The 70388-nt window shown below is 43.3% G+C and overlaps 3 protein-coding genes across 15 annotated transcripts; 1 reads left to right on the plus strand and 2 right to left on the minus strand.

The window, feature by feature from the left end:
- Window positions 1-5145: 5145 nt before the first annotated feature.
- Window positions 5146-26467, minus strand: Sdhaf2 (succinate dehydrogenase complex assembly factor 2). Of its 2 annotated transcripts, none has more exons than XM_036205340.1 (4): window positions 26321-26467; window positions 20322-20539; window positions 20134-20243; window positions 5146-6033 (listed from the first exon to the last, which is right to left on the minus strand). In XM_036205340.1, exons 1-4 carry the CDS (start codon window positions 26360-26362, stop codon window positions 5903-5905), a joined length of 501 nt encoding a protein of 166 aa, XP_036061233.1. In that variant the 5' UTR covers window positions 26363-26467; the 3' UTR covers window positions 5146-5902. The 2 variants fall into 2 exon arrangements, with proteins under 2 accessions (XP_036061233.1, XP_036061238.1); XM_036205345.1 differs by having other exon boundaries at window positions 5820-6033; window positions 25429-26465.
- Window positions 25613-47578, plus strand: Cpsf7 (cleavage and polyadenylation specific factor 7). 9 transcript variants are annotated; one of them, XM_036205338.1, is made up of 11 exons: window positions 25615-25698; window positions 26306-26414; window positions 32273-32491; window positions 32623-32688; window positions 33307-33410; window positions 33782-33954; window positions 36553-36967; window positions 38339-38457; window positions 39733-39901; window positions 40640-40807; window positions 45574-47578. In XM_036205338.1, the coding sequence occupies exons 7-10, from the start codon at window positions 36705-36707 to the stop codon at window positions 40800-40802; spliced, it is 714 nt and encodes a 237-aa protein (XP_036061231.1). In that variant the 5' UTR covers window positions 25615-25698; window positions 26306-26414; window positions 32273-32491; window positions 32623-32688; window positions 33307-33410; window positions 33782-33954; window positions 36553-36704; the 3' UTR covers window positions 40803-40807; window positions 45574-47578. The 9 variants fall into 9 exon arrangements, 8 of the variants coding, with proteins under 8 accessions (XP_036061199.1, XP_036061208.1, XP_036061231.1 ...); XR_004946473.1 differs by having other exon boundaries at window positions 25637-25698; window positions 33782-33927; XM_036205323.1 differs by lacking the exon at window positions 32623-32688 and adding an exon at window positions 32750-32826 and having other exon boundaries at window positions 25637-25698.
- A 3415-nt stretch (window positions 47579-50993) lies between these two features.
- Window positions 50994-56060, minus strand: Tmem216 (transmembrane protein 216). Of its 4 annotated transcripts, none has more exons than XM_036193362.1 (5): window positions 56000-56060; window positions 55348-55449; window positions 54801-54896; window positions 52368-52569; window positions 50994-51559 (listed from the first exon to the last, which is right to left on the minus strand). In XM_036193362.1, the coding sequence occupies exons 3-5, from the start codon at window positions 54844-54846 to the stop codon at window positions 51544-51546; spliced, it is 264 nt and encodes an 87-aa protein (XP_036049255.1). In that variant the 5' UTR covers window positions 54847-54896; window positions 55348-55449; window positions 56000-56060; the 3' UTR covers window positions 50994-51543. The 4 variants fall into 4 exon arrangements, with proteins under 4 accessions (XP_036049255.1, XP_036049246.1, XP_036049229.1 ...); XM_036193353.1 differs by having other exon boundaries at window positions 54801-54893; window positions 56014-56051; XM_036193336.1 differs by having other exon boundaries at window positions 56014-56051.
- Between the last annotated feature and the right edge of the window lie 14328 nt (window positions 56061-70388).

The following is a 70388-nucleotide window of genomic DNA, read 5'->3' on the forward strand; positions in this document are numbered from 1 at the left end:
GAGCTGAGTTACAGGAAGTTGTGATCTGCCCAACACAGGTGCCAAACTAGGAACCAAACCCGAGTCCTCTACAAGAGCAGCAGTCACTGTTAACCACTAAGCCATCTCTCCAGCCCCCATAGGCAATCTCATTATTAAATACAGACAAGCTGGGTATGGCAGCACACACCTGTATTTTGTGTGAGTGCCACAACATGTGTGGGGAGGACAGAGGGCACTCGGAGGAGTCAGTTCTTTGACAGGCCTCAGGTTTCTAAGGCTTGGTGCAGAAGCCCCTTTACCAGCTGAGCCATCTCACCTGCCTCATAGCACATACTTGGGAGTCTCAGCATGTGGTATGAGAATCAAGGATTACAGTCATATCAAGCTCAAGACCAGCCTGGGCTACATGAGACCCTGTCTAAAAGTAACAGCATCAAAAACAAAGAATCATACACAGTGCTGGCTAGTTACGTAAAATGGTGCGCCAATTTCACATTTGGCAGACAATACTCTCGTGTTGCCAGGAATCTCTAGATTCAGGTGCAGCCTGGGACCTGGACGTCACTCATCATGGGTCAGAATTTTCTACACATCATTTTTCAAGATTGATACTTTCACAGCTCAGATGTCTACGTTTCTTCCAATTGACTACTTTTTACAGTTCATCTTTGGAAACAGGATCTCACTGCAATGCCCAGGCTGGTCCTTATGTATCACCAAGTGTGGCTAGATGTTTGTTTCTCAAAACTAGAGTACCCCTACATGAAGCTACCCATCCACCAATGCTGACTTACTAGATGGGGATAGATGCTTACACAGCCCATGACCACAGAGCTTGCTGGGAAACTCAGGTGTCACCAGGTGCCTTGGCTGGCATTTGAGTAGTCTCAAGCGGCTAGCTGCAGGACAAGAAAGTTCAGTATCCCACAAATGACAGGCTGCTCTAACAAGGGGGACTTTAAGCTTCCCAGTCTCACCAACCTTACCACATTAGGCTGTTTGACTTACCTTTGTGTATGAATGGTTGTGCTCATCAGTGCTGGTGTACATGCATACATGTGTTTGTCTGTGTGAATGGGTGTGCACACATGTATGTAAAGGCCAGAGGTTGACATCTGGTGTCTTCTTCAGTTGCTCTTCACCTTGTTTTTTGGAGATAGAGCTTTATTCCATAACCCTGGTTAGGCTGGTATTAACTATGTAACCCAGGCTAACCTTAAACTCAGTTATTTCCTATCTTGGCTGCCTGAATGCTAGGCTTACAGGTGAATGGCACTCTACCTGGCTCTGGGCTTACTTATTACAAAGCTCTCCTCTCCCTGTCTAGCCACAAAGTAGATGGACTGAAGGATAAATGTGAAGCTCTGAACTATCTCAGATGAGTCTCCTTCCCCACTGATGCTTAAAAATGTAAGCCAGGTTGTGCCACTGCCGCCTTGGTGAGAGCTGAAGAAAGAGGGTGGATGATCTCCAGCTGGTGCTCCAAGTCAGTAAGAGGTGCCTCTTCAATGGCAGCCACAAGAGACTCACCCACCAGGGAAAGCTTGGGTACAACTTAAAACAATGAAGGAAGGAACTGATGGGAAAGAAGCAGCCTTGACCTGGTTTGATGTGTCCAGAGAAGCCTGTGCAAGGGGACCCACAGGTCCACTGCAGACCTCTCAGGGCAGGTCAGAGGCCCGTGTGCCTGACACAGGTTCTGAATGAGGTCAGTGAGCAACATGTCAAACTGAAAACAATGAGTCTAGCTGGTGCTTCTTGTGGCTCCTGGGGAGCTGCTGGCCCTGGTGATACATTTATTTTAAACGTATTTTTTTTTAAATTGCACTGTGGCCGGCCTAGTTTTCCTTAATGCCTAACAAAGGGGAAAACTGTTTACATGGCACCCTTGGGCTTGACACTGAGCAGCTGAGGTTAGCAAGATCCTTCACTTTCAAAGATTACACAAACCAGCAGCCTGGAAGGAAAACAATCCCTTTAGAAGCAAGCCCTTCTCAGGGGCAAGTGACAGCAACTGAACACTGTGAAATGAGACAAAATGAGGGTAAGAAGGGATCAGAGTTGAGGAGAGCCGACACTGCATACTTGGCTTCTGGGGCTTGTTGTATAATGTGCTCAGGATAAATAGGGAAGGTGCTAGAATTCCTGTGCACTCCTTACAGTCCAGATGTTTCTATATATAAACCCTGTCTGTTTAGCACTCCCCCCACCCCAGGGACATCAGAAGCCCAAGCAAAGGGCCAGCACCTCTGTAGCCTCCTGCTTCTACTCCCTAGGTCTCATTCCCATTCCTTGCTTAAGTGAGAGCTATACTGTTCCATCAAAGGACCGATCACCAAGGTAGGGTTTTTTTCCTTTCCAGTTTCCACTGGTTGGTAAGGCACTCTGTGGTTACCTTAATAGGCTCAGCCTTCTGACTTTCAGATGAAACTGCCCTGCATGTATGCATGCAATTGATGATAGATAGGCAATCTGTTAGAAGACAGGCTCTAAGTCTCAGGGTGAGGCTACAAGCAAAGGCTCCTGTCATCCTATGGTGTCCTGTGTACTGGGAGCCATCCAGTGTTATGTATTAAAACTCCTGCCGGGTGGTGGCGGCGGCGCACACCTTTAATCCCAGCACTTGGGAGGCAGAGCCAGGTGGATCTCTGAGTTTGAGGCCAGCCTGGGCTACCAAGTGAGTTCCAGGACAGGCACCAAAACTACACAGAGAAACCCGGTTTCAAAAAAACAAACAAACAACCTCCCCCCGCAAAAAACCCTCCCTTTAGTTAGAAACCAAAGTTTAGGCCAGTGAGTTTATTCAGCAGCTAAACAATGAAGGGAAGGCTTGAACTTCAACCATCGTGCTGCCCACTGCTTCCTCTGTTGTTTGTTTTTGCTCTTTTGGGGGGCCTGCCACCCAGCTCCCAAATAAATCACACATGAAGAGTTCTTCTTTATTACAAATGCCTGGCCTTAGCTTGGCTTGTTCCTAGTCAGCTTTCCTTAACTTAACCTGTCTGTCTTTTGCCTCTGGGCTTTCCCCACTCTCTTCTTCTTCTTCTTTTTTTTTTAAAGATTTATTTATTTATTATATACAGTGTTCTGTCTGCATGTGTCCCTGCAGGCCAGAAGAGGGCGCCAGATCTCATTACAGATGGTTGTGAGACACCATGTGGTTGCTGAGAATTGAACTCATGATGAACTCAGAACCTCTGGAAGAGCAGTCAGTGCTTTTAACCACTAAGCCATCTCTCCAGCCCCCCACTCTCTTACTTCTGTAAATCTTACTCTTACTCCATAGCTTGCTGTGTAGCTGGATGGCTGGCCCCTGGAGTCTCTCTTTTCCTCTCCTCCTCCTCCTCCTCCTCCTCCTCCTCCTCCTCCTCCTCCTCCTCCTCTCAGATTTCTCCTACTATTTATTCTCTCTGGCTGCCAGCACCACCTATCCTTTCTCTTGCCTTGCTATTGGCTGTTCAGATCTTCATTATTTTAGGTTTTGTTTTGTTTTGTTTTTCGAGACAGGGTTTCTCTGTGTAATTTTGGTACCTGTCCTGGGTCTCGCTCTGTAGACCAGGCTGGCTTCAAACTCAGAGATCTGCCTGGCTCTGCCTCCCGAGTGCTGGGATTAAAGGCATGTGCCACTGCCACCCAGCTCCCATCAGGTGTTTTAGCACAGTAACACAGCTTCACAGAGTTTAAAAAAAAAAAAAAAGACAAAAACACACACACCTTAAAATAATATTGCCCACATTCCTCCCTTACCAGAGCTGTCCCCTCATTTGGGAAGTAGCTGGTAGCCTACTCACCACAGACCTCGGGTCTTAGACTGTCATAATTATTTATTTACCTTCTCTTTTCCAGTGCAATGTCCAGAAGTGAGAGTTGTTACTAAATGTTAGCAGTGAAGAAGTCCTGTCATCTAGCAGAAAGCTAAGTCAAACAGAAACAAATTCTAGTTTTTCTTTTTCTTTTCTTTTGGTATGTGGAGCTGAGGATTGAACCCAGGGCCTTGCACTTGCTAGGCAAGTGCTCTACCACTGAGCTAAATCCCCAACCCCTCTTTTTCTTTTTTATTTACTTTTAAAGGATTTATTTATTTATTAGACATACAGTGTTCTGCCTGCATGTCAGAAGGGGGCACCAGATCCCACTATAGATGGTTGTGAGCCACCATGTAGGTGCTGGGAATTGAACTCAGGTCCTCTGGAAGTACAGCCAGTGCTCTTAACCTCTAAGCCATCTCTCCAGCCCTTCTTTCATTTTTTTTTTAATGATTTATTTATTTTTATGTGCTTTGTCATTCTGTCTGCATGCATGTCTGTGTGAGGGTGTCAGATCCCCTGGGACTGGAGTTACAGACAGTTGAGCTGCCATGTGAGTGCTGGAAACTGAACTCAGGTCCTCTGGAAGAGTGGCCTGTGTTCTTAACTGCTGAGCCATCTCTCCAGCCCATACTTTATTCTATGCATCCTGCCTGCATGTATGTCTGTGTAGCATGCGCATGCTATGCCCACAGAGACCAGAAGAGGGCATCAGTTCCTTTGGAACTGGAGTTACCACAGTTATGGGCCACTATGTAGGTGCTAAGAACTAAGCCTGGGTCCCCTGGAGGAGCAGCCAGCCAGTGCTCTTAGCCACTGAGTTATCTCCCCAGCCCCGAATGCTGGCTTTTTGATAAAGGATGTATTACTGACTCCTTCCAAGGCAACTCTCTTGTCCATAAACAGGCCTAATGCCACCCTTCTGTGGCAGCGTTACGAGTGCTAAAGGTAACAAGGTAACACTTCCTCCTCTGGCCAGGGAACTCTTTTTTCCTCCTTGCCTGCAGCTCTTATAGTTACCCCCATGCTTGTCGGTTCCGGCCTGCATCACTGTCATTCTCGGCCAGAAACTGCCTCGCCTCGGCTGAGAGCAGAGCTCCTACAGAGAACACCCTCAGCAAGGCATAGCCTCCCAGCTACTTCATCCCAACAGCATAGCCCAGGCTGGCCTCAAACTCACTTCATAGCCCAGGCTGGCCTCAAACTCACTTCATAGGCCAGGCTGGCCTCAAACTCACTTCATAGCCCAGGCTGGCCTCAAACTCACTTCATAGCCCAGGCTGGCTTCAAACTCTTAGTGATACTTCTACCTCAGACCCCAAGGGCTAGGATTACAGGCATGACCCATGACACCCAGTTACATGTTATTTAAGTGTCATTATTATTTGGTCAACTGAAATAGTTTTAAAGGCAGTAGGAAAGAGAGGGAAAGTTTGCTACAGTGCCACAGGTCAGAAAACCTGTAAGTTTGTAAAACCCCATTATAAGCATTACTATGGGTTACACAGGAACAGACAAAATGAAGATAATTACTGTAAGGATTACAGAACTGTCAATTTCCCTCTCTTGATATCCTGCAATATTCAATTATCTTTCGGTTTACAGAGTGTGTGTTGTGAAGAAAATCGGATGAGGATGTTGACTAAGCAGCGTGCTTACACCATTCCCACTTGATGCCCTCATTCAGCTTGCTATGCCTTTGATAGGCTCAGCTCAGGGGCTTGGACTGGCTCTCTTTGGCAGAAAGAACTATGCCAGGTTGGAAGGAGGCAGTTTTACCTTAACAAGGGCCAGGGCACTGGGTGTGTGTGGGGGGGGGGGGGGGGGCTCTTCATACAGCAGCTCCATCTTTGTACTGCTGGGGCTGAGGCAGCTGAATTGCTTCCCCTAGTGCCCTCTTGTGGCATACCTGCACCACAGTACATCGCAGCCGGAGGGGGGGATGGCCAGGTGTTGTGCAGACAAGTGCAGGTTATAATGAGTGAACCACCTTCATATTACATGTCTGTCCTGATAGAGGTTCAAGGGCCTAAGGAAAAGCAGGAAGCCAAAGTCTGTACCAGAAGCAGTTTCTGTCTGTATACTAACCACCATGACAGACAGTGGCACATAGCCTAGCGAGGCTTTTCAAAGAGATATTCCAGATCTGGGGCACGCAGTCTCTGTTCTTTGTTTCTGTTTTTTGCGAACTCTCTCAGCAGTTCCAGGACTTCATTTTCAAATATTTCTGGGGCTGGTTTTGCTTCTGCAACAGAAAGGTAGGCAGAAAGAATTGTACCATTGTCAATGTTCACGTGAAAAACACGGAGCTATGAAGCTGCATACAGTGCTTATGCTGTAGAGTCTCTGCAGGATGATTACTGTAAGTTCAAGACCAGCCTGGGTCACAGAGTGAGTTCCAGGCTAGCCCAGGCTAGAGTAAAACCCTATCTCTAAAGACAAAAACAGAGGCTGAGAGATAGCTTAGCTGTTATGAGTGCGTGTTGCTCCTGAAGTGGACCAGAGATCACTTCCCAAACACCCATGTCAGGTTGCTCACGATTACCTTTAACTCCAATTCCAAGAAATCCTATACCCTCTTCTGGCCACCCACAGTCACCCACACACACATATCAATAAAAATAAAAAATAAATTTTAAGGGCCAGCTCAAAGGCTCAATGGATAGACACTTGCCCTAATAACCTGAGTTCAATCCCTGGATCCCACATGATAGAAGGAAAGAACCAACTCTCAAGTTATCCTCTGACCTCTTACACACACACACACACACACACACACACACACACACACTATAAAAGAAATTTTAAAAAGAAAACCTTTTTAAAATCTAAAAGTAAACAACAACAAAGAGCAAGTTGAAAGCGGCAATCGCCAAGAACCACAGATGGCTAAAGAGACCACCGGCCTCCAAACCCTCCAGGCCACACCAGGCCGGCCTGTACAGACCACCGGCCTCCAAACCCTCCAGGCCACACCAGGGCCGGCCTGTACAGACCACCGGCCTCCAAACCCTCCAGGCCACACCAGGGCCGGCCTGTACAGACCACCGGCCTCCAAACCCTCCAGGCCACACCAGGGCCAGCCTGTACAGACCACCGGCCTCCAAACCCTCCAGGCCACACCAGGCCGGCCTATACTCGACAAAGAGCTGCTAGAGCAGCTGCTCTCATTTGCTTGCACATGGTCCCGGCCACTCTGTATCACAACGGCAGAGCTGAGGGATGACAACAGAGTTCACATGGCCTCCTGACTAAAACATTTACTATCTGATACTTAAGAATCAAATCGGATGACCCTTTGCTTGTGCACTTGGCTACACTGCTTTGTTTTGCATTTGGCCTCAGTTGTCTTCTAGGTACCTTACCTTTGGTTTCAACATCCACAGTATCACTTAGCTTGACTCCTCTATAGTTTGACAAATAAAATGCAAAGTCCCAGAAATAATTTGTGAGTTTTAAACTGCATGCTATTCTTAATAGGCTGATAAAATCTTACACCGTCCTGCTCTGTCCACCTTGCATATGAATCATCCTTCGTCCTATATAGCCACACTGTATATGCTACCCATGCATTAGTCACTTAGACACCTTAGCTTGGGAACTATAATGAATGTAGAAATATTGCAGACTTATGTTCAAGTGACCACATTCTTTGTTTTTGAGACAGGGTCTTACTACACAGCTCCATCTGTCCTGGAACTCACTACGTAGACCAGGCTGGCCTTGAACTCACAGAGATCCACCTATCTCTGCCTCCTGAGTACTGGGATTAAAGGCATGAGCCACTATGTCTGGCTATGTAATCATATTTTTTTATTCAATAACAGACCCAAAGCACAAGAGTATGATGCAAAGAAGGCACCGGGGCATAGACATGGACAGACAGGTTGATTCTAGTGCCGTGCAGCAGGTAACACTGCAGGGTATATGGGGGAAAGCATGGGCTACACAGGGCTTAGGATCATCCAGTTTTAGGAATCCTCTGAGGATTTTATAATGAATTCCCTACAAAGTAAGGGAGACTACAGTATTGTTTCCACTTATATTCTTTTGTGTTTTTTGGTGCTGGAGACTAAACCCAGGTAGGGCCTCATGTGCGCTCTCCAAGTGTTCTGCCATTGAGCTCCATTTCCAGTCCTCCTAGTCTAAGCTATGAACTCCCCAAAACAAAGCTCTGTCTCTTCTCTTTATTAGTTAGGGACCCTTGGGTCTAAGTGACAGAAATTGGCTATAGTAAACCTAAGCAAATGGGAATTTTCTGAAACAAAAACCTGCACAATGAGATGTTAATGGACAGGCAAAGGGGCAGGAAGACAAAAAGACAAAAGTGCCAGTCCTGGCTAGTGGTAGGATTCACCTTCAACCTTTCTTTCCATACCAGAGACACTTGTATAAGATGCAAATTACAAGCAAAGCCTCCCACCAGCAAAGCTTAGGTGGCAAGTTCCAGAAAACTAAATAAAATGCTAGAAAGAATCCCTTCAAACCCAGACAGAGCCTGGCACCCAGTGAATGTTCTGGGTGTATTTTGGATCTGGGGGTTAATTTTTTTTCTTAGTATTTATGTTTTAGTGTATTGAGTATTTTGCCTGCAGGTATATATGTATACTATATGCATGGCTGGTGCCAGCAAAGGCCAAAAGCAGGCATCAGAGCTCCAGGAACTAGATTACAGCCATTTGTGAGCAGCCATGTGAGTGCTTGAAACCAAACCTGGGTTTTCTGCAAGAATAGCAAATGCTCTTAATCGTGAAGTCATCTCCCCACAGCTATTTTATTTCTAAAAATTGTATTTTTTTAAAAGATTTATTTATTATGTATACAGAAGAGGGCGCCAGATCTCATTACAGACGGTTGTGAGCCACCATGTGGTTGCTGGGAATTGAACTCAGGACCTCTGGAAGAGCAGCCAGTGCTCTTATCCTCTGAGCCATCTCTCCAGCTCCTAAAAATTATATTTTTTATTTTTAAAAATTGTGTGTGTGTGCATGTGCAGGCATGCTACAGTATGGCCATGGAGGTCAGTTCTCTCCTCCTACCTTGTCTCTGTGCTGAATGTTCCAGGCTGGCTCGCCTACCAGCTTCCAGAGGATTTGCTGTAAGAGTACTGGCATTACAGATATGTACCACTTGGATGAGTGTGAGACTGTAATTCTAGCACAAAAACAAGTGGATCTCTGTGAGTTCAAGGCCAGCCTGGTCTACATAGTAAATACCAGGCTAGCCAGAGCTGCATAATGAGACCCCATCTTAACAAACAACAATAAAAAACATGCTCTACTGCATAAGCTTTTTACATGAGTTTCAGAGATCCAACCCAGGTCCTAGGATTGTGAGGCCAAGCACTTTTACCTGCTAAGCCATGAAGGAGGAACAGCCCTGGCCTGTTCTGGGTTTTGTGTGACAGTCAAAATAAAATCCAAGAGTTTTAGGCTTCCCTTTGGAGTACAGGGAGTTGGAAAGGATATCACATGCACTTTAACAGTAAGGAAAGCCTGACAACAAATAAGACTTTTCTTGTCATTGTCAGGGCTGAGGTCACAGTGCAGCGAAGTATAAGGAATAAGGAAGAGAAGCTCATCAAATAGGAAACTGGACATGAGCACTTGCTGGGCTGTGACAGGAAGAGCCACTGGGTGTGATACAAACAGACAAGAATTCATAAGCCAGGAATGGTGGCACAGGCCTTTAATCCCAGCATTCAGGAGGCAGAGGCAGGTACTCTCCGTGAGTTAGAGGCCAGCCTGTTCCAGTGAGTTCCAGGCTATCCAAGACTACACAGTGAGACCCTGTCTCAAAACAAACAAAACAAAATAAAACAAAAAACTCAGCTACATCTAAAGTAACTGTCCAAAGCCTAGTGTGGGTTAGCCTAAGAATGGAAAGCTCTGGGCCCACACAGCCAAGTGTGAATGAGCTGGTACTCATTCACAGGCTCTTCCTTGAAAGCCTCCACTGGATTGCCCTGAAGGTGTCTGGGCTCAGAGAAGAAAGCTGGGAGGAGAAGCCCAGTCCATGTGGTCAAAAAACAGGAAGCTCAGCTGGGGCCCTCTTGGAAAGCACAAAGGTAACCTATGACTGAGAGTGGGGAAATCAATCTTGTCTCTCTCATACAGGCTGGAAGAAGAAGCAAAGGAGAAAAGAAAAAAGAAAAACAAGTAGGCCTGAGGGTGCAACACTATCACTGAGCAAACCCACCTCTGAGAGCCAGGCCACAGGCGGTACCTGAGATTCAAGGCTGGACGAGGAAAAGAGGGAAGGTCATCCTTTGCACCCCTCAACTACCAAGGCCAAGTGGAAGGCACAGGAGTCTAGCACTGAGGAAGACCAGAGCATGCAGACAGCATCCCTCTGAGGCCCAGAAATATAGGAAGGCTGAAGGCTGAGAATGGAACAGAAACACTGACAATACTCTTTAGAAACAACTTCTGCCCTGAGCACACCATTACACGGGGCTGCTGAGGTCCTGAATAAACAGAGCAAAATCATAATCTAGACTAAGCTTAACTGCCAAACTCACTAACTTGATTCCCTATACTAACAGCCTAGATGCTGCATGGCTCCTCACGACACAGACACTACATATCTTGATCTCCAGTGTCTAACTAAGGTATCTAACATCAGTTAGACAAGGGTGGGTTGGCACATACCTATAATCCTAGCACTGGTAAAAACACTGAGACAGAAGAATAAAAAATTTAAAACCAAAGCCAGGTGAGGTGGAGCTTGCCTTTAATCCCAGTACTCTGGAGGCAGAGGTGAGTAGATCTCTGTAAGTTCCAGGACAGCCAGGGCTACACAGTGAGACCCTGTCTCAAAAGGAAAAAAAAAAAAAAAAAAAAAATGGAGCCAGCCTAGGATACACAATGAAAACCCATTTCAAAAGCTAACACAGGGCTCAGGATACGGCCCAGTAAGTAAAGCACTTGGCAAGCAAGCATGAGGGCCTATGTTAGAATGTCCAGGATTCACAAAAAGCCAAGCATGAAAGAGCACATATGTAATCCCAGTGCTCCTCTCACAAGACAGGAGAATCCCTGGAAGCACCTAGCAAACTAGGCAAAGCTGTTTGCCGTGCTCCAATTCCATTCCTGAAACCCATGCCAAGGTTAAAAAAAAAAAACTAACTTCACACTCAGACTGTAACACAAGCATATACAATCGCAATGTCTCTGTCTCTGTCTGTCTGTCTGTCTCTCTCTCTCTCTCTCTCTGTCTCTCTCTCTCTCTCTCTCTCTCTCACACACACACACACACACACACAAACTCTCTCTCTCTCTCTCTCTCAAATTTTTTAAAACTAACAAAAAAATAAATGTGATACAGGGGCTGGAGGATGGCTCAGCAGTTAAGGACATGTACTGCTTTTCCAGAGGACCTGAGTTTGATTTCAGCACCTATGACAGGTGGCTCACAACCACTTGTATTCCTGTTCCAGTGGGATCCAATGCCTTTGACCTCCACTGACATACCTGTGCTCACATGTGGCAAACAGATACACATATTGAAAAATAAAATAAATCCAGAAGGAAGGAAACTACAAGAAAGCAATCAATAGAAACAGACTCGTGGATAACTTGTGTCAGGACTCCCACTAAGAATTTAAAGTAATTATGACTAACATCAAAAGCTGTGGTGGAAAAAGCAGGTAAAGTCTAAGAAAAGATGAGGAATTCCAGCAGGGAATGAAAAAGTCTAAATGTCATATGGAAATGCTAAAAATAAAATCACAGAGCAGCAAAATGACTTCAAGAGGCTCATTGTGACATCTGACACAATAAAAGGAAGAATCTGTGAAAGCGAGGCCAAGAGATGCTGCCAGATACAAAGGACCCATACTGATTCACAAAGAGAAAGCACACAGAACAGATGCCAAGAACTGTGGACACAAGTTGTTCAAAGTGCAATCAGAATTGCAAAAGAAAAAGAGGGCATGATGGAGACTGAAGAATCTTCCAATAATAATCAAAAACATCAAAATCCAGATCCGGATGAAGAGACGGCTCAGAGGTTAAGAGCACTGACTGTTCTTCCAGAGGTCCTGAGTTCAATTGCCAGAAACCACATGGTGGCTCACAACCATCTATAATGAGATCTGGTGCCCTCTTCTGTATACTAAATAAATAAATCTTAAAAATAAATAAATAAATAAATAAAAAATAAATCCAGATCCAGCATGTCCAGAGAACCCCAAACAGAATAAATACCAAAACAAACACTAGACATAGTACTACAGTTAGGATGGGGAGTGCTCCTCCAAGGACAATGTCCCCTGTATATCCCCAGCTTGGTGCTATTGGGAGGTAGTGAAAATCTTGGGGGTCCCAAGAAGTCTTCCAGTCATTGGAGATACATTCTCAAAGGAGATACCAGGATCCAGTCCCTCCCTTCCTCTCCCCCACACATGCTTCCTGGCCGTGAAGTGAACACTGCTTAGTAGCTACTTGCTGCTGCCATGTGCTGCCTCACCTACACATCTCAGTTCTTCCAGCACTGGGGTCCATCACCTAGAGACTGAACCCCACAAAACTGTGAGCCAAACAAACCTGTTCTAAACTGAGCGTGGTGGCATGTGTCTGTAATCCTAGCTACTCAGGAGGCTGAAGCATGAGGTTTGTTGGAGGCTCAGGAGTTTGTGGCCAGCCTGGGGAGCACAGTAAAACCTCATCTCTCTCTCTCTCTTTTTTTTTAATTTTTTTTTTTTTTTTTTTTTCGGTTTTTCGAGACAGGGTTTCTCTATAGCTTTGGAGGCTGGCCTGGAACTCACTTTGTAGACCAGGCTGGCCTCGAACTCACAGAGATCCACCTGCCTCTGCCTCCCGAGTGCTGGGATTACAGGCATGTGCCACCACCGCCCAGCTAAGACCTCATCTCTTAAAGAATAACTTTAAAAAAAATCTTTTTATTTTGATTTTGGATTTATTTATTTATTTTATGCATGTGAGTGTTTTGTCTCTGTGTATATGTATGTGTATCGTGTGTGTGCCTGGTTCTCCACGGAGGCCAGAAGTGGGTGCCAGAACCCCTGGAACTGGAGTTACATACTGACAGTCTAGCAAAAGAAGTACATCTTCATAAAGTGCTGGGAAACAAACAAACAAACCTGTGAGCCTTCAGTTCCATACCCAAGGCAGGGAATTCAAAACACCCAATCTGTGCTACAGGAATAGTAAAGGAAGTTCAGCAGAGGGGTTACGGTGGGATAGGAACAGAGATGTACATAAAGAAACAACCATCTCCAAAATGGGCAAAGTTAATGAGAGTGGAACACATATTTTGGATTATTTTCCTTTACTACCCACAGTAAAGCAGGAGAAATCTGTCCCAGGCTTAGAGTAAAGGTCGAAGTAAAAAGAATGACCGCAGAACAAAAGCTGAGGGCAGCGGGGATGGGGATGGGGTGGCACACTCGATTGTAAAGACCATACGTTATACATGAGGGTCACAGGTCTTGAAATCAGATTATGATTAATTAAAGCTGTACACTGTAAACCCAGGAGCAATCATTAAGAACCTATAAGGACATAAATAAATCAAGAGTAGCGATACCCCCACACACACAAACAAATAACAGAAAGGAAAAAGAAGAGATGGAAGAAATGACAACCAAAAATGGTAGAGTTGAATTCAAACACATTGAGAATTTAGTAAACAAGAAAGGTCTAAACCCACTAGCAGAGACCATCAGACTGGATAAGAAAAGAAAGACTGTATTCCATCCACAGAAAAACTCCATTTAGATATAAAGACAATGACAGCTGGTGACTGGAACACAGGCACTCCAGCAGGTAACAGAAGGGGAAGTCAGACAAATGGGAAGTGGGAGGGAGGAGAGCCACTGCTCAGGCAGGGAGGGAGGGCCGTGGAACAAGGCCTCAAAGAGCTGAAGGAGCTGGCTGCTGCTCAGTAAGGTCAGTAAGGAACTCAGCCCTCCAACGTAAGGAAACACATTCTCAGGGAAAAAATTGTCAATGAGCTTAGAATTAAATTCTTCCCCAGAGACTCCAGACAGAAACACAGAACACCTGACACACTAATTTCAGAGTGTGAGATCTGGGCAGAGCTACTGACCCACAGAACTATGATCCAAGAAACAGATGTGGCTCCAAGTTTAGTAAACTTGTGGCAACTGTTTACAAAGCAAGAGGAAAATAATCCAAACAGGAACCTACACACCCAGGCAAAAACTAATCAAAAGAAGGTCCAACAAGCCTGCTTAGTTGATCAAGGCACTTGTCCCCAATCCTGGGACCTGAGTTCAATCCCTGGAACCTACAAGTGGAAGCAGAGAATCAACTCCCATGAGTTGTCCTCTGACCTTCACATGTACACTGTGGTATGCAGGTGTTCCTCCTACACACACACACACACACACACACACACACACACACACACACACACAAAATGTTTAAAAAAAGCTAGAGTGTCTAAACTACCAGAACCTCAAAGCAAGAATCATTATCAACAATAGAGACAAAGAAACACAATGACAAAGGAAGCAACTTGACATGAAAATCTAACAGTTCTTGATGAGTTTGCACCTAACACCTGAACAAAGACTCAGGAAAGAGAAGGGATGACAGATAATCCATAATTGCAGACTCTAATGTTCCTCACTCAGTAGAAGAGGCACTCAGACACGGAAAACTATGGGGAACACCTCATCAACCTCCTTGTCCTAGTTATCATTCATAGAAGGCTCTGCCCACAAGAACAAAAGACACACATTCAAGTGTACATGGAGTATTACCAAAGTACTTGTATTTCAGGCCTAAAAGCAAACTTCAATAAATTCTGGCAAATTCCCAAATACTTGAAACTTAAATGTACTTCTGAATAACTCACAGGCTAAAGAGAGTCATGACAGAAATTAGAAAATAATCTGAATCTTAGGAAAAATATAAGATTATGTAATACGTTCAAACAGTGCTTAGAGCAGTTTCTCATCCTGTGGGTCACAACCCCTTAGGGGTTGAATGACCCTTTCACAGGGGTCACATATCAGATATCTTACAGATCAGATACTTACATTACAATTCACAACAGTAGCAACATTATAGTTATGAAGCAGCAATGAAATAATGCTATAGTTGGAGTCACACAACATGAGGAACTGTATTAAAGGGTCACAGCATCAGGAGGGGTGGGGACCACTGGCTTAGAGGGACTGAATGTTTACGGTGGAAAAGAAGGTCTCTGATGAGCCTAGCTTCTACTTCAAACAACTAGGAAATGCCAATCACACTTAAGACAAGAAAGACATGAGTAACCACAGAAACCAATAGAACTGAAAACTGGAAACAACAGAAAATAGCAGTGATATAAAAGACAAACCCCTGAAAGAAAAAAATGAAACCAATGGCAACTTTTCGCAATACTGATGAAAATAAAAAACAAATTACCAATAATAGATATAAAAATACCTATTATTATTTATTTTCAGGGGAGGGGGAGGTCTTACTATGTAGCTCTGACTATCCAGGGACTAACTATGTAGACCAGGCTGGCCTCAAAACTCACAGAGATCCACCTGCTTCTGCCTCTCAAGTGCTGTGATTAGAGGTGTGCGTCATCACTCCTGGCTTATTATTTATTCTTAGTAAGTGTGTGAGTACATAATGGAGGGCACAAATGCCACAGCATGCACTCAGAGATCAGAGGACAACTTTGTAAAGTTGGTTCTCTCCTTCCACTTTTATGTGAATTCCAGTGATTGAGCTCAGGTCACCAGGCTTCAGCAACAAGTGGCATCACTAGCTGAGCCACATTACAGGTCCAGGAGAGACACTACTACAGCTCCTATAACAGTGAAAGGAAGAAGAAGCCACTACAAATACAGTCCTATCTGTATACCTGACAACTTAGATGAACGGCAAATACTTTGAAAGACAGATGACTGGATCTCACCCCAGAGGAAACATCTATAATCATTCAATCTCTATTAAAAATACTGGCTTCACAGTTTAAAGTATCCAGGAAGGAAAACTACTAGCCCAGACAACTAGACTAGCAAATTTTATCACATGTTTATGAAAGAAGCAACACCAATTCTACATATATTTTCCAGAAAATGGAGAAGAGCACGTCACAACCTATCTGATCAAAACCAGATGACAACTTACGAAATATTATATACCAATATTCATGGAGATGAAAGATCTTGAACTGTTAATAAATCAAGACTCTCTAGTATTAATTTTGGGATATAAGGCTGTTACAGGATTTCAAAGCCAAATAACTTATATTAATAAACTTGGGAGAGTCACTTCACCAACGAAAAGAAATGAAGCTGGGCGGTGGTGGCGCATGCCTTTAATCCCAGCACTCGGGAGGCAGAGGCAGGTGGATCTCTGTGAGTTTGAGGCCAGCCTGGTCTACAGAGTGAGTTCCAGGAAAGGCACAAAGCTACACAGAGAAACCCTGTGTCAGAAAATGAAAAAAAAAAAAGAAAAGAAATGAAAGCACCTGTGGTGGTTTGAAAGAAAATGGCCCCAAAGGGAGTGGCACTATTAGGAGGTGTGGCCTTGTTGGAGGAAGTGTGTCTTTGTGGAGGCAGACTTTGAAGTCTCACATATGCTTACAACATGCATAGTGAGACAGACCACTTCACGTTGCCTGCAAGATATAGGACTCTCTCAGGTACTTCTCCAGCACCCAACTGCCTACACGCCGCCATGTCCCACCATGATAATAATGGACTGAACCTCTGAAACTGTAAGCAAGCCACCTCAACTAAATGTTTCTGTTTGTAAGAGTTGCTGAGGTCATGGTGTCCCTTCACAGCAATAGAAAATCTAACTAAGACAGCACCATTCAAGATTCCAAAGGATGGAGGCAACCAACAGTCCTACCCATGTATGATATCTCTGAACTACAATAACCAGCGTGGCATGATAACTATAAGGGTGCAATAATGGTACACATAGCTTAGCAGTAACCAACAGTTCTCTAATTGGAATTAAGACTTGGTCAACAAGATGGAAATCACACCTGGTACTAGAAACCTAGCCAACTACCCAGGGCTAGGGAAATCATAGATCTTGAAGGAAAACCTACAACTGCCACTTCACTAAACTAGCATAATCCTAACTGCATTCTAAATATCTGTCCTTATGCCCACAGAAAGAACAGTTCTCACCCTCCACCAAGGAAATGCCTCTTTGCAAGAGACAAAGACCATTACAGAAAACCACAACTGACCAAATTGAAGTTGTGGAGCCCAGTGCCAACAACAACACAACTCCTGCACCTAAGATTCAGGGATCATTGTGAAAGAGGGGGCAGAAAGATTGCAAGAGCCAAAGGAACAATGAATTTGCTATTAGATTATATCTCCTAGCAATGTCAAAAGCTACACCCATGTCGTCTCACCAACATGGCTGTCATGTTGACAACACCAAGTGTGGTAGTTTGAATGTAAGTGGTCCTCATAGGGAGTGGCTCATAGGGAATGGCACTATTAGGAGGTATGGCTTTGTTGGAGTGGGCATGGCATTTTTGAAAGAAGTGTGTCACTGTGGGGTTGGGCTTTGAGGTTTCCTATGCTCAGGATAATGTCCAGTGACTCAGTTGACTTCCTACTGCCTATAAGATATATGATTCTCAGCTACTTCTCCAGCACCATGTCTGCCTGCATGCCACCATGCTCCCTGCCATGATGATAATGGACTGAACCTCTGAAACTGTAAGTGAGCCACCTCAATTAAATGTTTTCACTTATTATTTTTTTTTTTTTGAACTGAGATCAGAACCCAGGGCCTTGTGCTTGCTAGGCAATCACTCTACCACTGAGCTAAATCCAAGAGACAAATTGGTGGCACATGCCTTTAATACCAGCACTCGGGAGGCAGAGGCAGGCGGATCTTTGTGAGTTTGAGGTCAGCCTATCTACAAAGGGAATTCCAGGAAAGGCACAAAGCTACACAGAGAAACCCTGTCTCAAAAAACAAAAACAAACAAAAAAAAACCAAAAAAAAAAAAAAAAAAACCAACCAAACAAACAAACATTTTCACTTATAAGAGTTGCTGTGGTCATGGTGTCTCTTCACAGCAATAAAAACCCTAAGACATCAAGTGTTCCTTCATAATTTGTCTCTAGCGATTGCTGCTATCTATTATCCCTGTTGTTTTGTTTTTCCCAGAACATCATGAAAACGTAAGCACATAGTAGATACTCCTTAAATCTTAGCATAAGCAGTGGAAACTATGGACAGTTGCTATCTTTGTAATGGCTCATATGCAAAGAATGATTTTTATTTTTTTATTTTGAGACAGGGTCTCATTATGTATCCTTGGCTGGCCTCAAACTCAGAGATCAACCTACCTCTGCCTCCCAAGTGCTGGGATTAAAGGTGTGTGCCATCATGTCCAGCAAGACTGATTTTTAAAAAGTTGAGGGAGAAAAGTCAAAAGGATACTTCATGATTAGAAAGTATATGAAGTCCAAATCCAATGTCCAGGATTGACATTCAATTGAGACACAGGCACACTCATTTGTAGACCTTGCTACCTGTGGTTGATCACATGCTACAGATGCAGTTACAGAGTTATAAGAAACCATATGGCCAGCAGTATCTAAAATATTTACTGTCTGGCCCATATGGATAAAGTATGGTATAAAGGTAAACACACAATCCAATGATTCTTCTGGATACTTATCCAAGAAAATTTGAAATCTATTTTCACAAAATCTGTACCCAAGTGTTTATGGTGGCAATGGTTATAACTGCCTACAACTGAAAACACTAGAATCCCGCTACTGGTCAAGAACTAAACTGTGGTAATCCATACACCCGAATATCACTCAACAAACAAAAGAATGAACTACTGACATAAGCGACAAAGGTCATTCTCAAACGTCTTATGCTAAGTCAGCATTAAACTTGCTCTACAAAGGGCCGATAGCAAATACTTAAGATTTGCTGGGTTTTCAAATAACCAAATACGCATCTAGACTCCCGTTTTTTAAAAAGATTTACTTTATCTTTAATTGTAATTGTGTGAGTGTACACATGAGTGCACATGCTCATAAAAGGCTAAAAGCTGGAGTTACAGGAAGTTATGAGTAGGCAATCTGTTAATATACAGTTTAAGATGGCCATTACACTAATGTAAAACTGTTTAAGTCATAGAAAACTCAGGAAGTTCAGAGAGGATTACCCTAAGAAAGCCAATCTTCATTATACCTGTGGCCTATAATTCAAAAATGCTTGATTTATTTGCAGCCTCTGTTCCTACTTCCTTAAACTTTCCCTTTTAAGAGCCCTCACTGGCCCCCCAGGATTAAGGTGGACTTTGGACAAGAGCCCTTCATCTTTACATTAAGCAGTTAGAATAAGAAGTCATCATCCTGACTAGGGATGGTGGCACATGTCTGTATTCCCAACACTCTGTAAACTCAGCCATGAGGAGGCTGGATGGAAGGATCATGAGTTCAAAGCCAGCCTGGGCCACACAGTAAGACACTGTCTCAAAACAAAGCAAGTCCCTGGCCATTAATCCCAGCACTCAGGTGGCAGAAGCAGGCAGATCTCTGTAAGTTCAAGGTCAGCTTGGTCTAGATAGCAAGTTCCAGGCCAGCCTGGGCTATACAGTGAGATCCTGTCTCAAAAGACAAAACAACCCAAAAATATTGCTGACTTTACTTTGATGCCTTCTCTCTCAACTGACAGGCTTGTTCTGCAGGAAGCAGCCTCGCATATCTCTACCACGTTCCCAACCTATGCTTCAGCCTTCCCTTTGATACTGTGAGTTTCACTTGCTTTACTACATTTCCCTTTCACCTACATCAGACTGTATTCCATCTGTCTCACAAACAAACAAACAACAACAACAAAAAAACTGAACTGAGGGCAGGAAAGGTACTTGCTGTAAGGCCTGATAACCTTAGTTCAATCCCTGGAACCCACAGGGTGAAAGAAGAACAGTAAGTTGTCCTCTGACCTCAATACACATTCACACATGTGCTCACTTACACATGCATACAAAATAAGTAAATAAATAAATAAATGTTAAAAAATTTTAAATAAGCAACCAATTAAATAAAATTTGTACATTGTGGAAAATTTTGAACAGTGTTTAGGTTTGGTATCTAATATATAAATAAATTTGATGAAAACAGGGCCTGAATTAGTGGCACATGCCTTTAATCCCAGCACTCAGGAGGTAAAGGCAGGTAGATCTCTGTGAGTTCAAAGCTAGTCTGGTCTACATAGAGAGTTCCAGGAAAGCCAGGACTACACAGAAAGATCCCATCTCAAAAGATTGCTAAGATATTTAGACTATTTCAGACTCCACTAGGCTTGCTATCCAATCATCACGAAATGCAGCTTATCACATGGCATACCTGTGGCCCAGTAGTAAATATCCCAGTCATTGCTAGGCTCGTTAATTAGGCGATCATAGAGGTTCAGCTGCTTCTCTGTCATGTTGTGCAGATATTCTTTAGCAAAGAGGCTAGAAGGAAAAGGAAAACGAGGCTGACAAGACTGCCTTGTCAAAGAGAAGTGACACCCGGAGCCCTCTTCCCAATACCTAAGGAGAATACAGTTCTCCAGCATCCCCCTCTTCCTGCTCTCATAGAGTAGGCGGGCTCTTTTGGTTTCCATGGATTCATCAGTTCTCTCCTCCCATGGAGGCAAAGGAATTTCAATCATGTCTTTTTGAGAATCTGTTGGGCTGTCACCTCTGTAGAATCGTCTGAATGATGTCACGCTGAACAAAGGAGACAGCAGGCTGTGCTTTGACAGTACCTGAAACAAACAAATAAACCACAAACATCTTTATAAGACAATGGTTACTATCACTGCTATTTATTCAACACATAAGGTGCTAAATGCATTAGAGCTCACTTAGTCCTTGTGCTGATTCTGGTCCCTTTATAGTAAAGCAAACAGAAACCAATGAATCTAAGACTTAGAGGTGATAGTCACTGAAACAGAACCACAGATACATGTTTATAAATTGGGCAACACCTCACTCTATAAGACAGAATGAATATTCCAGATGTGCTATTAACCAATCTTTCCAGAAATTATCCCAGCAGAAACACGTCTCCTTTTGCATTTCTTTAAAACTATACAGTCTAGTTGTGTTCCAGTTCCTCGCCTGTTAAAGTTGAGAATACCTAGGTCTCCTGAAGACTGCAAACCCAAGAAGGGCATACACTCTAAGATATAATGAGAAGGGTTGGGTGATGGCGGCTCAGTAAGTAAAGTGCTTGCTGTGGAAGCACGAGGACCTGAGTGCACAACACAGAGGAGCCAAGCATGGCCAAGAATGGCACCCTGCATCTGTAACCTCAGCACGGGTGGATCCTACAAGTTCATTGGTCAGGGAGTCTAGCCAAAACAGAGAGATTCTATCTCTGGAAATAAAGTGAAAATAGAGGAAGACACCTGAAGTTGACTTCTGGTCTCCACACACAAGGATAGGAAAGCACTTCCCTTTCTCCCCTTCCCTCTCTCACACACAAACATATATCACACACATACACAAATTTTAAAAAGACACAATGATAAGGTGGTAATGTTAGCAAGATGGCAGAACAGGAAGACCCACATCCTCCTTGCCACCAAACCCTTCCAATAGAGATACTGACGCAACAATTCACAGATCTATTCTCTCTGTGAAAAGTCTGGAAAACAGGTTCCTGCTCCCCAGATAAGTACAAAATCAGCTGCTAATAGGAAGGCTGCACATGCCATAATCCTGTTTTCCCCAACACTCTAACCCACCACCCAAGCACACGACCATGGGGAGAATATCCCAGCACTAGGCTTCTACCTAGCAAAGTCATCCAAACAAGCTGAATCTAAGTGCTATAGGAAAAGGCATCTGGTTGAAAGCTGTAGCAAACAAAGGTGATGGTTAATACAAACAGCATTCACTTGCCATGGTCCCCATTCCTGCCTTACTGCAGAATGAAAAAAAAACAAAAAACAAAAAACAAAAACAAACAAACAAAAAAAAAACCACAACTCCCAATTTTTCCTGGGGAAACAGAGCTGGCGTGTCCACCTAATGCTCCAGCATCTCAGGGGCTGCCTATGAGGCTGGTTTTTTGTCTCTCTTGCCTCAGAGCAACAACAGGACACAATTCATTCCTGACACTTAGGGACCACAGAGACCAAGAAAGCTGAGCTGCTTACTTTGGGTGCAGAGGAAACCTTAGATAGCAGACAAAATCTAGTATCGTTCGGGAGCCTCTTCCCCAGGGCTCAGAAGAGTATGGTCAATGTTCTGAAGCATGGGCATTGGCATTGCCTAAGGGACTTGGTTGGTTTCTGCAACACTAATAGAGTCAACATACTCTTAGAAGTCCAGCAGCCACTGAGAATAAGAGAGCAGAGCAACTAGTTAGGCATGGTGCTTCATGCCTGTAATCCCAGCATTTGAGAGGCTAGAGCAGGGCTACTATGAAACTGAAGGGCTCCAATATCAGACAAAAGAGAGGGAGGAAATTAAAGAGGAATGGGACTCTGAGCAACTTTAGTAGTTACAAAGAAACTATAGCATCACAGACACTAGGGAAAGCTACTGATTATGAACTGATAGAGGAAGGTAAAGGTGCTTGTTGCCAAGCCTAAGGACCTGAGTTCTATCCCCACAACACATGCACACAGAAGAAAGACATACAGAGGGGCAGAGACATACAGACACATACCATCTTTAAAAAAAAAAAAAAAAAAAAAAGACTGAAACTTCCAATTTGGAAAAAGAAACAGACATTCAGATTTGAGAAGCTTAAGAGACCTCAAGTATCATGAACCTAAGGAAGTCCATACCAAGGCATAAATTGTCCAGCAAATCAGAAATGTGCACGTATAAAGAAAGACCACATGAGAGCACAATGGAAAAGTGGCTATCTGCAAGTTGTGGAAAGACCACAAGAGGGAATTAACTGATCTTTACCCTAGATCTCAGTCTCCAGAACTTTAAAAATAGAAATTCCTGTTGTAAGGCACCTTTAGTGGGATCTGATGCCCTCTTCTGGCATAAAGTTGTATGTACATCCATATAGAGCATTAATACATAAGTTAAAAAGAAGAAAAAGAAAATGCATTAAAAAAAATCCTTATGTGTGCAAACATGGGTACATGTATAGAGGTCAGAGGAACAGCTCAAGTTTCACTCTTCACCTTCCACCTTGTCCTGCAACAGTTTCTTTGTTGTTCTCTACTGTGTATGCCAGCCTAGCTGGCCTGTGAGCTTCCAAGAATTCTCTTGTCTCTACCTCCCATCTCATCATAGCAGCACACTAGGCTGGCCTTGAACTTGCTAAAGAACCAAGGATGATGACCTTAAACTTCTCATTCTCCTGCCACCAACTTCAGAGTGCTAGAATTATAGGCACATGCTATTACACTCTGTTGTTATGTGACGCTAGGGATCAAATCCGGGGCTTTCATGCATGATAGGTGTTGTGTAGCAATTTCCTCCAGGATAAGACCTGCCATTTTGGAGGGAAGCTCATTAAGACACAGGATGCTGCTATTATTATTATTATTATTATTATTATTATTATTATTCACTATGTAGCCCTAGCTGGCCTGGAACTTGACATCTAGGTCAGGCTGGTCTTGAACTCAGAGACCCTCCAGCCTCTGCTTTATGCTACTACTCCTAGCCAAGACACAGAATGTTCTAAAGGAAGGTAATATATCCCATCCTACAGGGATGCTCCTTAAGATTGGGAAGTAAACAACTCAAAGGCTTCAGGAAGTCTCTGAAATTAACCAGATATACAAGGCCACTCGCTCAGCACATATAATTTCAGCTCCAGGGGATCCAACACCCTCTGCAGCTTCAGTGGGTATTCAGTGGGTAGCTATATTCACAAGTGTGTGTGAACACACACACACACACACACACACACACACACACACAATTTCCAATTAAAAAAAGTACACTCTGTGGCATCAATATCCTGTACATAGAGAGTAGAAGAGAAGTTCTCGTATGCAGTTAAAATTATCAATTTTAAACAGACTTAGAAATATTTTATGTAAGCCTCATCACACCCCAAGGGAAATTCCTGTAGAAGAGACACAGAAGAAAATGAGATTGCCGGGGCTAGAAAGACAGCTCAGCAGTTAAGAGCATTTACTGCTCTTGCATAGGACTGGGGTTTAGTTCCCAAACCACTCAGCAGATGGCTTATACCCATCTATAACTCCGATCCCAGAAAATCCAACACCCTCTTCCGGCCTTTATGGGCACCTATACACATAGTGGACATACACTCATGAAAGTACAAACACATATGTACGTATTTTTTAATCTAAAAAAAGAAAGAAAAGAAAATGAGATTCTCTAGCATGCCAAGGCCCTGGGGTTGGGGCTTAGTTCACAAACAAACAAACAAACAAACAACCTGTTGAATGAGATAAAGAACATTATATAGTATTAAGAAGAGTTAGCAGGGGGGCGCTGGAGAGATGGCTCAGAGGTTAAGAGCACTGGCTGTTCTTCCAGAGGTCCTGAGTTCAATTCCCAGCAACCAAATGGTGGCTCCCAACCATCTGTAATGAGATCTGGTGCCCTCTTCTGGCCTGCAGGCAAACATGCAGACAGAACACTGTATACTTGATAAATAAAATAAATCTTAAAAACAAACAAACAAAGTTAGCAGGAAGGTATAACAATCATAACTATATGTGGATCTAACATTAAAGAACACAAATCCATGAAGCAGACACTAACAGGGAGAGAAAAGAAACAGATTTTAATACCACCCTTTCAATAAGGGATAGGACATCCGAGGTAGGGCTTGGTTGGGGGGTTTCAATATTTGACAACTAGAACAACACTCTAAGTTTATCTAACTGAGATATACAGACATTCCATACAATAGACCATACATTCCTCTCAAATGCATGGATGAACATTTCCAAGAGCTCACAAGTCTTGACAAATTTAAGATAATCACAACTACCTTTAAACAACACTGAAATAAAACTGCAAATCAACAGCATATGAAAGCCGGAAAATTCAGACATGCAGATACTTAAAACCACAGATTTGAACAATCAAAACGTTAAGAGTAAAGAAAAAAGAAATTTTTTTAAAAAAAATCTCGCGACAGATTAAAGCCTAACAAAAAGTGGAGATGGGACCAAAATAGTACCAAGATGTAAGTTTATAGGGGCAAATGGCTACGTTTAAAAAAAAAAAAAAAAAAAAAAGAGTAATCTAAGTGTGTTGGTTCAAGCCTATAATCCCAGTAGTTTGGAAGATGAGGCAGGAGAATTTCGAACTTGAGGTCAGCCTGGGCAACACATTAAGACTGGCTAAAAAGGGGGAAGAAGGAACTGAAGACTTTAAGAATAGGAGCTAGAAGTGGGCTTTTGGAGGTTAGGTAACTGTGCCTGGCGACTCAAGTAAGATCTGAGTTGTCTCGCACGATGACTGACGACTTAACCACATATTACCGAGTATTCTCACTCTCGAGCACACCGTGGGTTCAGCAAAGAACGGAAAAAGAGCTTCATGTCCAGCGCCTGTATGAGCCTGGCCGTGAGGGGATCTTTCCCTGGGCTGTGGGGTAGTTGAACTCTCCCTACAGTCTCCATGACACAGACGAGAACGAAACAGTCCTAGCTGCTGCCCGCCCCGAACCCTAAATCTTCGGCTCTCTCACCCGCGCCAGCGTCGGGATCAAGGTGACCACCGCCATTTCTCCCTACAGCACCGGAAGTTGGCAACCGGGCTACTTCCGGGAACTCCAGGCGGTCTAGCCGTGGACTTCACCAGTGGAGGTGGACCTCAAGCCGGAAGGCGCGTCCCAGCGTATGGCGGAAGTAGCGGTGCGTCTGACGCCGCCGGCGGGGGGGGGCGGGACCTGGGGCGGAGAGCGGTTCGCGCGCTTCGGGCCTAGTCGGGACTCTCCGCGGCCGCCGCCATATTCCCGGTAACGGGGGCGCGCGGCCGGGGGCCGGCGGGGCCGGAAGGAGGGCCGGGGCTGGCGCCGCGGCGGGGAGGGGGTCGGTTGAGGTGGCGGCGGTGGCGGAAGACGGCGGGTAGAGGGAAGCGCGGGCCTCCGAGGGAGGGGCTGAGGTCCTGGAGTGGAGCTGTGGGAGGGAGCAAGGGTAGGCCTAGCCGAGGGCGAGGACCGGGCCCGGTTGGAGTGGAGGCGGCGGTAGCTTCCGGGCCCGCGGGGGACTCCAGCTTGGGCCGCCCCCTGGGTCTAGCAGGTGCGGCGGGCTGAGCTTGCGGCTTTCGCTGCGATGGTTCTTCACAGCGCGGCCCTTGGGCCCTCTCGAGAGTCGAGGCCTGGACTTGGCGGTGGCGCCACAGGCGGCTACGGGCGCCGACTCGGCGCAACTCGGGTCGGGCCCGCGGGTGATGGGCAGCGAGCCCCGCGAGCCCGGGCGGCCTGGGAGAGCTGGGGGCGGCGCGAGGCTGGGGGCGGGGCGGAGCGGGTGGGGCCAGGCTCTGGCTGCCGGGAGACCATTGCCCTCCTCCCAGCCTGGGACCCTCGTCCCTTAAAATTTTTTACCCTTTTCTGAATACCGTAGTGGCATCTTTCTTACTTTGTCCGTTCTCCGGGCTCGAGAGCGTATTTCCGGAGCCATGTCAGAAGGAGTGGACTTGATTGATATTTACGCTGATGAAGAGTTCAACCAGGTGAGAGGAATCATAAGCAGCTTTGGGTTTTCCTTCATCAGTCTACTGACAGTGGTTTCTCTCTCAGCTCAAAATAATTCCCCGTAATATCGAAGCGTTTCCCCCTAGCGGAGGCTTTGAAGACAACTGACCATTCCTCTATGTTAATTTGAACCTCCAGGCTTCAATTTTAAAGGGTTTGCTTTTTAAGAGCAAATAAAAAGCCAAGTGTAATAGAATAGTGGATCAGCTTGTGGAATTTGTTTCCCCAAGTCATTCCAAAGTTGGATGACTAACCATAATTAAAAATCAAAATTGCATTTGTTGCAGTATTGTGCGGATAATTTTGATACTGACTTTGCTGTTCTCTCAGCTTGCAGCTCCAGAATGTTAAGTCCCTCCTACTAGTCCCCTTCCAATGGTGCAGGCAGTACAAGAGATAACTTTGAAAGACGCAGTATACTAGGTACTTTAAAGATAGGGTTCCAGCTCCTCTCCAGGTGTCTCTAGTCTTTGTAAATAGCTTGACTGTGGTCTTGAGAAGTCTGTGGGCATTTTGGTATACGTTTTACTCATAAAACTTAAGATTTCTGGGAGGTGGAAGGGAAGTAAAGACCATTGAATAAACTAGTTTAAAGGCAAGTCAAAGGCTAGGTTGAATTTGTTTCTGTCTTTATATTTTTATTACAATACCAGGGAATTTATACAAACGTCCCTTGAAATAGTAATCTATGCAGTTGAGTTCTGTGATCTTGAAGTCAAAGCTCAATGGAAACTTTCTATTTAAAACTTTAATTATCTAACCTGGGTTCTTCAACACCATTGTCCTTGAGCAAGCTGGTTCTTGTCATTGGTGTATTCCAATGGCATAAAGACCTGGGGAGAATGGACCCTTTAATAGGAAGCAACAAAAGAGGCTTATATGCCCCGTTATTTTATTTTCAATTTATATATGTGTGTGGTTACATGCATGTGAGTTCAGGTGCCCAAGGAGCCTAGCAGTGTGAGGTCCCCCTGGAGCTAGTGCTGCAGGCGGTTGTGAGCCGCCTGATGTGAGTGCTCGTAACCAAACTCCGCTTCTCTGGACAGACAGAAAGTGTTCTTAACTACTGAGCCTCTCCAGTCTTGCTTTCCTGAGTTTTACGTGTTTGCTTGAATCAGACTTTCACCATTTGAAATTTATAGCTTTGTCATTAATTAACAAGACTTTCTTAGTTCTGTATTACTAAAAGATAGTGTCTCACACACACACACCCCCCAATTCCAAATCTGTATATTGTTGACTGCTACTGCAACTCACTTATTGGCAGAATCCTTGATCGTGGGCCATATTTGATCTTTAAAAAAAATTAATAATTGCTTAAGCAATGTGACTGGGGTGGGGTCATAGACAAGACATAGTTCTTGTCCAATGGTCAACTGCTTTGTCAAGGTAGACATTATTAACATCAGTAATTTGTTCCTTAGTTAGCTTTTTTTTTTTTTTAAGGACTTACTGGTCTAAAACCAAAATTAGTGTATGGACTAATTAGTGTATAAACTCTTAGACATATATACCAAACAGGCAATGTTTGATACAGGGAAAGTTGAAACAAGTATAGACTTTGAAAGTAGAGAAGGGGAACCCATCCCCATAAGTTAATTTTTGGCAAAGCTGGTTTAAGTGTAATCTGGAAGCTGCTGAATAGTTTAAAAGTCTAAGAGTTGTTCAAAGTTGGCTTAGATGGAAAGCAATCAGTATAAACTGGGTTGTTGAACATCTTGAAACAATTACTGACTTGCCCCAAGCTAGTCCTGCATACAACTTGCTCAAGAGCACTTTGTTCCCAAAGGAAAATTAGCACAATTACTACATGGAACCCTGTATTTGCTTCTGATCTCTGGCAGGCTGTACTGCAAACACCTTTTGCAGAGATACTTTATTGATGTTGCATTGGGAGCCCTGGGACTCACACTGCTCTGCTGGACAGGGAAAAACTAAAACAGTGACTGAGAACTGCCACTCTGCTAAGTTTTCCATTTGTTCCTTCTCATGCTGTGATGGGTTTAATAGTATGCTTGGTTTTTTATCAAGAGGGATTTGAAATACTTCTGTCTACTGAGCACTGCCAGAGCTAGTGAGTTGTTGGGGGAGTGGGAGTAAATCCCTGTGATCAAAAATTGGTGCCATTCCTAGTGGCTAAAAGTAGTAGTGATGGGCTGGAGAGATGGCTCAGAGGTTAAGAGCACCGACTACTATTCCAGAGGTCCTGAGTTCAATTCCCAGCAACCACATGGTGGCTCACAACCATCTGTAGTGAGATCTGGCGCCCATAATAAACAAATAACTCTTAAAGAGGGAAAAAAAACACTATCTCCCCGCCCCCCTTTTAGGCTGGGCGATGGTGGCGCATGCCTTTAATCCCGGCACTTGTAGGCAGAGCCAGGCGGATCTCTGAGTTCAAGGCCAGCCTGGTCTACCAAGTGAATTCCAGGAAAGGCTCAAAGCTACACAGAGAAACCCTGTCTTGGAAAACCAAAAAGAAGAAAGAAAGAAAGAAAGCAGTAATGATATTAGTTGGGTGTGGTGATTAACATTTATAATCCCAGTGCTCTAAAGACTGAGGCAGTATTACTACAAATTGGAGGCCAGCTTGGCCACGATGTGAAACTGTTAGAATCCCCCCTCCCTTCTCCCAGCAACAACAAAAGTTGTAAAATAACAAAATGGATAGTGACAGTGCAGAGTAATGGGCAACAGTGATGGGGAAGAGGTGTGAGAGGAGAACTGTGGAGATTGTGAGACCCCAAATTGATGTGCCCTTCTAAAAATGGAAGAAAAAGTAACTAATAGTCAAGATGGTTGCACTGAGAAAGATATACCCAAGTTAGTTAGTTCATTGGGTTGATACCAAGAATGGGCTAGAAGTTAGGAACATTGAGCACATTAAAGGGCAAAATCAAATTCCTAATAGGAAGTTTCATGATATAACTAGCCCTGTGTGTGTGTCTCTCGAACACAAAATCTTGCTGAGATACTTATTCAGTGTTGAATGCATATTTCCAATTTAAACTTCTTACAATAAACATTTTAGCATTGCTGCCTATAAAATGTGGGTATGTGTTTTTTTTTTTACTTCTTTTGTAGGATAAGTGGACTTTTTTGTTTTGGTTTTTCGAGACAGAGTTTTCTGTAACCCAGGCTGTCCTGGAACTCACTGTAGACTAGTCTCAGAGATCCACCTGCCTCTGCCTCCTGAAAGATGAAGTCATGTGCCACCATGTCCAGCTATTGCTAGCTTTTTTTTTTTTTTTTGGATTAACTGAGGTTCAGATAGACCATTGAAACTTGGAATATTCAAATTCATTGGATTTTCTTTCTGAAGTGGTTATCTACAGAAACAAGGTCCTCCAGGATTGAGCCTCTTTGTTCTTTTAGAGATTTTGAAAGAGTCCATTGATTGCCTTTAAGATAACAGTATGAAAAGGTTTCCACTGATGTGTTTACTCTCCAAGTTGAAATCTTCCTATTGGTTTACTTTTTTTTTTAATCTAGTTTTAATCCAGTTTTTGGTGATGATGTCTGTCTTACAATTTTTAGATGCATCTCAGAATCACAGATACTTCATAAAAGGAATCCTAGTTTTCTGGCATTGAATATATAAAATATTGTTTGGGCTTTGGTTTTTGTTTTTTTTGAGACAAGGTTTCGCCTTTCCTGGAACTCACTCAGTAGCCCAGGCTGGCATTGAACTCACAGAGATCCACCTGCCTCTGCCTCCCAAGTGCTGGGATTAAAGGCGTGCGCCACCACCGCCGCCTGGCTATATAAAATACTGTTATTATTGTCTTTTTAAGTTTCATTTGAAAATCTTTTTTTTTTTTCCCTTTAAAAAGCCTTCATGGGAGGCATAGTTGTTCTTAATATCCTTGGGGGAATTGGTCTCAGAATATTCCTCTGTAACAAATATTCAGGTACTTAAATCTTTTTTTTTTTTTATTTTGGTTTTTCGAAACAGGGTTTCTCTGTGTAGCTTTGTGCCTTTCCTGGAACTCACTCTGTAGTCCAGGCTGGCCTCGTACTCACAGAGATCCTCCTGCCTCTGCCTCCCGAGTGCTGGGATTAAAGGTGTGTTCCACCACTGCCCAGTCAGGTACTTAAATCTTTTTTTTTAAAAAACTGTTATGAGCCTGTACTGAGGAGGCTGAGGCAAAAAGGGATTGCAAGTTCAAGACCAATCGTAATAACTTAGCCAGACCCTGTCTCAAAATTTAAAAAAAAAAAAAAAAATCAAAGATATAGTTCAGTGGTAGATACTTTACCTAGCATGTTCAGAACCACTTGGAGGTATTTGTGCATACGCAGTCTTTATGCATTCTTTCCCATGCTGTAAAAAATGTCTCTAGATGATGATGATTATTTCAACTTTGCTAATGGTTGAATACAGGCCTTGCCATTTGCAGTTTTAATTTCTTTTCATTTATTCTTATGCATATGAGTGTTTTGCCTGCATGCATGTCTATACACCATGTATGTACATTGCCTTCAGAGGCTGGGGAGGGCATCTGATCCCCTGGGATTGGGGTTGTGAGCTGCCAGTGAGTGCTGGGAATCAAATCCAGGTCCTCTGGAAGAGTGGCCATTGTTCTTAACCACTGAGCTATCTCTTCTGCCCCCATCTTAAAAAGCTTTTTAAAGGATGTTTTCGGCTGATATTTAGCTGGATGGGAAACTGACAGATATGGAAAGCTAAGTATAGTGGTTTCTGAGGATTAGAGCATTGAACAGGATGGAGTCATCAAGTCTTTTTGGGGAGGAGGGGATTTGTTTGTTGGGGATTTGGGTGATTTACTTATTTTTACATTTGTTTTATATATGGCAAGTGTGTTGAGATCAGAGGACAAGACTTTTTTCCTACCATGTGGGTCCTGGTAATTGAACTCATCCACTGAGTCATCTCATTGGCATTGGCTTTTTCAGGATGGTCTGATGCAGCCCATGCTGCTCTCAAACTCTGTGTGAAGCCAGTGGTGAACTGCTGATGATCTGCCTCTACCTCCCAAACGCCGGGATTACGGGCAAATGTGCCACTATGCCCAGTTTTAAGGCCTTTTTGTACCTCAAACTACCCGATATATGGCACATAAGTACTAGGACTTGAGCCCAGGGCCTTCTATGTGCAAGGCAAGCACTCTACTATACCTGAGCTATATCCCCAGTCCTTTACTCCTTTTTTTTTTTTTAAATGTTTCTTAGATGGTTATTAGAAAGCTGAGATTATATTCTAAGAGCTTGATAGTTTCCCTGGATCAGTTGTATAAACCAAAGGGTAATTCAGTGTTTTGTTCGCATTTTGTTGCCTACTCACTTTAACATTCTTTCCCCCTACTTTCTATTTCTAAATAAATATACTCTTATTAAAAACAATACTAACATGTAACCTATATTGAAAATACATTTTTATTAATATATTTTAGATGTGGTCTTTGAATCTGACCTCATTGATGACAGCAATACATGTATTCATTGCTTATTCACCATTTGCCTTTTTTTTTTTTTTTTTGGTATGTGGAGCTGAGGATCGAACCCAGGGCCTTGCGCTTGCTAGGCAAGCGCTCTACCACTGAGCTCAATCCCCAACCCTTCACCATTTGCTTTTTGATCCTCACAGGAGGCTAACAGAAATTTGCACACCATGAATAGTCTTGGAAATTTCATAAGCAGTACTAAGAATTTCAAATCAGGAATTCTTTCTTACCCTGTTTCCTAGAGTGGGACAGGGAGGCCTTGTACATTGCTTTACAAAGCATTTAACTATAGGTTCTAAGTCAACTAGAATGAAGCAGAAGAAACAAACTGAAAAGTTTGAAGACTCCATTGTCAATTCCTCATCTTTTAGGACTCGGAGTTCAACAATACAGATCAGATTGACCTGTATGATGATGTGTTGACGGCTACCTCACAGCCTTCAGATGATAGAAGCAGTAGCACTGAACCACCCCCTCCTGTCCGCCAGGAGCCATCTCCCAAACCAAACAACAAGACCCCTGCAATCCTGTATACGTATAGTGGCCTGCGGAGTAGACGAGCAGCTGTCTATGTAGGCAGCTTCTCCTGGGTAAGCAAGGATAACCAAAAGTCTTATGGGTAGGCTGGAGGGAGAGCACTGGGAGGTGATGGCATTTTCAGAAACCACTGTTGCACTGTTTTGTGCTCTGATGGGGTTGGATTTCTTTTTCCTGGGATCAGGTTGGATTGATCTCTGAAAGAGAACTATCCTGAGGACGTACTGGTGCCGAAGAAAGCATTGATTAAGTGGGTAGTTGCCTTTTCTGCCATCTTATTACTGCCCCTGACCCTGGGGCTTTATGTCTAGCAGGGTCATCTATGGGACGAGATTTCAGAGTGAACACCTTGAACTCTTGGTGGTCATTAGATGGTCCTGTGATAATGGTGGGTGATGGGGATCAAAGACCTTGATAGCTCTAGTGTATTGGGATATGTGTTGACTATTCTGTAAAAGTTAACTGTGTGACATGTTTTTGGGTTGGTGGTGGGGGATGCCAAATCAGGAGATGTATATACTGATGGGAAAGTTCCTGGCATGGTCAACTCTAGCCTGTCACATGTATAATGTTGCTAGCAATCTGTTTGATCTGATGATCAACCAGCCTACATGTCAGTCAAAATTAAAGTAAATTTCAGTCTTAATCTCCAAACATAGGAGCTTTGGGCTTAGATGGGTTTAGAGTTCAGAACAATGGGAAAAGCCTGCACTGATTGAAATAATGCTGGGCTTTGGGGGTTTCCTGTGGGCGGTTATGGTTGTGGCAGGAGTACTAGATTTGGGAACAGGACTTGGGACATTTGGGTGGGTGGGTATCAGGCATGTAGCTCTTCACATTTCTCCCTTTTCCATCTTGCCGGCCCCAGTGGACTACAGACCAGCAGCTGATCCAGGTTATTCGCTCTATAGGAGTCTATGATGTGGTGGAGTTAAAATTTGCAGAGAACCGTGCAAATGGCCAGTCTAAAGGGTGAGGTCTGGATTTGGGGAGCCACTTTAATTTGTGACTGTTAGGGTAACAGATCTGTTACATATTTGAACTTGGATTCCAACCCCCTTCCATCCCAGCCTAGCTTACTACTTTGGTTTTGACCAACTGCCATAGTAGATTAAGGACCTAGCTAGATTGAAGTTGAACATCCGTCTGTTGAAGGGAAGAAGGAAGTATATAGAGTGGCACCTTCTTACTGCTGTGTGTGTGTGTGTGTGTGTGTGTGTGTGTGTGTGTGTGTGTGTGTGTGAATATTTAATTTAGCAAGATGCCTTTTCCTTTGTCAAATAGAATTTTTGTTCCTTTTCCAGTGTCTAAATATTTTTCTTCTTTTTACTTGGTTCCTCCAGGTATGCTGAGGTGGTGGTAGCCTCTGAAAATTCTGTCCACAAATTGCTAGAACTCTTGCCAGGAAAAGTTCTTAATGGAGAAAAAGTGGATGTGAGGCCGGCCACCCGGCAGAACTTATCACAGTTTGAGGCGCAGGCTCGGAAACGTGAGTGCGTCCGAGTCCCAAGAGGGGGTACGTGGAGACCATCTGTATGATGGGGGGAGGTTGTGGGCTTGGTGGTGTGGTGTGGGCTCAGACTGATGTGGAGTATTTGGGAGAAGGGTAGGTACTGTTGGGTATGGCTTGTTGGTACAATAAGTGGATAGGCCTAAGAGATTGTGTAACAGCACAATCCTGGGAATCTGGTTCAGCTTGTCAGTGGGTTCTGCCTTTGACCTTTTTAACCCTTTGAACGAGTCAGTTCACTGCTTAGGACCTCCTTCCCATCGGAACTGAAAAATGATTAAAGTTCCTGTCAATTCTATTTCTTCCATAAATGGACACACCATGAATTTGCTTGCTTTTTAAGTAAGATGTGATTCTCTTGAGTTTTTGAAAAGCAGACACCCTAGAGTGTAATTAAGATAAGTGATCTCATCATGAGTATATATATGGAGTGCTCTGTAAGAACCAAAAGAAGTGTTAGGAAAAAAATAAAGCATTATTTCTCCATTGTTATCCTAGAGAAAGGAAACAGTTATTGAATACTTAGTTGGTTTGGCAAGTATATCACATTGGTTTTTTTAGAAAATGGAGCCTGGCAGTGGTGGTGCACGTTTTTTAATCTCAACACTTGGTAGGTAGAGGCCAGCCTACTCGACAGAGGGAATTCCAGGACAGCCAGGGCTACACAAGGAATCCCTGTCTAGAGGGGTATATGGGGCTGGAGAGATGGCTCACAGCAGTTAAGAGACTAGCTGCTCTTCCAGGGGACCCAGCTTCAATTCCCAGTACCCTCATTGAAACCCACAACTGTCTCTAACTCCAGTTCTAAGGAATCCAGTGCCCTCTTCTGACCTTAGTGGGCCCTGCCTATGTGCGGTACATAGACCTACATGCAGGCAATTTACCCATACACATAATAAAATTTTAACAATTTTTAAAAAGTTCAGCATTCTATTTTAGTTTGATCCTTTAAGTTCATCTTACTCTCTTTAATCTGACTCTGTTCACCAAACCACCTTCTGATACTACCTTAGTTTCCTAATGAGGCTTTCCCCCTGGGAAGAGAATGCATTATCAACTAATAAATCACTAGTTTGGTTTGTGTATCAGTCTCTTATGAGTTTTGTTGGCACAATTCACTCTTCTGGGGTCTGATTACTCCCAGGTGAATTATTGAAATCAGATTTCTAAACCTGAGGACCAATCTTGGCTTACCCTGACCTGACAAGGTGCAGCTACCCTGTAAGGCCCTGCCTGAAATGGTCAGCCTCCTTTTCTTTCACTACTCAGGGATATGGGGGGGGGCAACATGTCACCACATACCTGCTGTCACTGCTTATACCAAGCTCTAAAACAGTAGTTCCTTGTATTAATGGGGTATGTCCTTCATGTGGAAATAGAGCCTCTTTAATAGAAACAGTTGTCTTTGTCCTTTGTATTGACAGCTAGGTGGATGAGGTGTGAGCTCCAATTGCCCTGGCTTAAAGGCACACACTTTTAGCTTCCTTGACAACTCACATTTTCAAGTCCCTTCTGGTTCAGAGTCTTTGTATAATTCCACCCTCCCATGGTTTTCCCAAGATGCTGTTCTTTACAGCTGTATTGAGAGTAGTATTTCTACCTCTTCTTAGCTTTTTCCTTGTACATGTTACTTTGCTGAAAAGCATAAAGCTGATGGACTTTCCTCTGCTTAAAAATAGCTGCTTCTCTGAGGACTTGTAACCAAATATACAAGTCAATATTGAAACAGTGCCTAAGAACGTGGTTAACTGTACAGAGGATTGCACTTACTTTACAACTTCTTCAGTTTTTAACAACTTGAGAAAGGAACAGATTGTCATGTGTTTGAAACATGAAGAACAGGGCCTGTGTCAGGCTGGCAGTTTCCCAGAGTAAAGAAGTCAAGGTCGTTGTCAGTGTAGTTGATCCCACCATAGGCTTTTCTTGGGCATTGGCCCCGACTGCAAGTTCTAGTTTAAAAAGCATTCTTCTCCATATTTGCTAAGCATCTTTCTGCCTGCAAGACTCTCAAGGCTATACTATCATATTTCTTGGGGTCTAATTTAAGAAGGCTGAGCTAGCTCTTTCAATGAAATTATATAGATAGAAAAATGGCTCTGTCTCCCACTTTTCCCATACTTTTTCAATTCTCTGACCAGAGTTCTATGACCAAGAGACCATTTCTAGAGTACAGCATAATAAAGGTCAACTTGTGGTAGCCTTAAGAGTCTCTGAAATCTGGGGGGATGTAGGATTTCAAGGCAGGTAGAATCCAGCAGAACATCGGTGAGAGTGTTTCAATATCATTTTCTCATAGGTTGTTTGGAATGTGTGTATTTGAAAACAAGAAACAAGTTTAAGGGTTAAATGTATTCTAAGCACTTTGAGGACCCTGCATCCTTTGACATACAGGACTTTTGAATCGTGTTGCTTTTGGGGGTTGTCATAACCAAGATACTTCTATCTTTCCACTGAGGCCAGCGAAAAGGCATTTGTTTCTTCTCTCTGCTGCTTCACTTGTCTTCTTCAGTATGGTGCCCGATGACTTGTTGAGGGATGAGCTGGTCCTATTGTTATGTCCAAAGCCTGCCTGGGTAGTAACATGAGCTCTGTTTTGCTTTGCAGGAATACCTCCACGGGCCCACTCCCGAGATTCTAGTGATTCTGCTGATGGACGGGCAACTCCCTCTGAGAACCTTGTACCCTCATCTGCTCGTGTGGATAAGCCCCCCAGCGTGTTGCCCTACTTTAACCGTCCTCCTTCAGCCCTTCCCCTGATGGGTCTGCCCCCCCCCCCAATTCCGCCCCCACCACCTCTCTCCTCAAGCTTTGGTGTCCCTCCTCCTCCTCCTGGTATCCACTACCAGCATCTCATGCCCCCCCCTCCTCGATTACCTCCTCATCTGGCTGTACCTCCCCCTGGGGCCATTCCACCAGCCCTTCACCTCAATCCAGCCTTCTTCCCCCCACCAAATGCTACAGTGGGGCCTCCACCAGATACTTACATGAAGGCCTCTACACCTTATAACCACCATGGCAGGTAAAAACTATATTTCCCTGCAGATTTGAGCCAGGATAGTAGAGTAGACAGTGTCTTTATTTATTTGTTTGTTTTCGAGACATGCTCTAACTATGTAGACCAGATTGACCTCTAGACAGCATTTTGCTGGACAGTGGTGGCACACACATTCCAGAGGCAAAGGCAAGCCAGCCTGGTCTACAGAGTGAGTTAAGTAGACAGTGTTTTAGACATTTGTTTTACATGAGTTAGTACTGAATGCTAATACTTTTCCTCTATAATCTTGTGATGTTGAGTCTTGGGACATAGATTAGTATCTGTCAGAGGTTTGTTTTACATCCCTATATGTGCAAGTACACGTGTGTGCAACTACATGTGTGCTTTTGTGTACTAGAATATGGAAGCCAAAGGACAACCTTTGGTGTCATCCTCAATTTTGTTGTCCACCTTGCTTGAAACAGTTTTTCATTGGCTTAGAGCTCTCTTAAGTAGAATAAATTGGCTAGCTAGTGAGCCCCAGGGATCCACCTGTCTCCACTTTCCCAGTACTGAGATTATAAGCATGTTCCACCATTCCTGGTATTTTTATGTGGGTTCTGGGCATTTGAACTCAGGTTCCCATGCTTACCTGGCAGGCACTTTACTGGCTAATTTAGTTCCCCCAACTCCATCAATGCTTTTTTTTTTTTAAATGCCTCCACCAGCTTGTGGGCAAGTCTGTAGGGCATTTTCTTTCTTCTTTCTTCTTTCTTTCTTTCTTTATTTCTTTCTTTCTTTTTTTAAGTTTATTTATTTATTATGTATACAGAAGAGGGCACCAGATCTTATTATAGATGGTTGTGAGCAACCCTGAGGTTGCTGGGAATTGAACTCAGGACCTCTGGAAGAGCAAACGGTGCGCTTAACCTCTGAGCCACCTCTCCAGCCCATCAATGCTTTTTAGTTAGTGTTTTCTGTCTTCATCTTAACTACCTGACCTAAATCATATCTTTCGTAACTCCCTTTAAGCAGCTTGATTAAACTTGGTGCCATAAATGACTGCAGTGATTAATACTTTTGTGTCAAACCAAAATTATGAACATATGTGACATAAATCCTGTCCTTGAAAAAAAATGAGGGCTGGGGAGATGGCTCAGAGGTTAAGAGCATTGGCTGCTCTTCCAGAGGTCCGGAGTTCAATTCCCAGCAACCACATGGTGGCTCACAGCCATCTGTAATGAGATCTGGTGCCCTCTTCTGGCCTGCAGGTATACATGCAGACAAAATACTGTATACATAATAAATAAATCTTAAACCATTTGAGACATATCCTAGAGAAGAATTAAATAACAGTATTATAGAATATGGTGAAAGTAATAAAGGATGTGGCAGTCTAATATTATCTCTCTGCAGCCGAGATTCGGGCCCCCCACCCTCTACAGTGAGTGAAGCTGAATTTGAAGAGATAATGAAGCGAAACAGAGCAATTTCCAGCAGTGCCATTTCCAAAGCAGTGTCTGGAGCCAGTGCAGGTAATTAACTCTTACTTTGCTGCCTTAGGCTTAAATTTTCCCCTTTATCATTTCCATTGGGAAAAGTTGAAGTTGGAGCACTGTTAGATGTCAGAAGATAAGCACTTCAAAAGAAGTGTATGACTTAGTTTCTCGGCTTTGGGGAAGCTCCAGTGATGTGTCTAAACCTGCTCTGTAGAGAACAACTCAGTGCCTACACTATTAGTAATAGACATTGTAGAATGTAATTGCTATCTTGGGAGATCTTTATCTCAGAAGTAATCTTTAGACCTGTGTCTGTGTAGTAACTCCATACAGGTAGAATTAAAAGCTCTGGGGTTTTAGAAGTAGTGCCTCAACTAGATGGTGCTATGACAACAGATTTGTTACACTAAGAAATCTGGGCAGAGCTGGTGGCCTGTGGGTGGCCTGTTCTAGAAAGGCCATTGGTTACCATCCTAAGGCATATCACATGCTTAGCTAGCTTGCCCTGCTCTCAGCATTACCTTTTCACTTCCTATGTCATTAGTGTATCTTACCTCTAATATCTGTTGAGCTGTACTGTGTGTCTGGCACTAGGCCAAACACTTTACATAGATCACTTGATTTGCCTACAAACTTACCTCATAAGTTTTAACAACTAGTAATCTGTAGAGCCATTGTTCCTTAATTTATGTAGCCTAGCGAGGTCCTAGCAAAGATAAAACAAACAATATTATTAAAACATGGTTAAACATACACAGTTCTATGAACAGAAAATTTTTAGAATTGTTGGCTCAAATGTTTATTTAACAGTTTATTTTTTAGACAGGTGTGTGTGTGTGTGTGTGTGTGTGTGTGTGTGTGTGTGTGTGTGTGTTTTGCATGTGTATATGTACATATATCACATTCATCCTTGGGACCCAGGTGCCTATTGGATTACCTAAAACTGGAGTTAATGGGTGGTTGTGAGCTGTCACGTAGGTGCAGGAACTCAAACCTGGGTTCTCTACAAGACCAACAAGTGATCTGAACAGCTAAGCATCTCTCTAGCCCTAGGACAGTTTATTTTAATCAGTGTTGTCAAGTAGCCCTTGGACAAGGGTGCACTGATTATAGAGCCACTAGCCTATGTCAGATTTTAAACTGTACTGTAACTGTCATTCAGTTTTATACCTGCTATGTCTGCCTTGTCCATTTTACCATGGCCCTTTAAAATAGCCAGTCACTCAGAATTTGTGTCCTCCTGCATTCTCTTTTTGGTCCAATTTCGTTGCTGCCTTTCCTCATCTTTGGCCTTTCTCTCCATCCTACCAGGGGATTACAGTGATGCCATTGAGACACTACTCACAGCCATTGCAGTTATCAAACAGTCCCGAGTCGCCAACGATGAGCGTTGTCGTGTCCTCATCTCCTCTCTTAAGGACTGTCTTCATGGCATAGAGGCCAAGTCCTACAGTGTGGGTGCCAGTGGAAGCTCTTCCAGGTGAGCTGATTGACTTGGGGGCTGATAGGCCTCGAGCAATACTCTCCTGCAGGTTGGCTGGGAAAAGAAGGAAATCCAGGGTATCTGATAAGGGTCTAGATTAAAGAGGGGACCTAACATTCACGTCTTTAAGGAGAAGAAATTAATGAGATGATTTCATTAATTAAGTATTGTTAATGTCTGGAACCTGTCTTTGGTAGAATCATTGGCCTCATTTAGGAAAAAAATACTAACAAAGAACACAGACTTCCATGCTGGGGAGGTAGCTCAGTGATAAGATTTCTTACCTAGCATTTATGAGGCCCTAGGTTCAGTCTTCACCATGGGATCAAGGAAAAGGGGGAATTGGACTAAGTGAACACATAGGGATTTTGAATCTTAGGTTTGAATTTCAGTTCTGTTGCTAACTACCTGTTTGACCATCTTGAGTATGGAAGTTAGCAACGTTCCAAGAACTTAAGGGGAAAAGTCCTAGTGCTTACCTACAGACCTGTTATAAAGATGAAATCATAATACTTAACAGAATTCTAAATACCCTGTCCAATACATTAGTAAGGTCTTGATAAATCGGTCAACCATTTCCCCCATAAAGATTAGGCTTCAAAGAGCTAAGATCCTTAGACAGTATCCCCATGATAGAGAACTAAGAATGTTTTAAGCAAACACTGGAAGATATAAAACCCCATGTAGAAAGAATGTGGTGCCCTCTGAGTTGAGACTGAAGGATCTTTCTGACAGGAAAAGACATCGGTCCAGGGAGAGGTCACCCAGCCGGTCCCGGGAGAGCAGCAGGCGGCACCGAGACTTGCTTCATAACGAAGATCGGCATGATGATTATTTCCAAGAGAGGAACCGGGAGCATGAGAGACACCGGGATAGAGAACGGGACCGGCACCACTGAGAAAGGTGGGAAGAAGCCCTGTTCCTGACCAATGGATTGAGTATAAAATGGGTGTGGTGGCTCATGCCCATAATCCCAGCATTGGGAGGTCAAGGCAGGAGGATTGCCATGAGTTGAAGGGCAACCTGGACTACAAAGTGAGACCCTGTCTCAAAAAGAAAGATTTGTTAAAGAGATGTTCCTCTCTCCCCCGAGTTCTCAATAAATGAAAACCACTGTTACTAGCATTATTACATTTTAATCCCAATTTTCAAGTAAAAGGGAAAACTGGCCAAGGCAGAAGAGATTGTTGCCTTAGTTTTCATGAAACATGACTTCAAGAATTGATATCCATTAAAAAGATTTTGAAAATTGGAGTTTTAGAGTAGGAAAAACCATTCCGAAAAGCCTTTAATAGCTTTAGAGACCCTATGAATAACTATAATAGAAGGATATTTTTGTTTTTAGTAAACTTTGTTAAAAGCTGGGGTGTGGGGGAATTGGCGTGGGTAATTGAAGTTAGATTGGATTGTCTGGCTCGGGGACTGTGTCAGCAGGACTTAGGCTCCCTGTCTCTCAGCTCTGCTCTTCTAGATTTTCATTCACAGAAACATCTCCATCTTGGAGGATGAGCCTGTAACTCCTGAGTTTTATCCCACCATTTTGCAATCCCAACTGAAAGAAAGCTGCTAAGGATTGTGTGGAAATGTATAAAATAGACTAGAATATGGCTAAGAGGATCTGTTTGGTCTGCTGTCTGCTTGATTGTTGAGAAGTAATATAGTTGAGCAGGCTGTGTAGATCTTAACTATGGATGACTGGATGACAGAAACTGGAAACCCTTACTTGTGTATCTTCATAGGTCATGGTAAACTCAAACCTTCTGAACGTTCTGCCTAGGTACAGTCTACTAACAGACAGGAAAGCATTCCCTTGTGTTTGCCCTCTGCTTTGTTGTTGGCGTTATCTACCTTAACTTTTTCAGTTTTTTGAGACGGGGTTTCTTTTATATGGTCTTGACTTTCGTAGGCTCATTATGTAGACCAGTCTAGCCTTGAACTCACAAAGATCTTCCTGTCTCTGACTCTTGAAAACTGGGATTAAAAACAACCTGGCACTTTACTTCAACAGTTTTATAGCTAAGAGTGTTTTTGTCATCTTCCACAGAAAGTAAATGGAATGATAAAAATTACTAATGTTTTCAATCTACACCTTTTTCTGTCCTTTTTTATTAAGCGGTCTGTTTCTTTTTATCTTGTCTTTTTAAATAATTTTTTTCACAGTATATTCTGATCATGGTTCCCCTTCTCTCATCTCCTCCTAGATCCTCCCCACCTCCCAAACAATCCAACTCCTGCCTTCTTTCTCTCTTTAGAAAACAAACAGGCAATACTTTCTTTGTTCTTTACTTATCTCATGGAATTCTACAATGTAGGATAACTCGCATAAGAGCCAACAGTTTAGCTCTGAATGAGTTCTGTGTTTGTCTTTCTAGATTTTTGCAACATATTGAGTTTTGAAAGGTGCTCACATAACATACATGGCCTGTGGAAATGCAGGTTAATGAAGATGGAGCCTACTAGTGGCTTTGGCCTTTTTTCTCATTGGGGCTGGGCAAGGTGGGCATGGATGTCTTGGTTCTACTCTTTCCCTTCAGTAAGTAGCAGCATCACCTCTTCTGAGCTAGCACAATTGAAGACTTACTTGAAATCCAAAACAACCAGCACTGGGTGTTGTGATCAAACTTGTAATGCTGGTACTTAGGAAGCCTAGATAGAACCACAAGTTCAAGGGCAGCCAGGGCTACCTAGCAGGACCTAGTGGGGGGAGGGGGAGCCATCGCCTCCCATTATGTAGTATGTGTTCTTTGGAAATGGATGGGATAAGAGTGACCTGGGAGAGGTGGAGTGACACACGCCTTTAATCCCAGCCCTCAGGAGTTAGCGGCAGGCAGATCTCTTGAGTTGTGGAGGCCAGCCTGGTCCACAGAGTGAGTTCCAGGACAGCCAGAGCTACACAGAGAGACTCTGTCTTGAAAAACTAAAACAAAGTGATCAGGAAGGGAGCTGTTAATTGGTCTGTGCAAAGCAGCAGTTGTAGTCTTAATCCATATTCAGTGTGCTTAACAGAATATATGACTGTATATGAACATTCCTGCTGCCTTTGCTCCTTTAACAATCTTTTGACAGTGAAATTGCCAGCAAGATTTATTGGTCTACCTGAAAGTCCTCTTTTGGTAGTTATAGGAAAACATTTATTTGACTAGTACAGGCCTGTGATGAAGTGAGGAAAGCTCACTCTTGGGTAAGTTTTCCACATCACTTCTTTTCCTGTTCCCTTAACACATATGTGTTGCGCCCGCCTCGACCAGCAAGGATGATGCAACACCGGGATTCTTCTTAATACAGTTTAATCAGACCCTTGGTTAGTTGCATTGTCTCTCTCTCCTGGGGCAAGCCTCTCCCAGCACCTAAGTAGGGCTGGGCTGCCAACCCCAGGCAGCCACGTGGGCACTGTCCACAGGTTCACGAATATGCCAGCAGCACACGAATCCAGCCATAGCCAAATAAGGAACTGTTTACCATAAAGAGTGTTTGCCATCGGGAAGGCAGAGGGTAGAAGCCAGCGCCATCTTTAGGGTGCGGCTACACGCAGCTCTCTACATATATGTACAGGTGAATCAGACATTTTAAAAAGAGGGGAAAAAATCATCTGTAATTTCCTATCTTCATTTACTAAATTGTAGCTTAGAAGGGTTTCATGTTGGGGAAGTGATCTACATGTCTCTCTGTAAAGAACTTAATCCTCCATGCTATTTGAACAGCATTTACAGCATCTTTTCTTTAAAAGATAGTTGTATTTCTATGCTGTGAACATGTGTTCCTTGGTCAGGAAAGGTATGTTTTGTGCAGAGGCATCAGTAGAACAGCAACATCCTCTTCTGTTCCTCAGGAGAGGGCCCCAGCTCTGGGGCTTGAGGCTGATGAGCCAACTAAAGTGATGGATCTTTGGCTTCTGTCTGCATTCAGGCACTGCTGCCAGCACCAGTTCCCTTGACGAACCAGTTACCCTCTGCATCTCATTCTGTAAGGACAGGTCACAAAAAATGCCTTTCCTTCAGGACATGCATGCGTATGCTTTGGAGTTTGAGGGTGTTCTAAATGGTCTGTGTCTTCAGTTCTCTATAATTACTGTCCATTATTTTAGGGTGTTTCTCACTTCATCCATATCCTCCTGATCCATTGAAAACTGGGCTTTCTGTTCAAGTTTGAACAGAAATTGGCTTAAAGATTCAGCCAATTATGATGGTACATGCCTATAATCCCAGCACTTGGAGGACTAAGGTTGGAGAATCATAATTTCAAAGCAACCTAAGCCACACAGTGGAACCCTGTCTGGAGAAAACAATGTTCAGGAGCCTGAATTTTAGGAAACAAAGAAGGCACTAAGAGCTTTAGTTTTTTTCTTTATAGAAAAAAGGACAAATACTTGCATGTATGTTTAGAGATGTCAGCAAGAAGATGATACAGATTCTCAGCAGGCTAAGATAGTGCCAGCCCAAGGATAGAAGGATGAGGCGGCACGCAGATGTCTTTTGTGTGTATATGTCTTTTTGGATGGCTCTTACAAAATTTGTGAGGCTTCTTTACAAAGTTACTTTTATATAAAGAGTTAGCATTTATGTATGGCTGCAGTTCTAGGTTCAGGTCAGTAAATTGAATTTACTAAATTTACTGAATTTAATTCTCCCCTTTCCTTCTGACTGTTGCTTCTGTTTTTTTATCATCAAGTGACCATACTACCATCTGCATGTTTCAGGTTTGCTAGGGATCTTAAGGTTAGCAGTATGGCAAGTGGCCTAGCAGACTCTTCTTCCTATTGGGTGTAAAGGTTCTAAACAGGCTGTCAGATGTTTTTGGTGATGACTTCTACTGTTTTCTTATTCCATCTCTGCTCTAGTTTTGGCTTGGCCAAGTCATTCCCTAGTTAATGTTCCTGTACTTTTGGGTCCTCATCACAACTGTTATCTGGGAAAAGTCTTAAAATCACTTGCATTTTATTCAGTACAGCCTGAAAAGGCTCTGTTGCTGTGTATCTGTGTGCATATGCATAAGCACACTGTTTGGAATCTGTATTTTGGTTTGGTTTGTGGCTTTTTGGTTGGGGTGTGTGAGTGTGTATGTTTTTTGGTTTTGAAGTCTGTTCTAACCAGGGCTGCTTTGAAAGAAAACAGATACTGAGGAGTTTGCTATGGGAGTGCATGCTTCCTGCTGGTGCCTTTGGGGTGTTTTGGGAATCGGTGGATTTGGTTGTATACACACTTTTTTTCTTAATATTATTTCTCCCTTTTCTTTTTCTTTCCTCTCTCTCTTTTTTTTTTTCTTCCCCTTAAGGTAAGCTATGACTTGCTCATAGTGAACTTTCTAAAGCTGTGTTTCCTTGCAGCAACTGTTCTTGAAATAGTAATTCCCAGCCTTTCCCTGATAAAATATTCTCAAAAGTGCTCTCAGAGACTTCATTCTATTGTCTGTGTTTTCCTCTTAACCTTAAAGATGTCACCATGTTGGTTATTCTTAATCTCTATTCATTATGTTCTCTCCACCCATTTCCTCACATTACTCGATGCCAGACAGTCCACTTTATTCTACTTTGCTAAGCTTGCAATCTCTGCCTACATTCTGACTTAAGTTGTGATTTCAGGAAATGCCAGTGTGTCTCATAAATAAGCCCTTACTGATAAGAGAGTGGCCTCTAACTGGTGTTTTCTTCTCTTCTGGTGCTTTCATTACAGGAGTCTGGGTGGAAGCAAATTGTTTTTAATGGACTTGCATCTCCTCACCTTGATCAGGACTAAAGGACGGAGGCCGCTCCACCCCTTTCCCCTCTTCCAAACCCCTAACTTCCTCCAGGCAATACCCTCTGCCCTACAGGATTGAAGATGGCTCGGCAGCCTTCCCAATCCCACACCTCCTGTTTGCCAGGGGGGAAGAACCTAAAGACTTGATGGGGTAGAGAATGGGGGCAGACAGGAGGACAGCAACATGTCCAGCCCCTAGTCTCCATAGAGAATGGTGCTTTGTCCAAGGAAACCTGAGTTTCTGATTCCCCAGGAGCAGTCAGTGGTGAGGTTACTGAGAAAACTTCCTTCCCAGAGAAAATGGATCCTCTTTGTGGGATCTTAGGAGAGTGACTGGGTGTGCCAAAAATGCCCAGGGTTCTGCCCTCGGTACTAGATTTGGTGGGGGCAAGAGGGTCCAAACCCTGCTAACATACCACTTCTTTGTTCAACTCCTTTACCTTCCTAGCCCTTTGAGGAGGGACCATGAGAACAGAAACTACCTTGTGACAAGCTGCTGTTCTGGGTTTTCTCTTCTCACATATTGACGGTTTATTTCCCTGGCCTTCTAGAGGGCTGACTCCTTGTGACTCCTTGCTATCTGACTCCTCAGTGGACTTGCCCCTCAGAAGCAAAACCCAGGAGGTTGCTTTCTCCTGGAGGCCTAGCCAAACCAGTTACCACCATTTGCTGCTTCAGGCTCGGTTGTCTGTTGCAATAACCAGCTCTTAGGTGTTCCCTCTCCCTGAGGCTTTCCATTTAACATGGAATCCTTCCCCCAAGAAGGCTGCTTCCTTGTTTTAGAGGAAGGTATTGCCTTTGGGACATAGGGATGTCATGGGACTTCAGTAATGAGGCCCCTAGTTAATTAAGTACCAGGAGTGTGGGGAAGGAAGCAATTTGAGCAGGATGTGGCCTACTTGCATGGGCTCTTCTTTTTCAGGTTTGATGTAAGCATGGGCTTGCATCCCCACGGTACATACTTTGACTTATTGTGGGATAACTCAGCACTAGTAGGCAGATAAAGTCACAAATGTGGTGTTTTTGTTGGTTTTCTTTATCCTTTGACTATAATACCCCCCCCCCCCCACACACACACACACACTCACTTGGCCTGGAGGTACTTCCTGCCTTTGACAAAGAGCAGAGAAGAAATGGAGCCTGACTTAAGTGAACTCAGCTCAGAGTTCTAAGGGCCAGCACACTCATGGCTGTTTTCTGCACAGGCAAATGGAATTGCTTTTCTCAGCATCCAGATTGTGATAGGTTGCTCCTACAGGAGGCAGCCACAGTCCTGGAGTACCATAGGGTGATGTTCCTTCTGCATGCATCTGCAGGGTCTATGACATCTAATGTGAAAAGAGACATGGCATGTGAGATGAGACTTGTTGTGTGAGGCATAGGGTTGGTCATTGGATACCCATCAGACTCAGGAGAGAGACTGAATTGGATCCTTCCTCTCTTCCCAGCACACTTCTAATAGACCCCTTCAATCACTGAGGGAGCATCCCCAGGGTTGGAGAGGCACATTCCCTTGGGACAGAGGCTATAGGTTGTAGCTTATCTTCCTGTCCTCCAAGCCAATCCCTATTCCACTTCAGAACATGACACCCTGCCCAATTGGCCAAGTGTTAAGTGATGTGCTTATTCTTGAAAGCAACTTGGGGTGTCTTTTTAAAATGTAGAGAAAACCAAGTAAAGTGACAGTTAAGGAAAAACAATATATAGAATATCAGAAAAGCTGTTTACCTGGAGAATTATTTTCTCCCCATTTGTGTTTTATTTTTACTCAATGACAGAATTTTTAGTTTTATTCCTCATAGCAAAAGGAGAAAAAAAAAAAAAAAGAATCCCAGCCCTCAAAAGGTCAAGGCCCCGTCCCCCTGTTGTCGGTGATTTGTTTGTCTTTCTGATAGGTTGAAAATTGTGTAATAAACTTGATGACGATGTCAATCTTTTATACTGCATTGTATTTTTTTCCTTTTGTAACAAAATATTTTTAAATAATAAATGGGGTGTGAGCTGTTTACGGATTCTGCATTGAATAGATTTGTTGAGGTGTCTGGGGCATGGGTGTGGACTGATGCAGATACTGTGTGATGTAGGGAAACTTCAGGTTCTTAACTAACTTGGTAACAGGCAGTCGTTTCTCCACCGCTGTAGCTGACATGGTAAGCCCCCTAGACATAAAATTTGAACCTTTACTTGTGCCTCTCATGGTTTGTCCTTTCCCTGAGTTAAAGAGAGCTCCCAGGTCATCCTGACCACTCACGTTCTCCAGTCTTACTTGCAGATGGTGTTTCCTACCCTGTGGAGTTCTGGTGGTATCCAGTTTGAAATGAACACCTGGGTGCTAGTACTTAGTCCTCCATCTACTTAACTATAGGCAAGCAATATGTCCTCAGTCTCTCATCAAAACTAGAATAATTGCTGTTCTGCCTTCGTATTAAATATGTGTTAGGAATCACACAATGAATGTGTTTTGTGAACAGAGTTACCATCTAAATATGAGAAGTAGAAACTAGAAAGCTTAGAAGTACTGAGGAATTTCCAGAAGAGCTCTCCTTTTAAAGTAGCAGAGATAAAGGCCCACTGGCAAAGTAGTCATATCTTAAGAATTTGGACAAATATGACAAGAGGGGTTAAGTACTGAGATGCGGATGTTGAGCTGGTCCCTAAAACTTAGTATCTAAGCCTGAATGAAGGAATTAGATTCAAAATCCATAAAAGTCAGGAATGCATCTATAAAAGTCACTTGGATTGTTTTGTGTGTTTTGTTTTTTTTTACATGCACATATTAGTGCATGTGTGTCTGCCTGCCTGTCTTCATGCACATAGGCCTATCTGGAGGTCAGGACAACTTGCAAACTTTGTTCTCTTTTATCATGTGGTTCCTGGGGAATCAAGTTCTGGTCAGGCTTGCCACCTTAACCCACTGAACCATCACACCAATCCTTTTGTTTTTTAAGACAGTCTCTTATATCTTAGGCTGACAATGAACTCCTGATCCTTCTGCTTCATCTCCCAAAGTGCTGGGGTTATATGGGTATACCATGCTCAGTTAAGTCACTTTTTTTTTTAAGTGAAGTAAGAGTAGGCTTACATGACAGAAAGATAAACTGCAGACCAGATGATACTATGTACTGCTATTGGGGGAAAAAAAGGAAATTCCTCGGATGGGCTACTGAGATGTGTATTTTCACATTGGGGTCAATGGTCACGTGCATGTCAGTTACCTGCTATGCTTGCTGAGTACCAGGTTTGCTCCATCCATCCATTTAACATCCAGCCATGTGCTTCTTATGCCCTCAGAGACTTTGTACTGTCTCAGAACATTGGTGTCTCCAGGTCTGTAAAGTAGCTTGCCTCACTCTTACAAGTACAGCTTTTAGCCACATTAACTCCCTGGACCAGATAATTTCAGCACTGAGAAGAATAAAGCAGAAGGACAGTTCAAGGTCATGCTGGACTAAGTAAAGAACCCCTGTCTCAAGAAAAACAGTCAATTCAGGCCAGATAGAGTGGTATACCTATAGCCCCAGCACTAGGGAGTTTGCAACTACCTGTAAACATGAGACACACATCCCCATTTTTAAAAAAATTGTAAAAACGTATTTATTACAGTGTTTGCTTCATGGTCACAGTAAAATGCTGTGGTCTACATTAAAGCTTCTAGAGCTCACTCTTGAGATGGGGCCCCAGGCTAGTCTCAAAGCTGTGTCCCTCTCACCCCTGCTTCCAAAGTGGTTGGGACTAAGGTTTACCACCACATCCAGTCACTGCCTTGGTTTCTCTTATGCATGACTATTCAAGTGGCTCCAGCAGCATGAAGAATAAGGAGCCACCATGGGAACCAGTGGACTAAGTTTCCACATAAGTGTGGAGTGAAATGATGTCCTAATCAGCATGGTCAGCCATTAAAACTCATCCTCAGTGGCACTGTGGGTGTACACCACTGTGCCCTGGCTGGGTCTCTATGTATAGTTCACTTTGTACATATTGACTTGTAAGACAGGCTTACAAGTTCCATGGGTGCTTTTACGTTTCACCTCTAAGCCTGCAAAATGGATGAGTACAGTTTCAAAGGCCCTTCTGAGGCACTTAAATGGCTCAGTGGTTAAGAACACTGGCTGTTCTTCCAGAGGACTGGGGTTTAATTCTCAGCACCCACAGGACAACTAAAACTAAACTGTAATTCCCAGTTCCAGGGGATCTGATTCTTTCATACCAGTGCACAGAAAGTTAAATTATTTAAAATATATTTTAAAAAAATTTTTTAGAAAGTCCTTCTGAATTTTAACAATTAGATGTAAACGCCACTTCCACTTAGCTGATGTTTGTTCATTTGTGCTCCTAAGAAGGGGGCTGAAACCAATGAACATCTAAATGAGATCTGTAAGTTACAGAGAATGGGTTCCTCTCTATTCTATGCCACTAACCAAGAGAAAGCAAGTGTGGGGAGCAGAAAGTTGATGTTCAATGAGACAGGAGATGGAAACACCAGCAAAGTGCCTATTAGACATTTTTGTTATTTTTTGTGGTTGAACTTTCATCACAGACTCAAGGATAACTAGGAAGCAAGGGCACAGAGAAGAGAAAACAAAAGCATCAATACTTTGGGCTGTGGAGCCCATAGAATGACAGCCTTAAGAAAGTTGGGGGGGGGGGGGGGCTGGAGAGATGGCTCAGAGGTTAAGAGCATTGGCTGCTTTTTCAGAGGACCTGGGTTCAATTCCCAGCACCCACATGGCAGCTCACAACTGTGACTCCAGTTCTAGGGGATCTGACACCTTCACACCAATGCACATAAAATGAGTTTAAATAAAACATTAATAAAAGAAAGTTAAGGGGGAAAATAAACAGGCTTAAAAGGCAGCATAAGAAAACAAAAATCTTCCAGTCTGACACAGAAGATTGACCTCAAGGCTTCCTACAGTGGACGCTTTCACAACTGGTAGCTTCCTGGAATAAAATACATGGCCATATTCAGCAAGATACTGACCAAAAAATGATCCTTTTTAGCTAATTCAAGGAAAAAGATTTTTATCAGTTTCAGAATATTCTTCTTGCAATTTCTAATTATTTGTGGCCTATGCTAGAAAGAACAGACGAGCAAACCTGGGGCACAAGTGGGACATTTACCCAGTCTTTTGCCACTGACAGACCTAAAGAAGACAAACAGCATGGCAGTGCCTTCTGCGATTCAGGCTGCAACTTGGGGATGGGGGGGGGGGGTAAAGATCAGTGGGACACTTTCATCACTATCTTTGTGTCGCAGTTTACCACTAAACAGCCTCAGAACACACTGTTGGGACAGCCTCTGCCCTCACTTAGATGAAACTTAAAGACAAGTCATATAGAAAACACAACCAGCCCCAGATGAGAAAATAATTTTTATTATAAAACCATGTTGTTTTCATGATCATAATAGAAAAATACTATGAACTACTAAAAGAGTTCCGGATCTCCATCTCTGAGCATGGAGGGTGGAGGGTATTTGAATCAGCTCAGGAGCCCATCATCATGAGACTTTTCATGCTCATGCAGGACAGATGTACATGTACAGGGTGCTATGGCTCAGGTCCTATTGGAAGCCCAACAAGCCTAGATGGTCCACACAAGGAACTCTGGCCACGATGACCAAGGAAGAAAACTTGAGGCCAGTAGGAAGCTGTTAGACCAAGATGGGGACGGCCTTGCCCTTCCCTACCACAAAATGTCAGTGTCTCCTGCTGATGATCCTGGTTTAAAGATGATGCCACTGACCTCAGGTAGGTAGGTGCTCAAGGCCCAAACGTCTGTGCTGAGGAAAACCACACAACCTTGCCCAGGCCAACTTGACCTACCACTTTTCATAAGTGTGGCTGAAGTACCAGAAGGATGTGTGCTGTCACCCTGGTGGGTTACCAGTTGAGTTCCTGTACTTCAGATCCTGTTCATACTAAAGCAGAAAGAAACTGTTAAAAGACCAGTGAGTGGGCTGGAGAGTGGTTCAGCAGTTAGCACTGGCTGCTCTTTCAGAGGACCCAGGCTCAATTCTAAGCTCACAACTGTCTGTAAGTCAAGTTGCAGTGGATTTGAATCCCTCACACAGACATACATGCAGGCAAAACACCAATGCACATAAAATAAAAAATAATTACTTTAAAAAAAAAAAGACCATTGAGTAACAACTATTAGCTTGAACTCTGCATATTTCAAGCCTCTTAACTCCAAAGAAACAGAAGACTCTCTTCCTTAAAAAAGAAACTTTTGGGACTGGGAAGATCGTTCAGTGGTAAAAGTATTTGCCACCCAAGCATGAAGACCTGCACCCATGGTAGGAGAAATGGGATTTCTGGGGTAAGCCAGCTAGCTTGTCTAGCTGTACTAGCCAAATTGGAGAGCTTTGGGTTCAAGTGAAAGACTCTCCAATATATAAGGTGGAAAGTGATTGATGAACACATCTGATATCACCCTCTGGTCTGCACATGCATACACACACACACACACACACACACACACACACACACACACACACCCCTACCTACCTACCTACCTACCTACCTACCTACCTACCTACCTGAACATTTGTGTATACACAGGTGAACATACATATGCAGCCCACAAACATACAACCTTCCTACCTACTGGAATTAAGAAAAGCATCCCATAGACACCCCCTCAAATCCAGTTTTCTACACTTTTCAGGCCTTTAAAGAGCAATGCATCCATCCCTGAGTGGGGAACCCAGCCCTCAGTAGTAATACCTGGAGAAGGTGGCCAATGTGAGCATCTCAAGCAGCAGCTCTGAGCCACAAAAGAAGAGCAAGATGCTGTTCATGATAGCTTCTAGGCGAAGCACATAGGTCTGCAGCAGCAGGTAATAGGAAGCCATCATGGCAGACGGGAAGGTCAAGGCCACACTAATGCCAAGGGGCATCTTTCGCTGGCAGAGGTTTCCCTTTGTACCTATAAAACACAGCCCCCAGAGTCACCTCCAAGTGGTGCCTGCTTTCCCTGGCATCAGCTTGTTTTTTCCTCCTCAGGAAGTGTCTGGATGTGACAGACAGGACTGTCATATTTAAAAGTGAAGTCCCACTGAACTAAAACTTTGAAGCTTCAGGGCGTTACATGATAGAAGGAAGTCATTTACTCCAGAGGCCCTGCTTCCATTCTGACTCACCCCAGGGAACAATGGGATTTTGCATTTAAAAAAAAAAATTGGGGGAAGCAAAGACATGTGTGGGTCTGTGGTGATATACTGTGTACCCTGATAAATTTGCCTGAAGATCAAAGAACAGAACAAGACACTAGATTAAACATAGATACCAGACAGTTACACCTTTAATCCTAGCACTCAGGAGGTGGAGATCCATCTGGACCTCTGTGAGTTCAAAGCCACCCACATGAGATTCATTCTAGGAGAGAAGCCAGGCAGTAGTGGCACACACCTTTAATCCCAGCACTAGGAAGGAAGTGATATGGTGGGTGGAGACAGGTATATAAGGTGTGAGGAGACAGGAACTAAAGCCTTTTCGGCTGAGGAACCCCTTTCAGCTGGAAGCCCTTTCGGCTGGAGCTCTTTCAGGCTGAGGAGTTGGTGAAGTAAGTGGTGGCTGTGGCTGCTCTGCTTCTCTGATCTTTCAACTTTCATCCTGATATCTGGCTCTGGGTTTTTATTAAAAGACCGTTTTAACATTCAAACAACATGGGTCTCTTGAGTTTGAGGACAGCCTGGTCTATGTTGAAAGTCTACGACAGCCAGGGCTAAGGTGTCAGAGCTGAGAGTTCAAGATCATCCTGGTCTCCTTGATTCAAAAAATCAAAACCAAAGTGTGTGTGTATGTGTGTGTGTATGTGTGTGTGTGTGTGTGTGTGTGTGTGTATATAACATATATGCATTTGTAACTATATGTATATATACAACTTATAAAAATTGTGTATGTAAAATGTGACTACAATGTAAGTGTGTATACATACACTAAAAACTTTTCAACTAATATGGAAAATAATGTAAGAAAATATAGAAAATGCATTAAAAATATGTTACTTGGGGCTGGAAAAATGGATGGCTCAGAGGTTAAGAACCCTTGCTGATTGTTCCTGAGGACCTAGGTTCAATTTCCAGCACCCACATGGCAGCTCAATAGTCTGGAACTCCAGTTCTAAAGGATCTGATACCCTCTTCTTTTTTCCTTTTAATTCTTACTTTTGTATTTATGTCTTTACAAAGGCCAGAAGACAACATTGGATCCTGGAGTTGGAGTTACAGGCAGTTGTGAATTGCCTGATGCTGGGAACCGAACTTACTGCAAAAGCAGTAAGCCATCTCTCTAGCCCGACACCTTCTTATGACCTCTCTTGGCACCAGACATACATACAGGCAAAACATTCATACACATAAAATAATTTTTAATTAAAAAAAGTGTGTGTTCCAAAAGCCAAATATGGATATTGTAGGTTGTTGCTATTGCCAATTGTAATATGTGAAAAAAAAATGTTGCCTTGTTTCAGTTTGCTTTTCTTTACTGACTTTGAGCACATTAGCAAGTTTTGTCTTTTTTTGATACATAATCTCATTATGCAGCTCTGACTGGCCTGGGACTCACTATGTGGTCTTGAATGCACAGCAAGCCCCTTGCCTCTGCCTGGGACTACTGGGATTAAAGGCATGTACCACCATGCTCACCTTGGCAAGGTATTTGATCCTCTATAATGACTTATGTGAATTGACTGTTAGTATCCTTTACCATTTCCCCCACTTGAGTTTGTTTTAACCTGTTTTCAGAGATGATACATTCTAAGTAATAAGGGGTTTTGCTCTATTTCTAGGGTTTAAAAACTTCTACAGAAATCCTTGTTTAGAGAAGCAGAGGGAATCTTAGAGCTCTTTAGTCATGTAATGCTTTACTCTCCCAAACAAAGCAAGAAGTAAACTCTTGTAGCAGTCAGGCAACTGGAAAGGAATTATCTAAGATCAAATGCTACTGCCGTCCTCTAGCCCCACTCAGAAACACACAGGTAAATCTTGACCTAAAATATGAAGCAGTAGCTTAAAGCTTCAGGGAAGAAGTAATGGGATATATTACCAGATCCAACCTCTGATAGTGAACCTAGGTTATGTTCTTTGTCTCTTTAATCAAGTTACAGGCTCCAGCGTGTCTCATAAGGAATGGAAATATTTTCTGGACAATACTTACCAAAAAACAGTCTTATTACTTCAACGCCAAAATAAAGGAACAGCATCACCACATCCAGGACTAGGTTGGCTGTTGGGTATGGCAGCAAGAGACCTGCTGGTGTAAAAGCCAGAGTCTGCAAACACCACCTAACAGTCCCCACAAGGACTGCCACACACCCAGGAACAACATAGACACTAGTCTTAGCTTCCCATGAACCAGTTATAGAGGTGTGGGTTGTTACAGCTGCAGGCTTTTTTACTAAATGTGGGGATTCTACTCCACCAAATGACTGAATTATAATGGTGCACAGATCTGAATATTTCATCAAAGAAAGATGGGGAAGAGTTAGGATGGAGAAGCCCACATTTCCCAAACTCAAGATATTCTTGCTGCAAGAAATTTCCTACAGAATCATTCTAAAGCCATCACTTGGAGAGACTTCTGCCTTGCAGTGAAGAGAGATGCTGCAGGAGCCAGAAAGGAATGAAAGGTTTTTGGTGGGAGTTGGTGATCGACTAAAGTGGTTAAGGGCTGTTGGGGCAGAGGCAGTCAAGACCAGCCTTACCTTTATACAGGAAAATAAGGAGCTCCAGCAGGAAATAGGTCGCATAGTACCACCCATTCAGAAAGAACAGGATTTCCAGAGGTGTTGAGGACAACCTTTTATCTGAAAAAAAAAAAAAAAAAAAAAGCAACAGAGAATGGGCAGAAGGGCAGCTGGAGCTCTACTCCCTGCATGGTTCTGTGTAATCCGAAGAAAACACAAGGTCATGGTGAATGAGGCAGAAACTTCTGATTGCTTATAAAGTGAGAGTATTGATGTGAAGGGGTGGCCTTCACCTCCTTGCCCAGGAATTACTTTCAGGTCGACTTTTCTGGCAATTCAGCTATTATCACAGCTGAGAGGCACCTCAAAGATCCAACCCTGTCACGATTGAAGGGGAAATTGGGGCGCAGGGACCAGCAGCGTGTCTGTCCAAGGCTAGAGGATTGGTAACTGAGCAGTCCCAGAATAGGGCCAGCCCGGGATTTTTAAGGGTACATTATCCGAGTTCTGAACATGCAGGCACTCGAGGTGGTCAGGGCAACGCAAGCCCCACTCGAACAAATGAAGGAGACCCCCAACTTTTAAGAATGGGGTATTAGGTTGAGCTCTGGAGAGCAGAGAGGTGGAAGGCCTGGCAGGTACCGATGGGACAGGGGACAGAGACACACACCTCCGGAGTCTCACCTCGCAGCGCCATGTTCAGTCCCCATGGAAACTGCGTACGCGGCAGCTCCGGGAGCAAATGAGGCGGGGCCGGAAGCGCCACTCTGTCTGTCCGTGCCACTCTATGATCATCGCACCGGCTGCGCACGCGCGCGGAAGAGCATTCGCGGTCAATTGCCTGCTGTGGTCTGTTGGAGGATGACGGTTTTGTACGAAGCTGGAGAGTCCAAAAGACCCAAGCTGCTTTTGAACTCTATTTCCCGCGCCCTGGCGTTGGGCCTGAGTGGCCGGGTGGAGTAGTGTGGTCGGAGGATCGGCCCTGGGCCCACCATTGTTCTTTCCCACTGCTTTAAGAAAAACAAATGCCTTATGGCACTGCCCTGCACTAGGCTTGCCTGGGGGCGATTGGCGTAACAAGATACCTTCAGAATGTCCTTTCTAGAAGTACAAGAAAAAACAGTGGTGCTATAACGTGATCCTCCTGCGACCCAAAAAGCGCTAGGGTGTTGAGAGACTGCATACACCCAGGCGGGAATTGAGAGGCATTTCCAACAAGCTGAGTATGGACCCTGGTTGCAGTTTGAAGCAGCAAGAGCATGCTGTTGCAGGCAGGGGAGTGGAAGAGTGACCCAGGTTGACTCAGCCGGCAAGCCTTAAAGCATAGCAGGCAGGCAACAAATAACTGGAGAGAGTAACTAACTTGTAATGGAAGTGCTACACGCCTAGCTAGTAGGAGTGCGGGTAAAGACAGTAACTTACTTCTCACCCGGGGAGAGAAATTTATGTAGACAGCCTCCCTCCGCTGCTCCTCACCTCCACCTCTGCTCTTCAGGCCCCTTCACCCCGGTTTTTGCCTTTGTTCTGGTTTGGTTAGACAGGTCTCCCTATGTAGGCCTGGCAGGCCTCAAATCTTCCTGCCTCTGCTTCCCGCCCAGTACTGGGATTATAGGTGGGTGCCACAATGCTCTGGCTGGTCATAACTGGAACTTTTAGGGTCCAACAAGGGCCAGGGCAAGCTGAGGCCATGGAAAGGAGCTCTGGTCCTGTATTCCATCTGCACTGCCTTTATACACACTCATGCTCTGGGCCTTAGATGAAGGGAAGGTGGCCTGTTTTTATGTTTGTAAATAAAGGGTCTTAAATCACTCAGTCAGGACATATATCTACATGTGGTGTACACATATATCTCTTTCATGCTACAGTGAAAAGTTCACCCATTGTCAACAGAGATTATATATCCATAGCTTTCCTATCACTTGGCTCTTTAAGAAAAATGATGCTGTTCCATGTCAAAGGATGACATAACTCCATAGGTGCCAAAAGGGGACACTGAGACTGAGTCAGTAAACAGCAGGAACCTCAGAATAGCAGCCTGATCTCCTGCCCCCAAGTCAGTGAGCATGATACAGTGGGCCCAGATAATGGCACACAGCAGGTTTGCCAGGGCTGAGGAAACCAGGGCCAAAGACTCTGCATTCTTCTTAAACATTATTGATTGATTTATTCATTCATTCAAATCATTACATTTCTGGGCTCTAATTCAACAGTCCCCACAGAGCTGTATCTCTAGTCTTTCAGTACTTTTCTTTAGTAAGCCACAAATAAAGTTGAGCCCCAACCTCTACAGAGGAACAAAATTTTACTATAGTTACATAGTTAGTTGAGCTACTTAATTGTCCTATGTACTCAGTATCAAGACCTTTCAGGGCCATGCACCATTGGTTAGAAATACAAAGACTTGGGGCTGGAGAGATGGCTCAGAGGTTAAGAGCCCTGACTGCTCTTCCAAAGGTCCTGAGTTCAATTCCCAGCAACCATGGTGGCTCACAACCATCTGTAATGAGATCTGGCGCCCTCTTCTGTACATAATAAATAAATAAATCTTTAAAAAAAAAAAAAGAAGAATTATTTGTAACAGAAATTCTAAAGATGGGTGCATGGTAAAGCTTAGTATTAAAAAAAAGAAGAAGAAATACAAAGACTCATGACAGATTCATGCTGTGGGCTATCTTTCTCTATGCTGTGAGTATGTGTTGCTCTGATTAGTTGATAAATAAAGCTGCAGGCCTATGGCAAGCAGCTTAGAGGCAGGCAGGAAATCTAGGCAGGTATAGAGAGGAAACAAAGGAGAGGAGGGAGAGACGCCAGCCTGCCGCCAAAGGAGCAGCAAGATGCCAGCAAACCAGTAATGCCATAGCCTCATGGCAACTTATACATTAATAGAAATGGGTAAAGTTATAATAGCTAGCTAGCAAAAAGCCTGCCATAGGCCACACAATGATTAGCTTATAAACAGCTATGGGAACTCAGGACTTTGGGGCCAGGCAAGACTGGAGAAAACTTCCGTCTACACATTGTGATGGCAATTTTTTTTTCCTTTTTCTTTGTATTTTTTTTTTCCCCCGAGGCAGGGTTTCTCTGTGTAGCCCTGGCTGCCCTGGAACTCACTCTGTAGCCCAGGCAGGCCTCAAACTCAGAGATCCACCTGCCTCTGCCTCCAGAGTGCTGGGATTAAAGGTGTGCACCACCACTGCCCAGCATGATGGCTATTCTTGGTTGTCAACTTGACTACATCTGGAATTAACTAAAACCCAAAGGCCATGAGGGATATTTTTCTTGATTAAAACATTTGAAGTAAGAAGACCCATTTCCCCCCCTTTTTTTGTTACTTTTAAAAAAAGATTTATTTATTATATATACGGTATTCTGTCAGCAGGCCAGAAAAAGGCACCAGACATCATTATAGATGGTTGTGAGCCACTGTGTGGTTGCTGGGAATAGAACTCAAGGCTTCTGGAAGAGCAGCCAGTGCTCTTAAGCCATCTCACCAGCCCACTTATTTTATTTTTTGAGATTATAATATAATTATATCATTTCTCTCTTTTCCCCTTCCAAACCTTCCTATATAACCCTCCTTGCTCTCTCTCAAATCCATGGCTTCTTTTTTCATGCATATATGTACATGCATATACATATATATTCCTAATTACTACCTGCTCAACCTGCATAATTTTATTTGTTCTTTCCAGGCCTGACAATTCTGTATGGGATAACTAATTGGTATGCTCTTCCATGAGAAAGATTATTTCTCCCATTTTTTTATTTAAAACAACTTTTTTAATTTAAATGTATTTTGATCATATTCTTCCCTTTCCCCAAGTCCTTCCAGATCCTCTCCTTGCCCACCCACCCAACTTTAAATTCTTTCTCAGAAAACAGTCAAAAACGCAATACAACAACAAACACCTCAAACCAAGAAGACAAAATAAAACAACACCCAAACAGAAACAAACAAAACTGTAACCAAATAAAAGCACGCACTCTTTTGGAAACTGTGGAGTTCAGTATATGTTGGTCAACTACTGCTGAACATGTAGCCTGTCCTGGACTGGTTGATATACCCAGTGTCACTCTTTTGAAGCAAACAGATTTTACTCTCCCAGTAGATAGAACAGTTCAGTTATTAACCTTCACTCTGGCTAGGTTTTTCATTCAATCCTTCATTTATTTTTAAAATAAAATAACAAAACTATCACATCAAAGTTGGACAAAGCAAACCAACAAAGGGAAAGAACCCAAGAGAAAACACAAGAATCAGAGACCCACTCGTCTGCATTCTCAGTAGTCCCATAAAAACACTAAACTGGAAGCCATATGTACTCAGAGGACCTGCTGCAGAGCCATGCAGGCCCTGTGCGTGCTGCTTCAGTCTGTGAATTCATAGGAGCTTTGCTCAGTTGATTTAGAGAGTCTTGTTTTCTTGGTGTCCTCCATCCCCTCTGGCTCTTACATTCTCTCCACCTCCTCTTCCTTGGGGGTTCTCTGAACTCTGAAGGGGAGGGATTTGATGGAAACATTCCATTTAGGGCTGAGTGTTCCAAGGTCTCTCACTTCCTGTGTAATGTCTGGTTGTGGGTCTCTGTTTCCCATCTGCTGCATCATCTCTGATGATGGCTGAACAAGGCACTCATCTATGAGTATAGCAAAATATCATTAGGAGTTATTTTATCTCTACATTTGTTTTTCTTTCTTTAGATCAGTACTGTTTGATTTTACCCTAAGGCACTGGGCTGTCTCAGGTTCTCAGTCACCCAAACAGCGTCAGGTATGAGTTCCATCTTGTGCAGTAGGTCTTAAGTCAAACCAGTTACTGGTTACTCCCATGAGATTTGCGCCATTATTGCCCTAACCTATCTTGCAAGTAGTATACCATTGTAGATAAAGGTTTTGTGGCTGGCTTGGTGTTTCTTTTTAGACAGCATGCAGAATACCTTCCTGTACCAAAGACTCTAAAACATAAGGGTGAAGGCTCTAGTAGGTACCTACCTGCTCCACACCTCCATTGTTCAATGCATTGTAGAGGTGTTGTCTACAGCACTTGTGATAGAATGGCCATTTTTACTATGTTAACCCTATCGATCTATGACCATGAGAGAGCTTTCCATCTGCTGATATCTTCTTCAATTTCTTACCTCAGTGACTTGAAGTTTTTATCATACAAATCGTTCTGCTACTTAGACATATCCCAACGTATTTTATATTATTTGAGGCTATTGTGAAAGGTATTGTTTCCCTGGTTTCTTTCTCAGACTATTTGTCTTTTGTATATAAGAGGGCTCCTGATTTTTGTGAGTTAATTTTTGTGAGTTAATTCAGTTACTATGTTAAAAGTGTTTATCAGCTATAGAAGCTTCCTCATGGAATTCCTTGGGTCACTTAACTATACTATCATACCTCTGCAAATAAAGATACTTTGACTTCTTCCTTTCCAAATTGCATACCGTTGATCTCCTTCACTTGTCTTATTGCTCTAGCTAAGACTTCAAGTGCTATATTGAAGAGATATAGAGAAATGAACGACCTTGACTTGTTCCTGATTTTAGTGCAATTGCTTTGAGCTTTTCTTCATTTAAGTAGCTGTGATCTTGCAACAAACTGCCTTTATTATGTTGAAGTATGTCCCTTGTATTTCTACTCTCTCCAGGACTTTTATCATGAAGTGCTGTTGGTTTTTGTTAAAGGCCTTTTCTGCACCTACTGAGATGATCACACAGTTATGGTCTCTCAGTTTCTTTATATGGTGGATTACATTTATTGATTTACATACAGTGACCCATCCCTGCATCTTTGGGATGAAGCCTTCTTGATCAGAGTGAATGGTCTTTTTGATGTGTTCTTGAATTTGGTTTGCAAGTTTTTTTTTTTATTTTGTTTTGTTTTTGTTTTTGTTGTTGTTGTTGTTACAGGATTTCTTTTTGTAGCCTTGGCTGTCTTAGAACTCATTTTGTAGACCAGGCTGGCCTCAGACTTAGAGATCAGTCTGCTTCTGCCTCCCAAGTGTTGGGATTAAATGTGTGCACCACCATGCTTGGCTGTTTTGCAAGTATGTTGTTGAGTATTTTTTGCATCTATGTTCATAAAGGAAAATGATCTGTAATTCTCTTTCTTTGTTGGGTCTTTATGTGGTTTGGATATCAGGGTAAGTGTGTACTCAAAATGAATTGAGTGGGGCTGGAGAGGTGGCTCAGAGGTTAAGAGCACCAACTGCTCTTCCAGAGGTCCTGAGTTCAATTCTCAGCAACCACATGGTGGCTCACAACCACCTGTAATGAGATCTGGTGCCTCTGGCCTGCAGGGACACATGCAGGCAGAATACTTGTGTACATAATAAATAAATAAATCTTTAAAAAATTAATTGAGCAATGTTCCTTCTGTTTCTATTTTGTGGAATAATTTGAGGGGTACTGATGTTAACTCTTCTTTGAAAGTCTGGTAGAATTCTGCACTAAAAACATCTGGCTCTAGGCTTTTTTGGTTGGGAGACTTTTAATGACTGCTTCAGTTTCATTAGGGGTTATAGGTCTATTTAAATTGCTTATCTGATCTGATCAGATCAGGATTTAACTCGGTAAATGGTATGTATCAAGAAAATCATCCATTTCTTTTAGATTTTCCAATTTGGTGGAGTACAGGTTTTTTGTTTTTTTTTTCAATTATGTCCTTATAATTCTCTGAATTTCCTCAGTGTCTGTTATTATGTCCCCATTTTCATTTCTGATTTTAATTTGGACCTTTACTCTCTACCTTTTAGTTATTTGGATAAGGGTTGGTCAATCTTACTGGTTTTCTCAAAGAACCAACTCTCTGTTTCATTGATTCTTTGTATTTTGTTTGTTTGTTTCTATTTTATTGGTTTCAGCCCTGGGTTTGATTATTTGTTTCTGGATACTATTTGGGGGGTATGATTTCTTATTTTTGTTCTAGAATTTTCAGGTGAGCTGTTGCTAGTATGAGATCTCTCTAATTTCTTAATATAAGCATTTAGTGCTGTGAACTTGCCTCTTAGAACAGCCTGCATTGTGTCCCATAAGTCTTGGTGTGTTATGTATTCATTTTCATTCAATTCTAGAAAGTCTTTGATTTCTTTCTTTATTTCTCTCTTGACCCATTTTTCATTCTATAGAAAGTTGTTCAGTTTCCATGAGTTTGTAAACCTTTTGTTGTGTCTATTGTTGTTAATATTCAGCTTTAACTTATGGAGGTCAGATAGGATAAAGGGTATTATTTTGATTTTCTTGTATCTATTGAGTGAGACTTGCTTTGTGTCTGAGTATGTGGCCAATTTTGGAGAAAGTTCCAGAAGGTGCTGAGAAGAAAATATATTCTTTTGTTTTTGGATGAAATGTTCTGAAAATATGTCAGGTCCATTTGGTTTATAGATAACCTCAGTTAGCTCCAGCATTTCTCTGTTTAGTTTTTGTCTAGATGACCTGTCTATTGGCAAGAGTAGAGAATTGAAGTCTCCCACTATCAGTGTGTAAGGGTTAATATGTGATTTAAGCTATAGTAGTATTTCTTTTGCAACTTGAGTGGACTTGTGTTTGGGTGTTGGGAAATATTCCTTTACACTGTGTGAAGATATGTCACTGTGATTGGTTTAATAAAATGCTAAACAGCCCATTGCTAGGCAGGAAGTATAGCAGGGACTCCTAGAAAGAGCTTTGGGAAGGTGGGATTGCCAGCTGGACACAGAAGAAATCAAACATGCAGGAAGGGAGGTAAAAGTCATGAGACATGCAATAGCATGTAGATTAATAGAAATGGGTTAATTTGCCAAGCAGTGGTGGTGCACTCAGGAGGCAGAGGCAGGTGAATCTCTGTGAGTTCAAGGCCAGCCTGGGCTACAGGGCAAGTTCCAGGACAGGCTCCAAAGCTACAGAGAAACTCTGTCTTGAAAAAAACAAAGCAAGCAAGCAAGCAAAAAGAAATGGGTTAATTTAAGTTATAAGAGCTAGTTCGAAACAAGCCTAAGCTAAGGCTGAGCTTTCATGATTAATAATAAGTCTCCGCGTCATTTTTTTTTTTTTTTTTTTTTTTTTTTGTGAGCTGGCAGCCCAAAGAAAAATCTATTTATTTGGGACATAGATATTAAGAAGTGAAATTTCGCCAGGTGGTGGTGGTGCACACCTTTAATCCCAGCACTAGGGAGGCAGAGACAGGCAGATCTCTGTGAGTTCGAGCCCAGCCTAGGCTACAGAGTGAGTTCCAGGACAGGCTCCAAAGCTACACAGAGAAACCCTGTCTCAAAAAAACAAAACATTTCACTTCTTAATGTCTATGTCCCAAATATAGATAGATGGTGGATTTTTTCCTTTGGTGAGTGTGTAGTGTCCTTCCCCATCTCTTCTGATTAGTTTTGTTTGAAGTCTATTTTCAGATATTAAAGTGGCTACACCAGCTTGCTTCTTAGGTCCATTTGCTTGAAACATATTTTTTTCCAACTCTTCACCTTGAGGTGATGCCTATCCTTATTATAATGGTGTCTCTTGGGTGCAGCAGGATAAATACTGTTTTCATATCCACTCTGTTAGTCTGTGTCTTTTTATTGGGGAATTGAGACTGTTGATGATGGTTCCTGTTTTGTTGGTGGGGGGGGGGGTGATAGGTGTGTGTGTGTGTGTGTGTGTGTGTGTGTGTGTTCACACTCATGTTCACTTATCTTTTTTGACTTGTTGGTCTGGGATTATTGATTCCTTGTGTTTACTTGCATGTAGTTAACCTCTTTAGTTTACCTTCTAGCACCTTCTGTAGGGCTGGATTTGTAAACATTGCTTACGTTTGACTTTATCGTGGACTGTCTTATTTTCTCCATCTATGGTGATAGAAGTCTGAGCTGGCATCTATGGTCTCTTAAGAGTCTGCAGCACGTCTGTCCAGGCCCTTCTAGCTTTTTAGAGTCTCCCTTGAGAGGTCAGGTGTAGTTCTAAACAGTCTGCCTTTATATGTTTTTTCCCTTGCAGCTTTTAATATTCTTTCTCTGTCCTGTATATTTAGTGCTTTGATTATGTATGTGCCAAGGGGACTTTCTTTGTTGGTCAAGTCTATTTGGCGTTATGTATGCTTCTCTGACTGAGATAGGTATCCCTTTCTTTGGGTTAGGGGAATTTTCTATTATTTTATTGAGAATATCTTCTGTGACTTTGACCTATGTTTATTCTCTTTCTTCTGTTTCTATTATTCTTAGATTTGGTCTTTGCAGAGTGACCCAGATTTTCTGGGTGTTTGTGTCTGGAATTTTTTAGATTTAACATTTTCTATGACCAGTGTATCCATTTCTTCTATTGTGTCTTCAGTGCCTGAGATTCTTACATCTCTTGTATTCTGTTGATGAAGCTTGCCTCTGTGGTTCCTATTTGAGTTCCTATTTCATTTCCAGATTTCCCTCAGTTTGGGTTTTCTTTATTGATTCCACTTTCAGGTCTTCAAGAGTTTTATTCATTTCCTTCCATGAATTGTCTTTTCATAGATATCTTTAAGGGATTTTTTAAGTTTCCTCTTTAAGAACCCTGTCATGTTCGTAAAGGCTGTTTAAGGGTTTTGTATTTGTGCTTCGGCCGTGTCGGCACATATCAGGGCCTTTTGTGGTAGGGTTGCTGGGTTCTTGTTGAGACGTATTGTCCTGACTGTTGCTGTGTTTTTCCTCTGGTATCTAGGCATGTGGGATTGGAAAGGTTGTAATTCTAGGTGCTGATATCTGGTCTTGCTTTGTTTGGTGTGTGTTTTGTTCCTTGGTTTCTATTTCTGTTCTTCCTCTTAGCCTAGGAGACTGTGGTGGCTGTGTGTTGCCTGGAGGAAAATCTTCTGGGGTCCTGATAGGTGTGGGCACTGGGGGTTCAGGTAAAATGTGTTTCTGGGTTTTGGGTCTTGAGACTTAGGAATGAGGATGGGCTGGGAGCAGTGAAGGGGCTTTATAAGAGGGAGAAAATCAGGGTGTTCCACCAGGATCTGCTTAGTTAGTTCTGGTGTGGGGGGACAGAGTGAAGAGAGGCCACAATAGAAGAGCTGCTGTAGAGCTGGGATGAGACTGAGGGATTGGTGGAGAAATGGAGGAAGAGGCGAAGATCCGCAGTTAGCCTACTTGCTTCCCTGGTCAGAGTGGCCTGTGGGTTCCCAAGGAGTGCCTGCTGGAGTTGGGGGCGGGGACAGAGTAGTGAGTGGGGGAAGGAATTCTGGAGGGGAAGATGTGTGATCCCCTGGAGATGGGTGCAGGAGGGGAGGGGCTGCAGTAGGTGTTCTGCTGCAGATCTGGGGATGAGGCTGGGGACCCGGACTTAGAGAAGCAGAGAGAGCTGAAGATTTGCAATTAGCTGAACTGCTTCTCTGCCCAGCAGGCCTATTGGGAAGACCCTTCTAATCCAGATTTTTGAGGTGGGAAGATGTACCTTTGATCTGAGCCACACCTATATAAAGAAAGTGGAAGAAGGAAGCTCCCTCTTTGCCTGCTCGCTCTTGAGCTCACTAGAACTTCCTTTCCTTTGCTGATATTAGAGTCTACCCCTTCAGGATTCTGATGTACACTGAAGACCAGCTAAGACAGCCAGCCTTGTGGACTGAACCACTGCTAGGTTCTTGAACTTTCTGTTGGTAGACACCCATTGGACTAGCTGGAGCACAGCCTGTAAACCATTCATATAAATCCCATATAAATAGACATTCATTCTGTAAGTTCTGTTCCTCTAGAGAACCTTGACTAATACACCTATTATTTTAAGTAAGTTTTAGTAGATTTTTGTTGTTGTTTTTGAAACAGGCTTTCCTATAACCCAGACTGGCCTTGAACTTGCTATGTAGTTAAAGAGGGCTGTGAACTCCCAATCTTCCTGCCTCCACCTCCTTAGGGATTGGATAACAAGAGCACACCAGTCACCTCTTGATTTTTAAAAATATTTTATGTGTGTGTGTGTGTGTGTGTGTGTGTGTGTGTGTGTGTGTGTGTTAGGGGGTGACAAGTTCTGTGCTTTTTCCTAGTGAACCACTAAAACTAGGTGTGGTCTTGAGGACTACTGGCATAGATATGTTATCTCTTTTTTTAAAGGTTTATTTATTTATTTATTATATAGTGTTCTGCCTGCATAGTATGCCTACACGCCAGAAGAGGGCACCAGATCTCATTATAGATGGTTGTGAGCCACCATGCAATTGTTAGAAATTAAACTCAGGTCCTCTGGAAGAGCAGCCAGTGCTCTTAACCTCTGAGCCATCTCTCCAGCACCATATGTTATCTTTTTCAAGGTTTGTTTGTTTTTTATAGTATGTACCTGAGTGTCTTTGCCTTTGTGTATGTGCACTATGTGCAGCGCCCGAGGAAGCCAGACGAGGACATTGGATATTCAGGAACAGGAGTTACAGATGTTTTTGAGCTTCCATGTGGGTGCTGAAAACCAAATCCTGGTCCTCAGAAGGAGCAGTTGAGTGCTGTGACCCTGATTCATTCTTCTGTGTCTATGGCTGGATTTCACTGACTAATGTTTCCTTCAGGTCTTACGTTCATGAAAGAAACTGGTCTGTAATTTTATTTAAGAGGACTACAGTCAGGTGGCTCACATCCACATGTAGACACATACACCTACACATAATTGAAAATAACAATAAAGATAAATCTTTACACAAATAAAATGAAGCCGAAGTTTCTCTTTTTCTAGTCTTTGGAAGAGATTAAGAGATTGGGTGTCATTTCTTCCTTAAATACTTGTGAAATTTCACTGATAAAGCCAAATCTGGAATTTTCTTTTGTGTGTGTGACCATCTCTAAATTCCTTTTATGTATTAAGACAGTTTAGATCTTCTACTTCTTGAGTAAGGTTGGGATACCCTTGTTTTCCCAAGAGCTTCCCACTCTTTGAAATAGAATTCCAAACGTCACGGTTGTGAAGTGTTTCACACATTTGTCATGCTCCTTATGATTTGTAACAGCCACAGGGACATCACCTTTTCCTTCCTGACACCGTCTGTATTTGGGGATTGTTTTGTCTTGCTCTGAGGTACTAGGAACTGAACCTGAGACTCATGAGGCTCCTCAGAATCCTGGCAGGGTAGCTCCATCTTGCAACAAATTGCCATTCAACTTACCCAAGTTCCCGAGGGCAGCAAAGCAGCCATCCTTCCCACTGTTGGACAGTGTCTGCTGAGAGCAGCAGAATCCCACAGCAAGCGGGATGGATACACACAAACTTTCCCAGTCTCTGATTGTGTCTGTGCCTTTTGTCTGAGCCTGCAGTCACCCAGCACTTTAACACTAGGGGGCGCTCTCAACCTAGATTTGCAGCCATTTGCTGCACTTTTTTTCTTTAAAAAACAAAAACAAAAACAAAACAAACAAACAAAAAAGTGTGTCCATGCATCCTGTGTGTGTGTGTGTGTGTGTGTGTGTGTGTGTGTGTGTGTGTGTGTGTGTGTGTGAGTGTGAGAGAGAGAGAGAGAGAGAGAGAGAGAGAATGAATGAATGATGGGTGTGTACCCATGCCACCACTAGAATGTGGAGACTAGAGGACAACTTTGAGGAGTCATTTCTGTCTGTCATGTGGTCCTGGAGATCAAACTCAGTTGCTCAGCTATCTCATCAGTCTTATACATTTAGAGCCATAGAAAACCGGACTTTCTGGGCCGGCAAGACGGCTCAGTGAGTAAAGGCTTTTGTCACCAATCCTGATACCTGAGTTCAGTCCCCAAGACCTGATGTGAAAGATTGTCCTCTGATGACCACATGCTTGAGATGGCATGGGTATGCTCACACACACACACACACACACACACACACACACACACACACACGAACACACACACCATGTACTCACACTCAGTATCCATGCACACACATGAAATAAGTAAATGTGATTAAAAACACATTGGAGCTTCCTAAGGGGAAAGGGACTGGTGACTTTGGGAAAAATGCAGCTGCCTGTAGGTCCCTATAAGTGACCCTTAATAAGTCATTTTATTCAAGATGAACTTGAGGGCCAAAAGTGGTGGTGCACGCCTTTAATCCCAGCCCTCAGGAGGCAGGGGCAGGCAGATCTCTGTGAGTTTGATGCCAGCCTAGTCTATATATCAGGTTCTGGGGTAGCCAGAGCTACAGCAGAGAGACCCTGCCTAAACCAAGAAAGATGAACTTGATTGAATTATTCTTGGAGTTGATGGGGCAGATGTTATTCTACATAGAAAAGTCTCACAGCACAGAGCTTCAACACTGACACTGTGTGATGCTTTCCTTGCTGAGGACCTGACTTTCCTCAGATCTCATTTCCTGTCTGGCCAAATAAAGACTTCAGCACTTACAGTGCTAGAGCCTCAAAAGCAAAATGCCTCCTTAGCCCTCTCCTCTCCCGTCATGGTATCCCCCAAGGCAGGCCACTGGATCTATAATTCTCTTCCCTAAGACAGATCCCAGAAATTGGGACTCTTTTTCCCCAAAGCCAGCTATAAAGGAAAAAAAACAAAAACCATTCTTCTTACCACCCCCTAGCCTTTCCTTGAACAGCTGGTCATGAAATGAAGACCTTTGTTCCAGAGAGGCCTTGCTGGGTAGCCGGGAGGAAGGAATGCCGTAATGGAGAGGCTCTGCCTGAGCACTCCAGCCGTGCTGGGTTTCTGCCCCAGGCTGTTTCTGTCACTCAAACCCTCGTGTCCAATCACATTTCTTCATGCCACCTGCTCTGTTACAAAACAGCAAAAATTGATGGCACATCAGGGACAGTGAGTCTCCAGCCCAAAGGCCCCCGTGTCCTAAAAACCATGGCCAGGTGAACTTGCCGCCATTACTCCGGTTCATCTGTCTTTTGTCACAAAAGTGCAAGCCAAGACCCTTTAGGATAGAACAGAAGGGGGTCCTCCTGTTTTCTCTCCCTCTGCAGCTAATTCTATTTTCTTGTATATGAAAATGTATTTCCGCTTCATTTTCGAGGCCTGTTCCTGGTGAACATGGAATTCTGAGTGCTCCATCTCTCTTGGCATGTTAGAGCTGTTGTAAGCTCACTTCTGGCCTGTGAGCTTCCGAGAGCCAGCTGGTTGCAAGTCCTCTGTGTGTGCTGCATGGCTTTTGCTCTCATGGTTGGGCTGTGGTGAGCATGGGTAGAGCCTTAGCGTATGCAAGGCCCTGGGTTAGAACTCTGGCCCAAAACCCAAGCAAATAAGCAGCACATTTGCTCTCATCTTTAGTTGCTGTATGACTGTGAAACACCTGTGTATCCCTGGCTGCTCTAGAATACCAGGCTGGCCTTGAACTCACAGAGATCCATTTACCTCTGCCCCCTGAGTGCTGGGATTAAAAATGAGTACAAATATGCCTGACTAGATATGGGCTTTAAAAAACTGTCAGGGTGGGCTTATTTGGTATTTCAAATATGTACATATCTCTTACCAAATCTGGGGAATAGGTGACTGTCGTTTATTTAAATACTCCTGTCTGCCCGTTTCTTTCTCTTTGCCTCCTAAGCTCTAATTATATTTGTTAGACAGTCTGATACTATCTAACTAGTTCCTGAAACTGGGCTGTCCTATCTCTCTTCTGTCTGTTCTTTGGTTTGGATCATTTCTGTTGTCTGTCTCCAGGTCACTAGACTGTTGAATCAGTCAGAGGTAAGACAGAAAGAAAAAGCTAAGGGGATGGGGAACAGAGAAGCCCCTTCCACATGCACGCACCCTCACCTGCTGGAGACCGTTGGCGTGCTGGGCCTGTCTGTAAAGCCAGCCACAGAAGGCAGAGACTGGAGGACTGGCAGTTCAGGGGCAGCCTAGGGGCAGCAAGGCAACCCGGTGGGTAAAGGCTCTTTTCACCAAGACTAACGACCTGAGTTTGAACCCTGGGACCCACATGATTAAAGAAGAAAACCAACTCCCCAAGCTGTTCTCTGCCCTTCATGTGACATGTATGTAACACACACACACACACACACACACACACACACACACACACACACACTGAAAAAGTAAAATGTGAAAAAAAAGAGAAAAAAAGAAACTCAACAAACTGGAGGGGTGGGGATACCAATAAAGAGTGTCCACAAACACAACACCCCTTTAACCAAGGGTAGCTCCTACTTGCAATCCCACCACTCAGG

The sequence above is a fragment of the Onychomys torridus genome, chromosome 1 (assembly GCF_903995425.1).
Source record: "Onychomys torridus chromosome 1, mOncTor1.1, whole genome shotgun sequence".
Taxonomy (NCBI): Eukaryota; Metazoa; Chordata; class Mammalia; order Rodentia; family Cricetidae; genus Onychomys; species Onychomys torridus.

What these genes read in the sequence shown, in the direction of transcription:
- Sdhaf2 (XM_036205340.1), bottom strand. Translation starts at nt 26,362, where the DNA reads ATGGCTCCGGAAATACGCTCTCGAGCCCGGAGAACGGACAAA. An exon ending in GAGAACTGTATTCTCCTTAG is followed by an intron (nt 20,244 to 20,321) that starts GTATTGGGAAGA and finishes TTTTCCTTCTAG; the next exon opens with CCTCTTTGCTAAAGAATATC. An exon ending in TATTTACTACTGGGCCACAG is followed by an intron (nt 6,034 to 20,133) that starts GTATGCCATGTG and finishes TTTCTGTTGCAG; the next exon opens with AAGCAAAACCAGCCCCAGAA.
- Cpsf7 (XM_036205306.1), top strand. Translation starts at nt 26,361, where the DNA reads ATGTCAGAAGGAGTGGACTTGATTGATATTTACGCTGATGAAGAGTTC. An exon ending in ATGTAGGCAGCTTCTCCTGG is followed by an intron (nt 32,492 to 33,306) that starts GTAAGCAAGGAT and finishes TGCCGGCCCCAG; the next exon opens with TGGACTACAGACCAGCAGCT. An exon ending in GCAAATGGCCAGTCTAAAGG is followed by an intron (nt 33,411 to 33,781) that starts GTGAGGTCTGGA and finishes TGGTTCCTCCAG; the next exon opens with GTATGCTGAGGTGGTGGTAG.
- Tmem216 (XM_036193336.1), bottom strand. An exon ending in CCTTATTTTCCTGTATAAAG is followed by an intron (nt 54,897 to 55,347) that starts GTAAGGCTGGTC and finishes CTTTTACACCAG; the next exon opens with CAGGTCTCTTGCTGCCATAC. An exon ending in AGTAATAAGACTGTTTTTTG is followed by an intron (nt 52,570 to 54,800) that starts GTAAGTATTGTC and finishes TGTGTTTTATAG; the next exon opens with GTACAAAGGGAAACCTCTGC.